The 72,089-nt window shown below is 37.9% G+C and overlaps 1 protein-coding gene across 1 annotated transcript; it reads left to right on the forward strand.

Annotated features, from left to right (window-relative positions):
- Positions 1-34,118: 34,118 nt before the first annotated feature.
- Positions 34,119-36,436, forward strand: TCF21 (transcription factor 21). The gene is made up of 2 exons (XM_063098387.1): positions 34,119-34,568; positions 36,347-36,436. The coding sequence occupies exons 1-2, from the start codon at positions 34,119-34,121 to the stop codon at positions 36,434-36,436; spliced, it is 540 nt and encodes a 179-aa protein (XP_062954457.1).
- Positions 36,437-72,089: the final 35,653 nt, after the last annotated feature.

Raw genomic sequence — 72,089 nt, forward strand, 5'->3', positions numbered from 1 at the left:
TGATGAGCCTAATAATTTCTAAATATAACTTCCCATATTTTCGTTTGCTTCATGTGTACAAGACACTGATAAACTTTCCTGCAAGGCATCCTGTTCTCCATTCCTGAGATTAAATAAATCAAATATATAAAATCATCTTGTTATACAGATGCTTCCTTTCCCCAACCCAAATATTCTTATAAAAATTTAACAAGAAAATTTTAAAACATCTCATCAGGGTTGTTTTTACAAAGCAACTGTTAGTTATAAACAATCTTTTAGGTCTGAAGGAGATTTAAAATACTTCAAAGGCTTGGTCTAAACCCCTAAATCCAGGTTGCTCTCATATATTTTCTAAAACATCGTATGTTAAGTTTAGTGCTTAAAAAGTCTTTTAAATGTTTTGTTATGCATTGGAAAAGTTTAAATGAATCTCATTCTAAGAAATTGACATTCTCTGGAATTTTCATTTTTTACTGATTCTTTCCAAAAGATAAAGAAACAAGAGCCTATGTTCACTGTTTTTCTGTAAATATCTTCAAACTTCTTAAAGAAATAGCACATCTCATCTGCCCAGGACAGTGTATATTAATATATTTTGATGTATGTTGAAAAAGGAAATTCCTCACAATCTAGTTCTTGCAGATGGTCTTCTTGTTACTGTTCTTATCAAGAAAGAGACTCATCTGTCTTCTTTTAGTATATTCTATAGGTCAGTGGCAAGAAAAAACAAATAAAGGCCATTTTGATCATTATTAGAAGTTTGTTCAAATATTAACTACAAAAATCCTGCTATTCTGAGTTGGTTAGTTAATTTCAGTGATACATAGATTTTTTAAAACTCTGATGTGAATAATTTATAAAACATGCACAATGGTGTGATTTATTTTAAACTAAAGGTCATAAATACATTTTTTCACTGTAAACTTTAGGTGATGATGTAGACTGGGTTTACCATGGCAGGTTTGGGTTATTGAAATAAAATAATCAATTTCTGGAGGCAGTGTTTTTTATTTCACAGGAAAGTTTCAGTTGGACAGAATAAATAATTCCTTAGCTTTCCACTGTCCTTTTCAAGAAAAAAAAAGTATAAGCAACAATAATTTATTATTTCCTATTTTAGTACTTATTTTGAAATTTTTACAACCAAGAGGAACACAGATAATTCTTTAAAGGTCCATTTCCTCTAAAATAAAACAACGTGTATCTCTTACCACTAGCTAGACATATTCTCCTCAATTTCAAAATTGGAAAATAAAAGAAGCAAATGTTTATCTATTTGTTATATTTGTTATTACGTTAGTTCTATTTACCCATGCAAAGTAGCAGAAGTTTTAAGAGATATTAATTTACATGCCTATTTTGCTCAATGAATCCTGTAATCTTTCTGTATTATGTGTGATGTGTTTTATGTTTTATATTTTATGTTTTATGTATTTTACAAAGTTCTTAAGTGTTCATCACGACATTGAGGAGTCATCCTTTTAAAAAAAGATAATCTTATTGTGATATTTATTCAGAATCATATCATGGTTATAGTTACTCTTTACTTTATTCCTTCTGAATTTTCACATTTTTCCAAAATGGATTAAATGTGCCTATTTTTTAAAACAGAAGGAAATGTGAATCATATTTTCTAAAGTCCCAAGGAATGTCCATCGATTTCCTATTCTATCTCTTAAGTATACATTGAAATTAAAAACCCAGAAGTAAATAGAAACTAAAGGTATAAGGTTTTTCTCCTCTTGCAGAAAAATATATGTAGTTGATTTTCAACTGATATTTTGTAATGATTGCTGCTGAAAGAATACTGTACTTATAGTGAAAACAGACTTTATTCCATCTTCATTACAAAATTAAGACTTTAATAATTCCCTCTTTTTTATTTCCTACTAACAATCCTAAACAAGAAACTATTTTGGCTGGCCAGTTAACTCGGTTGGTTAAAGCACGGTGTAATAACACCAAGGTCAAGGGTAGTTTGAATCCCCATATCAAACTCAGCCACCAAAAAAGAAAAAGAACTTTATTTAGAACACTTGTATGCTTACTTTTGTAAGTTACTAGAGTAGCAAGTTCAAATTCTTTTATATCCCCTCCTTTCCCCCCACACACAGACACACACACACACACAAGCACACAAGCACAGAGTTGTGTATCTGGGCACACAGAAAATATTCAATCGTTGGACATTTATTGGGCACTCGTAGCATTTGGCAATGACACCCTACCTGTGATATTTCAACTCAAGTTACGTATACTTGTTACAGTTCAGGGCCTAACTCTGAATACTCAGAGCCCAGTTTCCTGAAGTGAGATCAGTGTTTACCACAGTTGTTTTGTCCTTCTCTATATTTTCTCCAAGATCCAGTCCTTACCCATCAATAGAGAATCTCCAAAAGACTTATATATAAAAAAACTTATATCCCAGTAGGATATATGCTTATTTCCCAATTATTCATTCTCTACTCCCCAGAACATGAGTCTTGATAGCCTATATAGTATTAGTAGCTTATATAGTACAGTAGCCCATACTGTTTAACTGTCCAGGTAATAATAATAGTAACCAATGTTCTTATACTGCAAAAAGACAGGAGAGAAGGTGATACATATCCTTAGAATAAAATGCAAATTACATAACCAGATTCCAAAGTCCATGATAAATTTTTCCTTCCCTCCTACAAAGATAACAAATGTCTGGATTTTATGCATATTAATTCGATCATTCATTCTCTTATTTGTTCACTTATCTTCGTGTCTTTTAATAAAGTTTAAATGGAAGCCAGTAGATGGTCTATACAATGATTTTAGAGAGTGATTTGTGTGCTACTGATATCAATATACATATTGTAAGATTAATTACTGTGTCCTAATCTGAGAATAGTTTGTCAGGATGCCGCTTGTCCTGTAACACGTAAATAACATGCAGTTATAAATCTCTGTATAATCAAGAAGGTAAATATGTACAGCTATAAGAAAGGCTAAGTTTATTTATATCTGTGAAAGAAATGCAGGTCTCATTCCTTTCCTTGCAAAGAAAATTATCGAAGAGTCATTCTGCAATGAAAAATCGTATATCTGGGGTGTCCAAGCATATTGCCAAATGGTTTTAACATTCTGCATTACACCAAAGAACCTTCCTATAGTATTTAAAACCCAAATATGCTTGGTCCTGTGTAGGGGCACACCCGGAACCAAGCTTTCCAAACTCAGGAGAATGTTTTCTATGCAGTATATCTTTTGAAGTCCTAGATCAGGAAAAGGGGGTCAAGAGCTTTAGCCAATAAGAGGTCAACTGATTGGGATATTTTCATCTGAACTCCATACCCTAAAAATCATGCTACCATTCTTAAAATTTCATTCTTAGACCACTTACTTCACCCAATTCCACAGCCACTTCTTGCCTATACAATTTTTTATGGGACTTCAAGTTAAGGGATATAGCTTATGTCTAGATTTAGAATGTGAATGTATTTAATCAAAATGACACAAGAAAAGGGGAATTGGAAAGCCCTGATGTCCTGTTGAATCTTGTTGCATTAACTCTAAACCTCACAAAGCTCAGAAAATGTTGTGTTCTCTTCCAACTGAAATATAATCCTGGATCTAGTCTGCTTGGGTTATAAAAAGTCAATGGCCTCTTTTTCAGGGATTATAACTTCAACCTTGCTACCATAGCTGAGCCTGAATAACTAGAATCTATATCTTTAAAACTATCTCTTGCAAATTGAAAGAGATCTACTTTATTTCCTTTGAAGCATAATGTACACTGAGAATTTTGCAAAAGTGTTGCTTATGCTACCAAAGCGTATTTTCTTTTTCTGAATTATCTATAATTATTAACCATGTAGTAACAACCACCAACTCTATAATTCACTCTGCACAATATAAACCTTAATTTGGTTGGAATTAAATTAGGTATTTCAAAGACAGTAAACTGCTGTGTACTACGGATTACGTTCCATGTAATTTTTGAGTCCTCAAAAGGTCTCAGATATTCTAAGAAGTGCTAGGTGAATCAATGTAATAAATAATCACTTTTGTAATATCCAAAAGCAGAGAGATTTTAATACCTATGGTTGGAAGTCAATAAATATCTGTTGGATGAATATCTGACCCCTTTTACAGAGAACATATACAAGTGCTAATAGCCGTACATACAATCTAATCTATCTATCTAATCTAATTTATCAATCAATCAATGTATCTAATCCATCTCACTGGGTTTCTACTTTGTAAACAATAATTTTTTAAGAATACATGTGGAAGCCAGATCCATCACCTTTAAAAGGCAGAATACCAGAGGTATTCAACTCACCCCCTAAAAAAATACAAATGATCCTGTAGCCATGGAAATATTCACTGGTAGCATCAAACCATAAAAGGTTAAAAAGTTCTGCTTACCACATGTAACAGAATACTATCTAAAGTGTTAAATGCATATTCTGTGGGAATACAGTATTTACAGTAGCAAACATCCAAGAATTTGGGGTTAGCAGAAGCAAAAATAACCATCCAAATTGTACCAAATGGAAAGTCTATAAGAAAATATGATTAGTTCCTAATAGTTCAATGTAACATGATTTGGTTAACTTTATTAATTTGCTAATCTGCAAACAAAACAATTTTTTTCTGTTTTCCAGGTCCCTTTCTTCTAACTGGTTCAAATGAATAGAAAAATTAAAGAATTCTTGACTCCTATGGTGCTTCTTAGAGATAAACTGTATGCATGTATCAGAGAAAAAAATTCACAACCTGGTAAACGGGCAGAAAACTTGGGTTAGAATTCTATTTCTTTCATGGTGAAGAGCAAATTTTCATAATATCCTACAGACATTCAGATCAAACAGAGATTGGCACTATCTATACAACCAAAGCACAATGGGGCACAAAAATTTGTACGTGAACATTTACAAGTAGCATTATTCATAATAGTCAAAAATGGAAGCAACCCATTTGGGGTTGAAAATGCCCATCAATTGATGAATAAATACATAAAATGCTGTGTATTCACACAGTGGAATCTTATTCAGCCATAAAAAGGAACAAATTACTGATAAATTCTACAATATGGGGAACCTCAAAAACATATGCTAAGTGAAAGAAGTCCGTCACAAAAGACAACATATTGTATTATTCCATTTGTACGTAATTTCCAGAATAGGCAAATCTGTAAAGACAAAGTAGATTAGTGGTTGCCTAAGGCTGGGGTGGGGAAAGTGCCTTCCAATGAGCAAGAGGTTTCTAGGAGAGGGGGGTATGAAAATGTTTAAAATTAGATAGTAGTGATGATTGCACAATCCTATGAATACAGTAAAAGGCCTTGAATTGTATGCTTTGAATGGGTGAATGGTATAGTAGGTGAATTATATCTCAATACAGTTGTTTTTTAAAAAGCAGAGGGGGACTGGCTGATTAGCTCAGTTGGTTAGAGTGTGGTGCTGATAACACCAACGTGCAGGGTTTGATCCCTGTACCGGCCAGCTGCCAAAAAAACAAATAAACAAAAATAAAAAGCAGAAGGGAAGGTTGAATAATTATCTAGGGTCAGATTTGTTATTTGGAGGCAAGATTATCTACTTGATTTTCTGCACAACTCAAATTCACTAGAAAATTATTGTTAGTTCTACTTTTTTTGATAACGGTCTTCTTGTATTTCAAAACTATTTTTAAGTTTTTAAAAAATCTCTTCCTTTAAAAAAATATCTAACAGACACAGTTACAAAGTATGCCAGACTTTTTAAAAATCACGTTAAAAGAGAATAATCAAAAATGTTACAATCATCACAATTGGTACCAAATTATTATTTTTATCTTAATTTTTCATTCCTGATTCATTTGTAATCGCTGTTGTTCTATTCTAATGCTACAATAACTTGCCTCAACCAAAACGAAGCTTTATTTTCATGCTTGTCAGCATTAACCTGAGCTAATTATTTACCTGGGGTGTTATCAAAAAAATGATTTATTTTCAGAATAAGGTAATAATATCTAAAATAACACTGTTACGCCCTGTCACCCACCAAAACACTCCGGAATGAGAAAAGAAAATTTGATTGGTTTAACTGACCTCTTACAGTTTAACTTCAAATAAATTCTATGATGGACATTTAGGAATCTAATTTGGTAATCCTAAGAAACTCCTTCCTACTCCTAGTCCATCCCTAACGCTCTCCAAAAGGTTCAAGAAACAGCAATTATAACATTGACATCTAGCTGTAATTCTGTAAAGTATTTCCTATATTCTCCCCGGTATTCTCTTTAAAATCATCCTAGGTTTCCTACAACCTAGAAGATTCTGTCTTTAACTACAACTTTCACATGCTGATATTTTCTGTCATTTCTGTTTGGCACAGAAACAAACTGGAAAATCTGATAAACAAAAAAATACCTCAAGTGACAAAAATTATTTCATTCTTGGCTCCACTAAGGGCTCCAAATTTCTGGTGTGTGGCAGATCTTTTCCCAAAGTAAGATCTTACTAGCCCCCAGTGTACATCTGTACCTTATCTTTAACCACTGTTTAAACTCCATCTCTAACAAATCAAGCAACATCTACAAAATTGACTTATAAAATTGGTAAACTCTCTACGCAACAGAGTTCCAGAAGTTCATAATTGTATCAGTGATGCCACAGTAGAAAGTAAATGGTGAATGCATCATGGATCTTGACTGAAAATTGAACCCCATGTCAGCTGAGCTAATCGGGAGCTGCCACTGGTGACAGGGAAGTTGGTGCAAGGGCCTTTGCACAGATAATCCACCCCTTGCTATCAATCCAAATGGGTTCTGTGAGCATCTCCTGAAAACCTGGAACTCTGCTCACAGCACAAAGGCAGGACCAAGCAGAAACATCTCCAGAGCCACACCTTCTCCTTTGAAAGAAAATTTGTCAGGTGGATTTTCAAATAAAATCACCTAGAATTATCTATTATCTCCCCCTAGAAACTCAAATGTTTAGAAATATAAACACAGTATATATTTTCTTTTCAGTGTTTTGTAAAGCTCAAGAACTCTGCATAATAATCACATGCATGTCAAATGATTTGCAAAGAGTAAATTTTGAAAAGGATATTAGATAAGAAAATTGAATGGGAAAACATAACAATCAAAAAAACATTTCATTACTGAAATTTTGCCTTTGTGGAAGAAATATTATAATAATGTTATTTGTTCAAACAAAACCCACTTGACACTCTCACAGATGTTTAGGAAAAGATGTGTGTATCTCTTTATATTGATCACTTCTCTCTGAAGTCAATTTCATTTCTCTCAGCATTCTGACCATCTACATTCGTGGATGAATCCATGGGTATCTTCGTGGGTAATTCGTTTTACACATGAAATGTAAAAAGATATCTGGAATATATTCATTACAAAATCGATGTTACCTGCTAAATCTTTCTAGTAGTTATTTGGTTATCACCAAAATAAAATGAGTGAGATTTGCTGCTTTCTTCCTTTTTTTTTTTTTTTTTTCCTCTCTCTCTCTCTTCCTTAAATGACGGTTGTGGAAGTAAATGGAATAATTCTCTTTTATTTTAGATAATTTGAAATTTACTTGAAGTCTATCTGGACCCCATTACAAAAGCTACCCGTGAGCCAGTCCTGGGCGTCCTGTGAATTTCACCCAGCGGTGTTGCACCAAGATTGCAAGAGTAGCGGAGGGCAGAGCGCGCGACGCCACGTGTAAGATAGCAATCATCGGCTCTATTAAAGCGACTCCAAATCTCCCAGCTCCGCACTCAAGATTCACAATAATTTTCGGTGTTAGCGCTCGCTAGGCGACAGGTTGATGGGGCAGTAGGTGGGAAGGAAAATGACCCTGGAAGGAGAGTGTTGGTTTTACACCCGCTGGGTATCTGTTACATGTGAATTTCCTCTGGCGCCAGCAGGTATTTTGAACAGGCAACCAGAGGGATCCCAGAGGGAAAGGACGGGGTGGGGAAGAGGGAGCTGTAAGTTTGGGGATCAAAGCTTTAGAGAGCCCGCAGGAAATAGGTAAGATCCAGATCGATTTGCCAAAGGGCTTTAAGTGGGATGTGGAAGTTATTTCGAATTCCTAAGGCTTAGAGCAGCAGGGGAAGGAAGTGGAAAGGTGGGGAGTAAACAAGATCTCAGAGGACAGTGTATACCAGACAGGCCCACAGGGCACATGAGAGGCATTCCCTTCCTTTTTCACCCTGGGGACCGCAGAAGGACAACTCCAGCCGGCAAATGGTGCCAGAGTGCAGGGGGTGAGCTGCGACCGCTCCCAGTGACCTCGCGAAGCCCGGAGGGGAGGCCGAGGCTCTGGGGCCAGCCGGGGGCGCTGACTTTCGCTCAGAGGCCGCGGCGAGTCTTCTCCGGAGGTCTCGGAGGCAGATCCATTAAAGGCCGGCTGCCCGCTGAAGCGCACAGTAAAAGTGACTGCGATTTATTTGGATTAGTCTCTATAAAGGTCTGGGAAGACAGGTATTTATCCGATGCGGGACCTTGACAAATTGACTGGGCCGTGCAAGAGAGGACAGTCCCTCTGATCCGGGCGGTGCTGGGGCAAAAGGCAGGTTCCTCCCACCTGCTCCCGGCCCCAAGGGGCGCGCACCGCAGCAGAGAGGCGGTTCTCCACCTGCCCGCCAAGGTGCCCTCTCCTGGCTCGGGGGTCTGGGGCTTGGGGCTGCAGCTTCCAAGCCTCCGGGGGAGATTTCCGCTCACTCTCCGGTGGCACCTTCTCCCCAGGTTCCGGGAGGGTCACTAAATCTGTGATCTGGCCCTGTTGCCCTTCAGGTGACCCAGTACCCTGGAGTGCCCACCTGGGTAAAAGTCGTTTAGTCTGGCAGTATCCGGGTCATATATCTGACAGGTTGTTTAGAAGTCATTTTTTAAAACACTGACAAAGTGCTTTGAACCTGAAATTTAATTCCACATAATATAGAATACGACTATAATATGTTGGTTCTTAGTTGAAGATCATCTTAACCCTTGGCGTCAGTGACTGCAAGGAGAACTTCTCCAAAAGGCGACCCTTGATCTTACAGCTCATACACCTAACGTGAAAAGAACAAACCAAATTCAATCTTCCTATGTTTCTGAACTTTATTTCTCAGAATTTATTTCTGTCGTTAACATAATAAGCGTTACATTAAAATCCTTTAAAAGCAAAGACATTTGTACTAAATATCTACCAACAAAGATAAATAGGTAAATTTCTAACTTTCAGTGCCATCAAAAGAAATTATTTCTCCAGCAGTAAACTTTTAATGTAAGTTATTGCATCAGGTAATGCAAATATGTAAGGTTAGACACCTAAAACACATAATTCTGACCAGCAACTCGGACTGTTGATTACAATTAAACTTAATCACTTTGCTCTCAGGATATGAAACAGCACTTTTGGGAATAATTTCTCAAAAGGTGTGCATGAAGCCATGAGGGTCATTTCTGTAATTATTTGCCTTTACTTTGGTTAAAGACCTAAGACTGGGAGGGTGATCTGAATAAATTTTTTCTTATTCAGTAAAAGAAATCGGATCGCTTTAGCTAAAAAGATAAAAGTTCAATATGGCCAGAAGATGAGGATTTTAGTTCTTTTGATGGAGACTATTTGAACCTGAAAATTTTGTGTGGTTATCTATCTTGCTAAAAGTCAGGGCGAGATAAAGTGTAACCTGGCTCTGATTTCTGCTGGAAAGAAAACATTGAAATGACTGCTCATTTATCACTGTACCCACACTTCCCCTCCTCCACCTTGGTTTAATTGACAATGTAACACCGAGCTGTTTGTGTCTTTCCTTGACTGTTGGAAATGAAACCAACCTTGCTGAAGGGTGAGTTTTAAATTATCGGGTTTATTATGTAAAGAAATCGTAAGGAAAAAAAAAAAAAATGTGTAGGAAGAGGTTGTAAAAACATCACCGCCAGCAAGAACCCTGGAGAACCATCCAAATTCTCTGATGACTCACCAGGTTTTTCTTCTTGTCTGGCTGCTTGGTGAATCTGCCCTTGTGGGTTTCGAGACTAACATAGCTACTTAAGAGTTTAGTCAAGATACTATTTGTGGAACTATTTCTAAACTGATTGCAAGAATACCTACTCTAGTGATTATGGACATTAAAATTATCAGATCATTTGTTTCTAGTCCAAATAATTATTTTAGCCAAACTGACACAGCATTTATTTTCTCTAAATAGATGCCTAAATTCACAAAAGAAAAAAATAGTCAATATGCATATGTAATAAAATTCAATCTCAATAATAATCATTTATACATCAAAATAATAATGCGATTGCTTTTCTAATGGTCTAATTAGTCAAAAATTCTTAAAATGTAATATCCAATTTTGAGAAGAATCCAGTGAAACAGGCATTCCCAAATACTGCTTGAGAAAGTGTAAATTAAAACACCGAGCAATGCCCAAAATTACAATTAAAAGACTTTAAAATGCATATATATAGCAATTCTATTTAAGGAATTTATTTGACAGGAAGAATTAGGGGTATGCACAAAGACTGTAAGGAATATTGACAATAACAAAAACTGGAAATAAATACATAAAACATGAAAAATCATTGTCATCCAATCATGTCATAGAAGAAAATTTAATGACATCCAAAGATGTTTATGATGTGTTAGATAACAAAATTGATTATTATAAAATGTAGTTCAGTTTTTTTGTGAAAAAATTTGTTCATAGAAAAAATCTGGGAAGATATATATGAAGATGGTTTTTCACAGAATAATGATATTCTACTTTTACATGCAAAAGTTATATATGTATATATAAATAACCTTAAAATGCAAAAAGATTATACAATAGAAAGTACATTTTACCTTTTATGTCCTTTATCCTCGTTGTTATTTGAGTTGTTGGCTTTGCTCTTGTTGGTTTGTAAAGTTCTTGATATATTTCCAAATATTTTTCCTATTTGAAATTTGTCTTTTTATTTTGTTTATATTTAAAATGTGTATGTAAGCACATTTATCAACCTTATCTTTCATAGTTTTTAGGTTTTATGTTCGTTTAGAAAGCCACTTCCCCCATACACACACACACAATTATGGGGGTTTGGGGTTTTTTTGTTTTGGGGGGGGGCTGGCTGGTATGGTGATCCGAACCCTTGACCTTGGTGTCAATTACAATTTTTTAATTTCTTACTTTTTCATATTAGTTTTACCATCTTATTTATTTATTTTGGCAGCTGGTCAATACAAGGATCTGAACCCGCGACCTTGGTGTTATCAGCACCATGCTCTAACCAAGTGAGCTAACTGGCCAGCCCTGGTCTTAATTTTTTACTTTTATATCTTTAGTCCATTTAGAAATTACTCAGGTTTAAGCAGTGAAGTAAGGATACAATTTGTCTTAACACAGTTTATTAAGAAATATATTCTTCCATTGATTTAAAATATCATCTAAGCCATAAATTAAAATTTTGTTTATATTTGAATTTCTGAACTCTTTATATTGTTCAAATAATGTATCTGTTTATTCAGATGTCAATACAATTGTTTAAATTAATATAGATTTATGATATGTTAATATATGTCACCATTCCTCCCTATTACTTCATTACTTATTCTTTTTGAAAAATGTTTCTGGCAATATAAGAGCCAGTTTACCTACCTTAAAAAAATCTTGTGTGTATATTTATTGAGATGGCATTAAATTTATTAATTAAATAGGGAGAATTGATATTGAGTCTCAAAATATTGAGTCTTCAGACCGAAGAGCAAAACCCAAGACCCAATATTTTTATAGTGTTTTTTTTTTCCCCTCCACTTTTTAAAATGTTCCTCAGTGAAGTTCATACTGCCCAGGAGGAATTACATTATACTTATTAAGAGTACAGGCTCTTACACTTATCTGACCTTGAGCAAGTTACAAAAAAAATTTTTACCTCCATTTCTCACGTGTAAAACAGAAACAATAGTAGCACCTGCCTTACAGAACTGTAGCAAGAATAAAATGAGAAGCTCCATTCAAAGCATTTAAAACACTGTCTGGAAATAGTAAGTTCTCAATAAATATTTCATATTAATAATTCCTGAACATTGCTTCTTGAGTTTTTTCCTCAGTATTTTATTCTTTGTTATTATAAATGGAAACTTTTCTTCTTTTTAATTTTCTAGCAGGTTGTTACTTGGATTAAGAAAATCACTGAATTTTGTGTATGAAGTTACAAATTACCATCTTCATTTATTCTCTTTTTCTTTCTATAGCTTTTCAATTGATTTTCTTCGATTATCGAGGGATGCATCTGAAAACAATTATAAATTGTCTTTCGTCTATGTGGTTTTGCTAACTTGATTTCTTCCTCTTGTTTAATTCCCTGAGACTTCCAGAACCATAATAAATAATAGTAGAAATAATATATTCTTTGTCCTTGACTTGAATGAGAGTGTGATTCATCGTGTTTTTGTTATATTACAGAAGTTTCTATTTGATTATAACACAAATTTTTAAATACGTGGATGTTAAATTTTGTCAAATAACTTTAGCACATATAAACATGGCCATGTATTCTTTATGACCTATTAAGATAATAAATATACCATTGTACTTTGAAAAGTTCAGAGAAAGATTCGTATTATCTTTTAATTCTATTTTACCATGAACTTTTTGAAATACCCTCACATTATTAGTTTCTAATACTAAAACATCATTGTATTCATACACATAAAATGTATGAATACACTGATGTGTATCATATTAGCCTGTTCATATGCTTCCTAATTCTAATTACTAGTATTTTGGTTAGGATTTTCTCAAAGATTTGCATAAAAATGGGCCAGAGTTAGTGGGTATGGTGAATTGCTATGTAAATGCATACACATGTTCAAGTGCACTAACATTCCAAAATTTGGTATCAGTGTTTACTCACTTCATAAAGATATTTTGGAAACTCTTTTCTCTCTATCCTCTAAGTCTGTTTGAGTGATAATGAAGTTATCTGTTCCTTCAGAGACTATATAATTCCATGATAAAATCATCTACACCTACTGCTTTTTTGGTGAGGGTTGGTAGAAAGTTTTGACAACTTTTTAATTCTTCTAAGGACTATTAGATTTTTCTGTCTCTTCTGGTTTGAATTTTGCTTTAGCATATTTTTCTACATCAATGTTTTTATACAAGAAGTTGAGCAAAGTAATCTGTTTAAATTATTCTTATTCCCTGGTTATCTACGGTCAGTTTCTCTTTTTTTGTTTCTAATTTAAAACTTACTTTAACTTGTAAGGACAATTCCTACATTTATATTGTTCAGCTCTCATTTATTGATCTAATCAATGGCAGTTAAGAAAACTACTTTGTATAGGTCTCCTTAATTTCATATGACGAACTATAAAAGAACCTAATGAAAACAGCTATGAGTTACTGAGTACTTTTTATGTGCCAAGCTCTCCAAAGCAGATTTTATATGTATTATCATTTTTAATCCTCATAACAGGAACTTAGTATCCCCACTTTTCAGATGAAGAAATCAAAGTCCAGAGGGATCAAGTAAATTTTCCAGTGAGGAAGTAGCAAAGCAAACATTGGCGGTCTGACTCCAGGAAAGAACACACTGTTAAATATCACACTATACTTCCTCCCTATCTATCATATTGGTGCTATAAGTGAGCTTAAGTATTAATATCATAGTTCAGAAAATTATCTAGAGAAACAAATTTGTGACTCTATAGCAAGTCACAATAAATTTTCATTATATTAAGCCATGAGAAAAGGCTACAGACACCACTCCTTTCCACATATTTAAGATACCAAATAAGCATAGGTGCCACACTCATGTCTATGTCCCACCAAAAACCAGTATAGGTCTTTGCTATGATCTGCATGTTTGTATTCATCATCATTCTCAAATTAATATGTTGAAACCTCATCTCCAATACAATAATATTAAGAAGTAGGGCATTTGGGAGGTAATTAGGTCATGAGGGCTCCACCCTTATGAATGGGATTAGTGTCCCTGAAAAAGAGACCGAAGGGCGCTTGTTAGCCCCTTGAGCCCTTCCACCACATGAGGGCACATAGAAGGGCACCATGCATGAGCAAGAGACCCTCGCCAGACACTGAATCTGCTAGTGCTTTGATCTTGGACTTCCCAGCCTCCAGAACTGTAAGCAATAAATTTCTATTTATAAATTACCCAACCTAAGGTAATTTGTTATAGCAGCCCAGATGAGCTAAGACAGTCTTCACCTTAAATGCAATGAAAAGTAAAGGGTTTTAAACAGAGGCATGATTTGGCTAGATTCGTGTTTCCAATGATCACTGTGGCTGAATCATGAAGAATGGATAGAGGGGGCAAGAAAAGATGCAGAGAGACCACTTCGGACTAATCCAGTTGCAGTTAGTGAGCGATGGTGGTGTGTGCAACACTAAAGTTGGCTGGGAAGAAGGAAGAAGTGGATGGATTCCAAAGCTTTTTAGGAGGTAGTGGTGACAGAAATTGGTTTTGGATTATTCTATGTGGAAGATGAGACATAATGCAGTGTCAAGAATCAGTCCTGGGTTTCTGGCTTCTGCAGTTGGTATGAATACACTGACGTGTATCATATTAGTCTGCTCATGTGCTCCTTAATTCTAATTTAAATGAGGCTTACTTGATCTGTGTCCATGGTTTGTGCCCCTGGGAACAGGAGTACCTTAGTTTTGAGACTCATGAAAATACAGACATAATTAATAAGTTAATATACATATCTGTGCAATTAATAGGTATCTACACATATTAAAAAGATAGCAAACCATGTCCCTAAAATAGTTTTAGCAGTTATAAAAAGATCCAAGAATGTGTCTATCTAACAAAGGCATTTGGAAGTTTCTCCACAAAGAAATATTCCTATCACAAGGGAGTAATTAACAAGCAGTGTGAGGCAATGGAGGAATATCATCCAGAAAGACCTGGATTCCACAAGCTTCTCTCTGCTTTGGATGAGTGAGCTTGGGCAAGTAATCACTCTTAGTTTTATGTCTGTAAAGGGAGGCAATACTATCTGCCTGGAAACATTATTATGAGGATTGAAGGTGATGACAGTTGTCAAGCACTCAACCCGAGTAATTCTTAAGAGTAAACCAGGTAGTCCTTCACACCTTGGCACAGATTATTTTACTGCCTTTGAAATAAAAAAATAGTACTTTTGGAGGCTAATATTGGGTGAAAGGAGTTTGTAATCTTGTGAATACATAATATTCAGTGCAGAAAGAATTGTTACAAGGGAGTATATACACCTGTATTTCTGTGAAATTACTAAATACATGAAAGAAATGTGAAATATAATTTTATCACAGGGAAATAGGGCTCTGTAAAAGACATGGTACACAGAATTTACAAATATGTTCCTTTGATTTGAACTTTTTAAAATGTCACATTGTAGAAAGGTGTTCTTAAATCTGTCAACATTTTTAACACATCTTGGTAGTGCCATTAAAATCATGACAAAAATACAGATCTAATTCTGTTGTAATAAAAATCTTAAGTATTTAAGAATCTCAAGTATTTTGATTGCCTTGAAATTTTTTAGTTATTGTTTATTAAAATACATAAATTCCATGGGCTTTATAATCATTCTGTTATACAGAGATTTTCATGGAAAATGGGTTCGCTCAAGCACATAGAATTAGATTGATAGCTTACAATTCACTAAACGTTCACATTACCAGTATAATGATAAATTTCTCTAGAACCTTTAGGTTAAGGTATGAGTCTAAATGATGAGCAAAATAATATATTTTACTCAAAGAAAATGGAAGAAAAAGAACTGTAATCTGGAACATACATGAAACACAAAATAGAGCATGTAATAATAAGAGAATACTTATTGAGTACTTAGGATGTGCTAATTTGTATGTGTGTGTCTGTGTGTATACAATCTCACTTCATCCTTGCAACAACTCTGTGAAAGTAGAGGTCAATTATGCACAAGTTCACACAGTCAGAAACCAGCAAAACTAGAATGACCCTTCCATCTGGCTCCAAAACTAACCATGTTGTTCTGCCTCTCACAGGTACCCATATCTCTCCAGCAGCTAGTTCAACAAAAGAAGAGAAAGGTCACAATAGACCAACAATTCATTTTTGCTTTAGACCTGCCTATTTTGCAGCCAACAAACTCAACTCTTTTATTTGGTGCACAAATTAAAATCTATAAAACAGTTTAAGGCAGAGAAATATAAGAGTTCAAAATGTGTGTTAAATGGAAGGAAAAAATAAACACCTATTCAACATTGTATCTGTTGATTTGCAGTTTGCAAGTACAGTCTGCTCCCCTAAACATGCTGCTGTGGCTTAGTGCCTTGTATTATAACGTGAGGAATGAGATGGAGGTGAACATCGACAAGAGGCGTGGGAATGATCAGTGCCCACAGAGCCTTGTATGTTACTTGGCATGTGGAAGCTGCTGATAAACGTTTACTGAATGGAAAAGGAACCTAAGGGGCAGGACAACAGGCTTGAGTTGTTAGAGGTATTTATAGCATTATTTTATATATTTAAAGTGAGCCCTGCTTCGACAGGAATAACTCTTACTGTGTGTACCTTGTATATTTATCAATTTATTGATTTTATAGTTACATAGAATGCAAACTCTACTTATACAACTAATAAATCAAGACTGATAACTTAACAAGAAATTTTCAAACATTTCAGCAATAATTTCAAATTTATTTAATCAAAATTCTCACAACCATTTCATTGAAATCACAAATCTAATACATTAGATATATTTAAGTGCTTCAAACAACTCACAAATGATCACAACAATTATAAAACTTCCTACAATAATTAAATAGATTAAAATATATTTATATCTTGAATTTAAATTTGCTTCTTTATCATCCCTATACTTATTCTCATTTCTAAAATTATTTTTCAGGTTTTGGACAGACAATATTCAAAATGTTTAACAACAGTACAGTTGACCAAGCAGAACTGGATGCCTGTAGCTCTGAAGCAAGCTCCTGGGCTCCTTTCCCCTGTTCCCCTGCCCCTTCAATTGTCCCAGGCATAAACCCTTGAGTTGCTAAATCAGGGAGATCTCAGGAAGTGCAAAGGAGGGTGGATGTGGCACCAGACAAGGTTTGGGTATTTACCAACTTGAATGGAAATATTTTCTTCTTAACCATTGGTACAGCCATCTCCACACTTACCAGCTGAGTATCAGCCCTTCTTATGATAATATTACAAGACTCAAAGAAAGGCTATTTTCTCAGACCAGCCAAGGTTAATCTGGGTTATTAACCAACCCATCCTGTTTGGGACACAGTACCTATTCACACCATCCAAGATGACTTGAGCCTTAACAAAAAACAATATGATTAGGCTCCTTTGGATGGCTGGATTTTGCCCACCATAACTTCCAAAGAATACAAGGTTCTGACAAATTTGATAACCTTTGATATCTTACAACCTTAGTTATTTTGTTATTAGACGCATTGTTTTTAGTTTTGTGTGTTTGTTTTAACTTTTGCTTTATGACCATTAAATAACTATATTTTCATCCCCTTGCATAACTTCAGCTTAAACTGATTTGATCAGACTCTGAAAAATCTGGTTTATTATAATCCCAATTCTTTCTTCTTACCAATACTCAAGGCTTTCTTCTCATCAGTAATCAATGCTGACATGGAGGAGTTAGTTTAAAAGAGAAAGTAAAGAGCTTAGTTTGGTGTATGCTGCCTATAAGACATATTCATAAGGAAATGACCAGAAGGCATATGAAAATTCATTCCTAACCTTAGGAATTAAATCCAGAGTAAAGACCTAATTGGAGAACTATACATACAGAAATACTAATTGAAAATAGAAGTGATCACTAAATTTAAAAGGGAAATATGAGATAACCAGCAAAAGAACCTTGAGGAATGCCCACATTTAGGTAGTTTGTGTAAGAAGACACAGTGAAAGTAAAACAAGTGATCAAAGATAATTTCATGGCAACATAAATTGTGTAGTATCACAGGATCCAAGCAAAGAGAAAAAAAATTTTAAATAGGCAAAGTGATTTTAATTCATTTAACATTGTTTAAAATAACCAAAAAAGTAAATATCCTAAATCCTCATCAATCAGAAAGTGATTCAATTATGATATAGTAATAGCAAAGAATATTACATAACTATAATAATGAGATAGATCAAAGCTTACTACCCTGAAAAGATTTCCAAGCCGTATTATTAAATCACAGAATAATTTATACGTTGTAGGATCCCAAATATGTAAGAGAAAAATAAAAAACATTACATAATACATATAAGATCTATATTAACATACATATCTATATATCTGTATTGACAGATGATAGATAGATAGAGAGAGAGATAGATAGATAGATAGATAGATAGATAGATAGATAGATAGATATTCATAGAATATAACTACTTGGTGGACTATAAGGATGACCACCACATGGAGAAGAGAGAGGGCATTAAGAAAAGTGTGAAGTGGGACTTTCATATTTTGACTAAGACACATCTTTGTTTGAAGCTTTACCATAAAGAATATACTTATGCACTATTTGGATAAAAGAGTAATAAATTATACAGAATTTTTGTAATAGATCAATAATAAGCTACCAATGCTGTATGAAGAAACCAAGGAGGATGAAAATCAAGGAAAAGGCCATTGATATTTTTCTTTGGAAATGTGATGACGACCTTGAAAGGACAAATTCAGAACACTGGTAAAGGAAAGAAGTCTGATTGCAAGGGCAGGAATAGGTGAAAGTGGGGGTCAGAGATATGACTTACTCGAGATTTTCATCTGTGCCTGGGGGAAAGACTAAAGTGAACAGGTAACCCATAGACTTATTAAGGGTTAAGTCTGTGTGCTATCGCATGAGCCTGTCACAGGCCAGAGTCAGCATGAGACCTTTGCTGGAGTTGGGAGAGCAGAGCATGACCTCTTTTTCCCACTGAGGTTATACATAGGAGGAGGTATGGCTGGACTATCAAACAGTGATTCTGAATCTATTTGGAGCCTGACTTAGAAGTCAACCCAGCAGAAGGAAGAAAGAAATATGGACCGAATTCTAATAATTTAACTTAAGCTCTACACCTCACTGTGCTGAGCCAACTATGTCCTTGGACTTTTCAGCTGTAAGAGCCAATAAATTCCCCTTCTTTCCTATACCAGAATGGGTTTTCTGTCACTTGACACAGAATGTATCTAACAAACCTATTTTTATTTGGGACTTAATGTAAATAATAAAAGAAAGTACACCTTGAAGTGAATTTCACAGATAATCCAAAAAATTTAGTATGGCCATAAATTTCAGTGTCTTTCCCATAGCTTTTACCAACACAGGTTTCTAAGGAACACTGAAATAAACATTGAGCATTTTGAATTTCATCTCCTCTCTTTCTTTTCCCTCCTCTCTAATGGAGGTGTTTAGTGAGCAGTGAAAAATCCCAAAAGGTGAGTGGAAAAATAACTGGATAATCACTCCTGAAGGCTAAACATATGAACTCTGAAGATATTCAGTCAAGTCTGTAAAATAATTGTCTGTCTTCACTGAAGTTATCATTTTCAATAGGTTATTCTTCTGGAATACTGCTAGAGAGTGGATAGTAGATTTTTCTTTAGCATGTTAACCTTTGAAATATTCAGTACTAACAAAGAATGGCTACCTTTGTTCTAATACAAATCTGTTTCCACATTATTCTAGAAGACATAAGTAAATGACCATAAAATGTATGGGGTTGCATTAGGTTTGTTTTATGGTTTTATATCAAACCTATATATAAAATTATATAATATTTTATTTGCACAAAAGAAATTTATACAATACATTTGCAAGTGATGAAACTAGAACCACCATTCAACAAAAAACTACGACAATGCCACCACCAGTGAATCAATTTTTGTGCTTCTCCAATTACAACCCCCTACAATCCTGAGATAAAATCAGTATTGTGAATTTTGTGTTCGGCAATCCCTTATGTTTTTATGTAGTTTCTCTAAACTATCATACTGTATGTAGTCTTTTATGTCTTGATTTTTAACTCAACATTCCTATGATTCGACACTTTCTTATGATTCATCCACAGTGTTGAGTACAGCTATAGTTCATGTCATTTTTCCTGCTGCATAATATCAAGACTTTGCTTTTTATCCTGTATTGTTATTCAATTTTTTTTCTCTTTTTTCATACCTCATATAACCTGGGGACGAGGGACAAGAATATGTCCCAGTCAGTGTCTATATGAAAAGATTGTAGTAATAATATAGCTTCTTTCTCAGGATTTAACAAAAAAAAGAAAAAGCTGGCAACTCCGTCTGTTACAGCCTTACCAGAACAAATCACAGTGTTGTCTTCATAAGAAATGTAAATAGAAACTAGTCATCACACACCAGTATGGTTTTCAGAAATGAAAGGAAAGTACTTATGTTGCTACTCTTTAACACACTTAACATGTTGTTGTTAATACTAAAGTAAAAAATGCTATCCTTTAGTTGGGTCTGTGTTTTCGTACTATACCAAATACCTGGTAAAAAATTGAAATGCAAGAATACCATTCAGAAACTAAAGGAACAAAATACTAATATATGCTGTAATGTGGATGAACCTCAAAAACATTATCCTATATGAAAGAAGGAACAAGCAAACTATTTCATATTCTATGATTTATATATCTTATAATTATGTCATATGTCTATAAAAGGTAAATTTATGGACACATAGATAGAAGATCAATGATTGCCTGAGGATATGGGCAGAAGGGAACTTTTGGGAGTGATGGAAACAGTCTAAGATTGGATCGTAGTGATAGTTGCGCAACTCTATAAATTTACTAAAATCAATGAATTGTAAGGGTGAATTTTATGGTATGTAAATTATACTTCAATAAAGCTGCTAAAATTGAAATGCCATTATAAGGTCTCTGAAATACTAACCCTGGTTCATTATTTCATTTTACTTACTGCAATCTATTGTTTATACACCCATTTTGAACAAAAACTAGAATGGGGAAAATTCAGCAACTTGAAAAGACCTGCTCATGAAGATGGCATCTGAATAAATAAGAACAAGTTAGATTATCTGCTAATGGGCCTAGAATATGGCATTGGAAAGATAACTACCAATCCACATATAAGCAGAGAAATCCTAAAACAACAGCAGATTTCCCAAGGGATCTTATGTCACGATGAGGAAGGATTACAGGAAACTTCTGCTAACTCTTTATTTTCTTTCCTGGAGCTTCGGGAGAGGTTTCAGTAACTCAGTGGACAGGTCAATGACTACTTACGCTATAGAGTTACCCACAGCCCTCACTATTACTTATGCCTTGCCTACTCTTTTTTAAAACCCTCTTCCCTTTTGTCAGAGGCATTTAAGTTTTTTTTTGTTTCCACAAGTTTGCAACTCTCAGTCCAGTTCGGTGTGTGAAGTGGTAATTGTTGATCGAAGTAGGACATTGCATACCAAACGTGTCTACAAAGGAAACCAACTACAGAAAGCCAGGTATAAAAGGACGATTTGGCCACATCAATCCCAGTGTTTTGGATGAAATTTTAAATGAAACAAAGCATTTTTACATCAATATGTCTTGGACCTAAAGCTAAAATATGAGAAAAGAAAGCTAAAATATAATTTTTTAATTTTTTTTAAATTTACAATGTCGTTTGTGGAGCACAAAAGAAAGGCAATTGTTAAGATAATTTAAGCTCTTTCCCAAAATACCAGTTTGTCTGTTATCTTCATATTTTTGGAGAAAAAAAAAATGGCATGCATTATCCTAATGATGAAAATTCCTTGATGGTTTTCCATGAACATGAAACAATGTAATGAAGTGTGTTAATGTAGAGTTTAACATTCCAGAAACAAGCAGTCAGAAAAAGACATTATCACTCTCAACATTTTCCCTGTAGAGAAAATTGGAAGATGACAGAGTGTGGGCCATTTTACAAAGAGCCATCAACCCAGTGTGCATTCCTTTTCTTTCATGTTAAGAAAAAAGTTAATTTTGTTCCAGAGATTTGGTTTCTCAGCAGATCTGAGTTTCTATGGCACTCTGAATACTTTTTTTTAAATAGACATCAGTCATTTGATTTAAAAATTCACAAGTATTCTAGGATGTGAGAAAGAATGTTTTATTTTTATATATTTTTTATAGGTGAAGGACAAAAAAGTATCTGCAGAGGCTTTAAGATAATGTTACTCTTTTAACTAGTTTCACATGCTATGTATCAGTAACACTTCCAGTATCAAAGATGGAAGTCTAATACAATGTGTCATTTTTATCTGTCAATGTTTTATTTAAAAAAAAATACATCTGAACCAAGCAAATCATATTCACATTGTCTTTTAAAGATTTTTTTTTTGGAATCTCAAAAACGAGAGTATATCACCACCTTTAAGTGTATGTGTAGAATTAATAACACTAATTGAAATAGCTCAGGGTGGGGGGTGGGGGGAGAAAAAGACATCTGTGATCAGGAGTCTCTTTCTGCCACAGTGAGAAAAATTATCATAAATAAGAAAATACATATGGGGGGGAGGAGAGGAGAGGAGAGAGATTTATTATAAGGAATTGGCTCATTAGATTATGGAAACTGAGAAGTCCCACAATCTGCCATCTTCAAGCTAGAAGCGCAGGGATGTTACTTGTGTAGTTCTAGTCCAAACCCGAAGGCCTGAGAACCAGGAGCACCAATGTTTGAGGGAAGGAGAAGATAAATATCCAAGTCAAGTAGAAAGTAAATTTGTCCTTCCTCATCCTTATTGATCAATTAGGGTCTCAACAGATTGGATGATGTCCATCTCATTGCTGATGGTATATCTTTATTCAGTCTATTGATTCAAATGCTAATCAGTTCTGGAAACAGCCTCACTGACACACCCAGAAATAACGTTTTACAAGGTAGATGAGCATCCCTTAGCCCAGTCAATTTGACACATAAAAGGAACCCTCACAAAGTCCATGTGAAGATGGAGTCAGAGATTGGAGTTATGCTGCCACAAGTCAAAGAACACTTGGGGCCATAGAAATTGAAAGAGGCAAGGAAGGATGTTTCTCTAGAGCCTTCAGAGGGAGCATGGCCCTGAAAATACCTTGATTTTGTACTGCTGGTGTCCAGAACTGTGAGAGCATAAATTTCTGTTGTTTTAAGCCATCCAGGCTAAGGTAATTTGTTACGGCAGCCATAGGAAATGAATACAAGTGCTGTGCTTCAAAATCTCCAAATACACTCATCATTAATGAATACAAAGACAGGGGTTATTCCAGGTATTGGTCTTTCTGTAAGAATGAAATTGGAGGACAGAATTCTAGAATGTGACCATTTGGGCTCCAGGTTGGACCAACTCTTTTACTGAGATCTAAACTTAAAAGTTGGCAATACAGCATGTTTTCACTCATATGTGGAAGCTAACAAATAAATAAGTTGAACTTTTAGAAGTAGAGAGTAGAATTGTGGTTACTAGAGGCTGGGAAGGGGAGGTGGAGGAAGGATGGTGAGAGGTTGGTTAATGGACACAAAATTACAGCTACATAGGAAAAATAAGTTCCAGTGGTGTATAGTAGTTCTAGGAATATATAATCAATAATTTATCGTATGGCCTCAAATGGCTAGAAGAGAGGAGCTCAAATGTTCTCATTACAAAGAAGCTATAAATTCTTGTGATGGTGAATTTTCTAACTAGTGATTTCTAAATCATTGTGTGATCTGATCATCACACAGTGTATGCTTGTATTGAAATACGAAACTGTACAATCAACACACTGCAATTAGAAAACAAAAAATTTCTTTTTTAAAAGTTGGTTATACAATACCAAAGAACACCTTCATGGTGAATATTTAATTTTCTTTCCTATGAAACTTAATTATTTAGAATTGGACCCACACCTAGGCAAAAGGGAAAATCATTTATTAATGGAATTCCATCATTTGTTAAACCACAAAGAATTCAAAAGAGATGCTAACCTAGCACCAATTTTAAAATAAACTTTTCAAACAAAAACAGTTGTATTTGCATTTTAACATTTGGTGATAACTTTTTTAAAAAGTGTAGTTACTTGCATGGTAAAGAAAGTTGTTTTTTACTTCTAGGGTCAAACTCTTGGTGATATCAATGACTTACTGTAAGACTTCTAAATAACAAGCTATGTCTTTATTCCACCATGGTCTGGACTTGATAAATTTAATTTGGGAGGGAAAGGAATAATTTGTAATAAAACAATCATTTAAATCACCAAATATTGAAGAGAATGACTAAAATAGCTATAGCTTAACACTGAATAGATTTTTAATTTTGTGACTGAGACCATGAGATTCTTTTCATTCAAAATAATAGAATTCTAGATTTTATTTAATATGCTTCTATCTTCAACACAAACACATTTTTAGCAGTTAGTTGTTAGTGATGAGGTTTTTTCATTGTTGTTGTTGAAAGTCTTCAAAAAGTTCATGGAAAGATTCATATTACCTTTTAATTCTATTTTCCCATGAACTTTTTGAAGTGCCCTCCTAACCCAAAGGGGAAATAATGGGGAAAAAAAATGGAATGAAGCTGTTAAAAAGGTCCTGAGAGATAATAATCTTATCAACAACTACCATCACAACCACCACCAGTATTTATAAGTGTTTACTATATGTTAAGCACTAAATAAAATTACTTTACATACATCATCTTAATTAACACTAGGGGACCCATCACTACTGTCACCACATTAAAGACAATGAAACCCAGCAAAGTTAAGGGACTTGTACAAGTTCACACAACTAGTTAGTTGTATAAGCAGAACTTGGACCTGATCCCTGGCTTTACAGTCCAGGAGTGTTCTACTCTGCTACAATAATTTAAAAGAAAAACATAAAAAAACAAAAATCATAATGCTATTAAGAACTTCCATGTTTTATAATTTGATAGGATGTGAGCTTTACATTTTCTTCCCAACATTTAGTTCACTCTTTCACTTAAATTCATTTGAGAAGTGTTATCTTCTCAAATTGTTTCGTCATGGTCAGCTTTGCAATTAGGTTAAAAAAAAAAAAAAGAACTTACTTATTCATGTGAGAGGAAGAAGTTTAATATCTGCTTAACATTCTAGCTTAAAATAATAATGGCTTTATCTAAAATATGTCTGAGTGTCCAGTTGAAAAGACCCCAGAGCAGTCAATCAACTGTTTTTGTCTATGGAGTAACCCCCCAAAACCGTTGGGAAAATTTTATTGCTGAATTGATCTAACCCATGTCTATTTCTGTGTGGGAGCTGTGTGGTGTACTCAAATGCACTGAATGAAGAATTCCTAAAATCTCTTACTAATGATTCTTTAAAATTGATTTAGAGCTTCTAACTGAAGAATGGTCTTCCACTCTCTTTGCAAACTTTAGGAATGAGATTCAGATGACATTCCTCACCATAGACCATGAATCTGGATGTACAGCTCATCATCTTAATGATTTCTCCAAGAAGAAAACCAAGACAACCCAAGCCTGAGATTTATTGCTATTATTCGTATAAAATCTACACTCAAATGACAGAAGCATCTTAAGCATATTTTCTCTTAAACTTGAATAGGTTGAAAGTTGGAAATAATAATAAATAAGAGAAAACATTTTTCCAGTATGATTGTGTACCCTCAAAATTCACATGTTGCAGCACTAACACCCAATATGCCTGTATTTGGACACAGGGTTTTTCTGATGTAATTAAGTTTAAACGAGTCATAAGGTGGGGGGGTGCTAATCCTATGGGGCTGGTGGTCTTGTAAGAAAAAGAAGAAATGTGCCTCTCCCTGTATCTTTCTGTCTTTCTCTTGATAGACTAGAGGAAAGGCCATGTGTGGACACAGCGAGAAGGTGGCTATCTGCAAGCCAGGAAGAGAGCCCTCACCAAAACCCGACCATGCTGGCACCCTGATCTTGGATTTCCAACCTCCAGAACTGAAAGAGAATAAATTTCTGCTGTTTAAGCCACCCACTCTATGATATTTTGTTATGGTAGCCTTAGCTGACTAAGTCAATAAACTATCAAAACTTGAAAGTACGTCAGAAAAAAAAAAATTTTAGATGCTTTCCACCCACTTTCATCCCTTATATAATAAATATACCTGCTGTATGATCAGATAGACATAAATTAAACAAGCAACTTGGAGGGCTTTAGTGAGTGCCAATGGTTGTTAGTAAGTAGCTTTAACAACCCACACATTTTTACTGGTCTATCCGCATAAACGGTAATTTTATAAAGCTGTTTTACTGATGGTGAGTTAGTGATAACATTAGTTAAAATAGCTGACATTGGTGCATGTTTTCAGGAAGGTAGCCAGAGGTAAATTAAATGTTTTTCAACTGATTCTGTGCTCCAAATAAGAGCTGAAACCTACTAGAACTCAATTAGGACTAATTATAAACTTCAGAGCCAACTTGTGGTCAACATATAATCGATGAAGCTAGCTTATACACAAAGTTAATTTTCTATCAGGGTGAAACAAAATATTCGTATCTTTATATATAGTTAACTTTCTCCTTTATGCTATAAATATGCTGGCAGAGACTGTGAATTGGCTCCTTTTTGTTTTACTAACAGATCTCCCCAACCCAAAGTTTTAGCAGAGCATATTTACAAACCATATTTCCAAACTTTCCTTGCAGCTAAAGAGGCCAATGGATGTGAACAGAAGTCATATAAACTTCCAGATCCCATCATTGTAAGGAATATGCTTGCCTTTCACCCTCTTTTTCCCACTTCCTGAGGGCTCATGAAGTTAAGCTGACTTCACTCATGCATGTTACCCTCCAAAGGATGACAGAATAACAGGATAGAAAGAACTTGGGTCCCTGTGTGTCCTCATGGAGCAGAGTCACCCACCTTCTCTGCACTGATAGGAGAGAAAGAAGTAAACTTGTGGCTTGTCTGAGCCACTGTATTTTGAAGGTTTGCTAGTATTCTAAATAATAAGCATGTCTTACAGTTTACAATGTACCTTTCATATACTACAATCTAAAACATCCATTCTTTCATTCTTTCATTCATTTAACAAGTATTTAGTAAGTGCATATTATATATCAACCCTGCTCTAGATTCTGAGTACACAACAGAGCCAATCACATCAAGTCCCTGTACTCATGAAGCTTTTATTAAAGGTGGGGGGCAGGAAGGGCAGATAGAGATAATAACAAAGTAAACAATAATAATAATAATTTTGGAAAATATCAGTTGTTTAAAGTGAGGAGGGCTCAAGAGTGAGATTACCTGTGTTTAAATCCAGGCTCTGACATGTGCTCTCTGTAGTACCCAGCCTCCAAGAATGACGCCCACTGAACCATACCTCCTGGTATTCATGCCCTGTGTAGGCCCCTCCCCTTGACTTTTTTGTTTTTTGCAGTTTGGGGTTTTTTTCCTGTGGTAAGATATTCATAACATAAGGTTTGCCATTTTAACTAGTTTTAGACATACAATTGTGTGGAATTAATTACATTCACAATGCTGGGTGTGACCACCCCCTTTTTCTATTTCCAAAACTTTTTCATCACCCTAAACATGAACTCTGTACCCTTTAAGCAATAACTTCTCATTATTCCTTCCCCCCAGTTTCTGGCAACCTCTGATCTGCTTCTGTCTCTGAATTTTTTTTTCTTTTTAAATTATTTTTTTCCTGATTGATTCACGATAACTGTATATATTCGTGGAGTACAATGCGATGTTTGCATGCATTTATATGCTGTGCAATGATCACATCAGGGTAATTAGCATATCCACAACCTCAAACATTTGTCATGTCTTTGTGTTGGGAATGTCCTGTCTACTAGTTATTTGAAGTTATACGGTCATTTGTTGTTGACTGCAGTCTCTCTACAGTGCTATAGAACACTAGATCTTATTCTTCCCATATAGCTAGCTAAAATTTTGTATCCATTGACCACTGACTCTTCATCCTCCCCCCTTACCAGTCTCTAGTAACCACTATTCTACTCTCTACTTCTTTTTTTCTTTTTTCTTATCTCTCTTTACTTCTATGAGGTCAACTATTTTAGCTTCCACATAGGAGTGAGAACATGTGGTATGTCTCTTTCTGTGCCTGGCTTATTTCACCTAACATAATTTTCTCCAAGCTCATCCATGCTGCTGCAAATGTAGGCCCCTCCCCTTGAATCTGGGCCGGCCCTTTGACTCTCTTTTGACTGACAGAGTGAAGCAAAAATGATGCTGTGTGACTTCCAAGGCTTGGTCATAAGAAGACTTCCAGATTCCACCTGAGTCTTGAGAAATGCTCACTCTGAAGGAAGCTGGCTACCACCCAGCTGAGCCCACTGAACTTATAGAACAGAGAGAAATAAAAACTTGAGTCATTTATTTGGAATATTACACAACTAGAACACCAACTCTGTGAATTAAACATGTTTCTTAACTTCTCTATGCCTCAGTTTTCTCATCTGTAAGGTGCCCTTCTTGTTATTAGCACTAAATGAGTAAACCTGGGAAGTGTGTACAACAGTGCCTGGTATGTTGTAAGTAAACACTTAGTAAATGTTAGCTACTATTCTTTATTATTAATGCATAAAATAGGATGATGGAACAAAAATATTCTTAACTGGATGCACAGAGAAGTTCTCACACTTGAGCTTAGACCTGAAAAATAAGGACTCAGCCTCACAGATGGCCAGACAGGAGCATCCAAACAGGAGAACAACAAGGACAAGGGTCCTGAAGTGTGCCCTGGTGCAGGGTCTTTGAGGGACACAGACATAGCCAATGTGCTTGGTGGACACTAAATGAAGAGTCATGGCCATGATAAGGAATTTGGATTTTACATTAAACATAATGGGAAGCTTTGAGAGATTTTTAAGCAGGAGAATGTCTTGAACCACTCTAAGGGAAATAGATTTTAGGAGAACAAGAATGGAAACAAAACGACCCTTTAGGAGACTGTTGTAATCATCTGAGTAAAAGACTTTGGTTATGTGAATGAGAGCTTAGCAGAGAAGATGGAGAGAAGAAGTCAGATCTGGAGATATGTTCATTGAGTGAGTGGCTCTTGGACTGCCCATCAAGCTTCCGTGGAAAAAGTGAGATTCTTGTTTTAACAACATCCTTCTGGTACTTACATTACTTAAACCATCTTAGACTTACATTACTTAAACCATCTTAGACAGGGTTCTAAGCAGTAGACCCAAGAACAGCTTAAGACTATCTCATTTTATATAATTCAGAGTTCAATTGCTACAGATTCATACTAATAAGTAGGGAATGGCAGAATATAAGCTTTTGCACACTTATTTCTTACAGTTATTCAAACATAAAAACTATTCAAAGCAATGTGGCTTAGTGGAAGGTGTATTACAAGGCCAATCAGGACACAGGTTCGAGGGGCAATACTGCCCGACAATTCATGTGAGCAGAACTCTTGACCATCAGGGCCTCTTTGGTTCTTAGCCCCATCCAATTCTGACAGTCTATTACTTTGTGTCTTTATTAAAAAAATGCTACATCACCTGGAAATATTTCATGTTCCTAAGGTCAGGATTCACACTCTCAGTACTTTCCTGCTGGTCCCAGATCTAAATTCCATGACTCTTGGCTCCTTGAGGCTAAGTGCACTTGCCCCAAGGAAATAGTCCCCAGTGGATAATCACTGGAAGGAGATTATAATTCTACTGCTCATCCTGTCCTAACTTGATAAGGAGACTGACAGCAAGTTGGCCTGTATCTTTTTTAAGCCCACCACTACACTATATTTAACATATAAGTGCTTTACAGGTATCTTTCATATTACCCACAAAATTTATTCTTTTTAGGAAAACTTGGGAGGGTTTGTTTTCAATCTTTATTTTAAGATACAGAATAGTCATGACTCAAGTGAGCTTTTCTAAAACCTCATTGTCACAGGGGAATGCCTCTGGCACACATTTCTATGAAGATTTTCATTTCATGCAGAGTGTCTTTCTTTAGTAGTGACAAAAGAAAGAAGAGATTTTACATGAAATGAGAGACTGGAGGAAAAGAATCTCACATGGCACCTGACTCAAGAATTGGTCAGTCTTTCCCCCACTCTTTCCTAACAATTCTAGCAGTAGAAAATTTACGAGGATACTAAACTGGCATTGTAAAGTTTTTACCTCTCACTGTCTGCCCGAGTTTCCTTCAGCCCACTTCCTCCTTAAGGTAAACTCTGTCCTTCAAGTACATAGGCTTGACTGCTTTCAGAATTGCATTACGGAGTGTGTGGAAGGCAAGATCCACTCTTGGATTCAAAGAACCATAAATAGTCTTTTTTTAGACTTTGTTATTGTTATTTACCAGCTTTAAACTAAGTGTCATGGCATCTGATCTACAATTCATTGAATTAAATGTGAAGAGAAGGGGTTATGGTATAGTAAATACCAAGAGGACTTCTGGTTACTGAATGGACTGGGCTGGTGCCAGGTAAAAGTAATACCAACAGCCAGCACCACCATCATTGACCTCCTTAGATTGCCACCAATCTCCCTAGTGCTCTATTCACTTTGGCTGCCAAAATACAACAGGCCAGCACCACTATAATTTTGAAAAAGTAAAGGAGGTGATGCTCACTTTATGTATTACAGTTAAAATTTAATAAAAGAAAGTCAGATTTCAATCAGCTTATAAGCAGAAGATGGACAGCAGCCAGCCAGCAGCAAACAAAGGGTAGAGTGCTAATTCTGTAGAATCAAGGAAAAGGCACCAACCTGCGTAGAAGGTCAGCAAAGTTTTGATGTGCTGGTGGTCACCATCAAATAAAAAGAATAAAACATCTGGAAGGTGTTAATTAGAAGCGGGGGGAGAGAATTGCCAATTTTATCGATTTGCCAGTCCACATACCTCCTGGACAAATGATGGAAAGTTACAAGAAAATGATTAAAATTTGAATTTAAAGGCATATTTTTCCCCCCTGGGAAAGATAATGTGATGACACACAAAGTCAGTTCAAAAGAAACTTGTGATATCTTCCCTCTCATGAAAAAGGAAGCAAATTATTCCATCCAAGTGCAACTAAATCAAATTTGAACTTCCTGAAAATTAATCAGTTGATAAACCAGGACTGAAGTTCAAGGATACATTCCATGCCTAATCTTCATTTTACAACTTTTGGAGATAAATTCTCCTTAGCACTGAAATCTTTCAAAGATAGCCTTTCTTGCAAAAACAAATTGTTAGAAGTGTGCAGTGAATTGGCCAGTTGCCTCTGGGGCATAAACTTTTTCTTAAAAGTAAGGTAAGAACTTTTAGAATCTATCTCGTGCTTTCAAACGTTAGTTTTCTACTTAGTGCTTTGAAAGAGTAATATTCAAAGTATTTCTCTTGTTATTGAAAGGGTTAATACAGCTTCTCAGAAGTGCTCTTCTCACAGAATACAGTTTATATTTTGGGAGAATTTGGCACAGCTTAAGTTACAGCTTTACTGATATGCTCAGTAGAATCTGACAATAAGTCATTCCTCCACCCATTTGTCCTTAAGTGTTTATTAACAGAGATAGACACAAAATGTCAAAAGAAAAAAAAAGTACTATTCACATTAATCTGCTTTCGTCAAGACTTTACATCAAGATATCTAAATGACAGTCTTCTTCACATCTTACTCCCAAACTAGTAGCCATCTAATAGAGAATTTTAGAAATACCTGAAAGTTCATTATCAACACACTAGCCCTCCCCGGCCTAAATGTATTACTACATGATAAGTAGACATGGGACTTAATTATTGCTTCTACTACTACTACAAAGAAAATTAATTGCAAGGCATAAAAACCAGCTTGTGGCATGAGGCTACTATAGCTCCCTTTCAGAAATTGCTGTTTTTAAGTCTCAGACATGGAAAAAATATACAGACAGCAGAAATCTATTCAGTGGTACATATTACTGTGATTTTTACTATTCCCCAAACAGCCTGAGCAGCCTATCAACTAAGGTGCAGCAGAGAACCAGACTTCCCCCCCCCAAAAAAAAACAAAACAAAAAACAGTGGTTCCAAGAAGAGAACACTTTGCAACTTAATAGCCTGTTATGTGGTAAGGCCATAGTTTGGATTCTTAATTATTCTTAATTATTATCCCATTTCAGAGCCTAAATAAATAAATGATTTGTGGTTATTTTGCAGATATCTCAGTAGCTACACACACATACACATACACACATTTCACAAAGTACTGACCAATGCCCATTTTCACATAGCTCTTTAGTCTAAAAATAACTTTAACTTTTGTGTCTTACCAAGACTGAGAAAAGGAAGGGTGAATCAAAGAAAACTAGTTTGGGAATCAGTGGGGAAATTTTTAACAAGCCTGCTGGGTGTTCTCTTAATGCTGTCTTGGATCTCAGATTAAATTATTATACTTTCTCTGTTGTAGTACTGGGTCATTTGTGCATGAAGACAAAGGCAACTTCAACTTGATATTTCTGTCATCCCTTCTGTGGGAAGAGTCCTTTTCCTAGTTTATAACATCAATCACTCTCGCAATAAATCTTGGTAGTGGATATGGTCATTTAAATCTCCACCTGCACAAACAATAGAAAATAAGAGCTCATAAATCTCTACACTGGTGATTAACAAATTTTGGATCCCCGGCAAAGATATTATGGGAGGGACGGCTCACTCATTCATTAATAAAGACTGATTTGCTGACAATCTGTTTAGTTTACAGCATGGGGGAAAGCAAACAAGACCGTGCTAACAAAACAAAACGTTAGAGGTTAGTGAATTCCCAGCTGAGCCCGGGATTAGAGATATGATATCTTAATGTAGGCGAGGGGTTCAGACTCATGAGCCAAAGGCTCAGAAGCCACGCATAAGTTTTGCTGCAGCCCCTCTTCTTCCATGCCTAACCACAAGAACAGAAAAGCTGGCGAAGAGCTAGTAAGAGAGATTGGTGCATCCAGTCTCCCTGGTTTCATTGCATGAATTTCATTCATTTCCTGGGTTCCGGTTCCCTTCTCTTTTCTGTTTACTCCCCAGATTTTCCTATTCTCCAGGAAAGTTGCTCCAGGATGGGGTTAGGAATGAAAAGAACCTTTCCCAAAAGGATAATCAATCGTGCTTTGTGTTTAATATCAGCTTCACATGAGGAACCCTGGCAGCAGAGAGGATGAAAGGAGAAGAGAGAAGGCAGCAGCTTTGGGGGGGAGGATGCATCACAAGCAGTCCCAGGCAAGTGATGTCTGAGAGCTACTAAGACTCTTATGACAATATTAAATGCATTTCTAGAAAGAAAATGAGGGGGAAGCTTTCATTTCATTAAGAAAAGATTATTAACTAACAAAATGTTTTCCACACACTCAAGTCACCCTACCTCTTTCCCTCCCCCCACCCCCAGCGTGTGGGGGAGCATGTGTACAGGGGATGTTGGTGAGTGTGGATCGTGTTTGTGTACACGCCGGCACTTCCTTGATATCCTTAAAGTGACCAGGTGCAAATGGATTTTTTGGTACCTTTTCCACCATCACCATAATGATTCTATGAAACACTTGTTTTCTTCCTCGACCCCAGGTAAAGCGGGAGGATAACCTGCTAAAGCCTTGGAGCTTCACGGAATGTTGGCAAGAGGCAGTCGATCCCCGCCTGGATTTTAATTGGTGTTATCTTGGGGTGGTGGTGGGGGTGGGGGACATAGAGTGCTTGTGAGATTTGTGGGTGGAAGGCCCAGAAAGAGCAAAAGGATCTGGTGGTTTTCACAAAGTTCTCAGTAACAACCCGCCGCGACGTCTTAAGAGGGGAAGAAGGCCTTAAGGGGTGGACAGGGGCAGAGGGACTGTGAGTGGGGCTGGCTCCCCTCGGCCTGCGCGGCCGTGGAAGAAGGTGACCGGTGTGTGCTGCGGTTGAGCTGATTCGCATTACAAGCTGGAGACCGGGGTCCATGCGTGAGAGCGTCCCTCGTCGGGAAAGGGGTCTAAGAGCTTTGCTGGGGCCTAGCAGGCCCCTCCCCTGGGCTGCAAGGATCCGCCTCTCTATTCCCCAGATAAATTCCTAGTGTCCACCAAATTCCTCAGCGTTCTCTCACACTCCCCTACGGCCAGGACTCCGGGGGTGGGGAAACGGGGCCCCTGTTTCCTTCCAGCAGAAGCCCTCGCAACTCTGCGAAGCGGTGTGAGACCCCAACCACCCAGACCCCAACTCCAACGCCCAACACGAGGTGGCCGCTCCATACTCCGGAGGCCCATCCGTTTCAGGGTCTCTCTCGCTCGCTCGCTCGCTCGTCCTCTCCCCCAAACATGTCCACGGGCTCCCTCAGCGACGTGGAGGACCTTCAGGAGGTGGAGATGCTGGAATGTGACGGGCTGAAAATGGACTCGAACAAGGAGTTTGTGACTTCCAACGAGAGCACCGAGGAGAGCTCCAACTGCGAGAACGGGTCTCCCCAGAAGGGCCGCGGCGGCCTGGGCAAGCGGAGGAAGGCGACCACGAAGAAGAGCCCCTTGAGCGGGGTCAGCCAGGAGGGGAAGCAGGTCCAGCGCAACGCGGCCAACGCGCGCGAGCGGGCCCGCATGCGGGTGCTGAGCAAGGCCTTCTCCAGGCTCAAGACCACCCTGCCCTGGGTGCCCCCGGACACCAAGCTCTCCAAGCTGGACACGCTCAGGCTGGCGTCCAGCTACATCGCCCACTTGAGACAGATCCTGGCGAACGACAAATACGAGAACGGTTACATCCACCCGGTCAACCTGGTGAGTTCTCCCGCCTGCCGCGCCCGCAGCCCGGCCCGCGGGGTGCACGTGTGCGCGTGGGGCCGGAGTGGGGGTGCGGGCGCGGGGGCGACCGACGCGCCGCGGCCACCCCCGGCCAGCGCCTCTAGGGACTGGCTGCCCGCGGTCCCCACACGGCCCCCGCTCTCTGTCCTACAGGCCGCTGGAGCGGGAGTGATTTATGCAAGGGCTTGACGTGGCAGCCCAGTTAGGGGGTTGCAAGTGGAGTATTAAGCTGGCAACAAGGAGGGATGCCCGCGCCCGCGCCTGCGCCAGCCCTGCCGGCGTGGAGGGGCTGGTGCGGGGCAGGAACGCTGACAAGATGCTGCGCACCCAGGGGCATTTATTAATCCCTTTATGTTTCTTTAAGCTGAGATTAGAACTTGATTTTCTCCTCTAATTCTTGTAAATGAAAACACCAAACTCTGTTTCTTTCCCAAGCATATTTAGGACTGTTAGATACGACCATATTCATAACCTCCTTCCATAATTGTGCATGTAAGTCCCCCAAATATTTAAATATTCTGTGCTTTTCCTATAAGTGGATTAACATCTTTAAATCCCAGAAATTCTAGCAAATATCAGCATAATTAGTAAATTCTCACGAGTACTGGTATATAAACATTACTAAAACAGATCAGTCTCATCCAAGATTTTAAAACGTTACTTTTTTATCTTAAAAAGTAAAGCCCATGGAGCCCAATTTTTTAAATATAAAAAAATGCTCCTCGAGCCTACTATTTGTCTTAAATGCATTTTATTGTTTAAGAAACATTCCTTTCACATTTGATTTCATTTAAAAACTTCTAGGCTCTAAAGAACAACAACTTTGTAGCATCTCTGTTTATGTATGATAAGGATGAGAGGTTTTCTTCTTAAAAGTCAAGTCTTATCGGCCAGCACTAGTGAGAAAGGTTTAAATTGTCTTCTCACCTTATTGGTCTCAGGAATTGGGGGGAAGGGTTGCAGACCCACATTTTGCCTTGAAAAATATTTTTCCCTCCAATTAAAAGCTTATTTTTTTGAATGAGATGAGTTAATAGCTTTTTTAAAATCTAGAACTAAAATGGCAGTATTGCTTAGAACATTTATAATTGCTGCTGCCTTCATTTTGGATAAGAAACTTAAATGAACTTTATTATAAAACTGCTTGGAGAAAGGAAGAGAAAGCAATATTTTCCCGGCCCAGTAGGAAGACAATCTTAAATAAAATGTCGGTGCATCTTTTATTAGCATTTCCCCCCTTAAGAGCTCGTGGTAATTTAGAAACTGTGGTCAAAGCCAGGGTTTGTGATGGAGGAAACGAAAGTCGGCATCAGGAAAATAGATGGGAGTGAAGGACAGAGAGTCCAGAAACTTGACCACAGCCTCAGAAAAGGGCCCAGGAGGGAGCTTTGCTCGAACCCGGTGCCCAGAGACGCAAGGTCCTTCTGAGCGTCCCTGCTGAGGCCCACCAGGGCATCTGCCTCCGGCTTTCCGAGGGCTTCCTCTCAGGTTTCGCTTCGGCCCCAGGATGAGCCCCTTTTGCTCTTCTTCTCAAAGCCCACCACCACCACCTCGGGCTGTGACTTGGCGCCAAAGCAGCTTTTTGCTTTATCCAGCCACGGAGCGCCCTAGGACCCCGAGTAAACTGCAGCGACAAGCGGCCTGTCCAGCTCACTGTCTGCCCCCAGCGCCCCTTCCTTCGGCCTCAAGCTCCCAACCCACCCAGCTCCCTCCTCCACAGCCACTTACCTCCTCCACTCTCTTCTCTCCTGCAGACGTGGCCCTTTATGGTGGCCGGGAAACCCGAGAGTGACCTGAAAGAAGTGGTGACCGCGAGCCGCTTATGTGGAACCACGGCGTCCTGACCTTGGAGGTGCGAGTCTGGGAAAGGCGCGCTCCCGGGGGGAGCGGGCCCCGGGAAGGCGACCCCTGCCCTCCCTGCTGTTTCTGCTTCCCCCTCGCAACGCTCCTCTCCCTATCCCGCCCTGCGAGAACACTTTACAGCGACGAGGAGATTCTCGTTTCCAAACCAGAGGAGATCCATTGTACTTAAAAAGATTCCCATCTATTTAACTTTATTAACTTCTACCGTGAATGACTCTGCGAGCCTTGCTGGTCCAAGTGCAATATGTAATTATAAATATATAAATAGATAATAAGAGCCTATCAATGTGTATCTTTTGTACAATATGATATAAAGTGTAGATCATAGAATAGCTGACTTTGACAGTCACATTTATAAAGTAATTCACTTAAAGATATATTTTTTTCAAACAAGTTTTGCTACTTTCGAAAATAAATCTTTCTTTATATTGCTATACGCCCTGATATTGGTGTGATTTTTTTTTTTTTTTTTTGAGTTTTGGAATAGAAAAGTGGGAAACAATGGGGAAGCTTGAAAACAAAAATGATTCATTTAAACCTCAATCCAAATTTCTAAAGATAGAAAAGGATTAAATATGATTTCCACTGTGAAGGTGCAGACCATATTTTGTGATGAAACCTTAAAGGGAAACTGTTGCAAGTTACTTTCAAGACTATTCGAAATAATGTGATTGTAAATAAGGAATAGGCAGGATTAAAATTATTCACAGTTACACAGTTCAAGAGGAAAAACACCAGAAAAAGAAAACCCGATTTTCATATATTCCGCAGTATCACTGCCCACACGAGCAGGAAACTCTACGTCTTACAACATTCCAGGCGTGGACATCAGCCCAAACAACTCACGGTTGCAAACTGGTAAAGAAATAATGGGGGGGCTATGAAAGATGTAAATTTCGTAATCCTTAGGATGTGTTTTACGATTTTCAGAGGGCTGCAACATACGTTATGTGTTTCTTTTTAATTATCCATTTATCATTTATAACAATAAAACGCGCATGACTGAACTTCGGTTGCAGTTAGCTGGTGCGTTCAGCTCCCGCCACGACTTCCGGCGGACTGGGTTTTAATTTAAACATCTTCCAGGCTACGGAACAGCTCATAGGGGAAGATTAAGTTGAGATAAACAGAGAGGCGAGGCCGAGGAGCCTGGGACCGGGTTCCCTCGCTGCCCCAGCGCAGCCCGCGGCGGCTGATGAGCCAGATGCCACCGGGCTGTTTAATGTTCGGGGTTATGACCGCAGTGTTTACAAGACGTCCTCGGTTATTTATACTGTTATTCCTCGCAGAGGGCCTTGAAACTTCCGCTTCATTTGCTCTTTCTTTTCGATTTTTCCCCCTTTGTCTCGGCTCAGTTTGGTACCTGGAATAAGAGCTTTCCCCGTCCCTCTCCCGCACTTACCTCCGATCAACCCCAAAGGCCGCTTACCGGGTGGAACCCTCAGCCTGGCCAGCAAAGAAGAACCCCACCACGCCTGTCCAGACTGCGGAGCCCTCTGTCCTGGCTTGTTCTCTGCAAGTGGTGGTTACCAATTGCAATTCACCATTCTGGGAACTTCGGTGACTCTTCATCCACGTGCCTGTCATTTGCACGTCGGAGGACATTGCAAGGTGTCACGCTACTCTCCCACCCTCCCCCACCCCAACCTGACTTTCAAGAGCGCATTTCAAGCTCTCTCCCACCTTCCCCAAATTGGCGTGCTCGGTCACTCCTACATACCAGAGGGACAGAGCCCTCCCCTCTATCAAACCAGGGTTCAAGTCGGAGATGAGTCCCAGCGCGATTCAGTTGTTTGCCTCCCATGGTCCGCAAATTTTTCAGGCCCCCACTCAGGTTTTTACAAAACAAACGCTCAAAATTCTGAGCAGTACAAGCAGGTGGCCCTGTAGAGAAGTAACTTCTCTGCTTGCTTGTTCTCTGAAAACTGCAAAATGCAGATGGATCTATTTTTTTTTTTTTTAAAGTCCTCATGCCTCCAACCTATTAATTGAAGGTTTTGCTTTAGGCAGGAGGCATGAGGCTATAAATACAGAACGGGTAGATTGGAGCCCTGGTTCTGCATCCAAGTAGTTGTTTCCTGAAAAGTCTCAAATCCTCAGTTTTCTCATCTCTGCGAATAATAAAGGTGATGATAATGATAAATAATCATACTCATACTTTCCTCTTTCACCTCACACAGCCTTAGTTGGCCTCAAGTGAGATTATATCCATGCAATCCCTTTGTCAAGGAAAGGCTCCATGCAAATGTTGGTTACTTTTACTAAGTGGAGGGTGGTGAACTATCTATGCCTAGACCCAAAATGAAAGTGTCTCAGGCAGGAAGCTCAAAAGTGTGTATGTTTATAATGCACAGGCAATAGTCTTTTAATTGCATGAACCAAAACAACTCTTTTCAGTGGAATGATGACTCTCTCTCTCTCTCTCTCTCTCCCCCCGCCCCCAAACATAAACATACACATACCCCTTCCATCCTTCCCCAATGCTCTCCAAATTTGTCTGGTGCTTTCTACTAATGTCACTCTTTCCTAGAAATCCAAAATCCAGAAAAATTCACAAAGCAGAAACAGGGCCTGGGCACAGCCACAGGCCTGCGCACACTTGGGTCCCCTTAGTTGTTGACTGAATGGAGTAGGCAGAGAGGTGGGAATGACCGGGTTGCGGCTACCACTAGTCCCAGAAAACTGACAACATTACCACCCCACACACACCTCCAACACACACCCACAGACTAAGCATCTCTTCTCCATGGCACTTCCACTATGCGAGATCATCAGCACCTCCCAACCCACCACACCCTGTTTCCCTGCACCTCTAGTTTTCCTTTCTGCTCTTCCCAGCAGTGTGCAACTCCCAGCCTACCCCAAACCCAGCCCAAGTACTTGGTGCATCTCAATTTAAATAAAGGGTGCTCAGCTGAGGAGAAAGAATGGTGCCTGTCTGCGATCTCTTGGTCTTAAAAACTATCTTAAAAGGTGCTTTCAGAAAGAACTAGGGGAACGACTAAAGCAACTTGTAGACACCTGGAAAGAGAATGTAGATGCCTGGAAGGAGAATGAATTGTTTCAAACAGGCAAGTCTGTGAGTCCTCAGGAGGAGCCCATAGATATTCAAACTGGACTGTAGCAGGGAGCTCGCTCTCCCCCCCCCATATTGCTTGTATGACTTTTTACAAGCAATTCAGTGTGCTTTTAGCAGGCTTTTCCACTATCAAACCGGAGAATTCTTTCCAAAAAAAGAAGAGGTAACAGAGCTGTGGTACCCGGTGGTTATATGTATTTTATGAGTAGTGGGAAACACTGCCCCAGGACACTTTCAAACCAGTGGTTCTTCAGACACAGACAGCTCCACCCTCCGGATATCCTGATTCAAGGGTGGGGGTAAGGTGGGAGAATGGACTTTTAACAAGTTTCCAAGTGGTGCTGATGTTGCTGGTCCAGGGACCACACTTTGAGAATCATTGTTCTCAGATCTCTCTCAGCAGGGAAATAAATGAGTTAATGCACAGGGAAAGAAAATATTGCAGAGGAATTTTTTTCTTTTTTTCTTTCCTTAGGAGGCTGCATGTGCTGGGCTCCAGTTTGATTTGTTCACTCCAGGATGGCATGCAGTGGATTCTTAATACTTAAATATCAGTCTGGAAATCAAACCACTTGTCCTCAGAAAATAAAAGATGTGTTCCACCCAGGTATGGACGTGTGTGTGCTCATCTTGTGCTCTCAAAGAGAGATTTCAGTCATCAGATGAAGAATTAAAGACCTGGGTGCTTTAATTGGGGTCAGGCTGCTCTTGGCTCCTTTGCAACCCCGAAGGGGGAGAGAGATCTGGGCGCCCCAGGCTCCGCCCCCTGAGACTCCTCTGTCTGTGTCCAGACCAGAAAAGATCTCCCTATCACTCCAGTGGCAGGAGGTGGGTTTGCTCTGGTCGAACGCACTGTGCTTTGGTCTCGTGGAATGTCGGCTTGGGGTTGGGGTACTGGGGCGCCAAGGGTGGTGATGAGAGCGGGGTGTGATGAGGGGTGCAGGCCAGGGGACACCCGCGCGGAGAGGCAGAGTAGCGAAGGGCGCTCGGCGGCTTTTCTGCTTCGGAGCAGGGTTTATGGAAGAAGGCGGGAGGAGGAGAAAGGAGGCTCCGCGTTCTGAGCCTGATCCCACACGGCCTCCTTTCTGTCCCTTTCCTCCCTTTCCTTTCCAGGCGCATGCCCCTGCGCACCGCCCCGCGCAGAGACGCAGCCCAGGGCAGTTCTGGGTTACAGCCGCACACGACGGAGAGGAGGCGCCGGCAGGCACAGGTGGCCCGCCGGTATCCTTCCCTCGCTCCGCGTCCTTCCCTCCAGATGCTGGCTCTGCCCGTGGAAACTCACTGGGTGCCAGCGGCGTTCTTCTGAGCACGTCTGGCCTCCTCCGGGCGTCTTGGCTGGACGCGCCTTTCGTGTTTAGATCTGGGCAGGCTCCGCTGATCCACCCTCCTTCACGCAAGGATTAACCACCCAAGAACTAGCTTAAGAACCACCCCCAGGGCAGAAGGAGGAAGAAGAAAGGGTGGGAAAAGGCGGAGACTGCAACCGTTTAGAATGACGCGGAGTGATGCGACCAGACTTTTCAAGAGCGACGTCGCATGGTCTTTTGTAGCAGTACCCAGTGTGGTGCCTGACACCTCAATAAATGTTGGGTCATGAATGAATCGAATCGTTAACTCTTTGAGGCTATGGAGAAGGAAGTAGATAAGATTGACAACAGTTAGGGCAAAAAAAAAAAGTGGGACTGGGGACTGTTGTTATGGTTAAATTGAAGTTGAACCTCTAATGCTGAAGTCTAGGTACATATGTGAGGAAAAAAGCAAGCAAACTTGATGGGACCGGATGGAATCACCTGGGGATCGGATGTTTGAACTTCCCTCCCGCAACACTCAGATGAAGTGAGTGTGTTCTTTCCTTTTCCAGTAGAAGATACTATTAGTTTATCAATCTTGTGGCCCTTAGGCCAGAATCATTCGCTTAAAAGGTGCCAATAATAGAAATAATCTGAGACACTTTATAAGAATAAAATGTTCACATGACCTTATTTTAAAATTAGTACAGTTGGTGATGAGGAAATAATTTGTTGCCATCTACAGATGCAAATTAGATCCTGAGTTTTTGGACAAGATACTAGACCTTTCAGGACCTTGGTTCTTACATCTGTAAAATGGATATAATCATGACTGCTTTAGTAAGATAATGTATATGTGGACGATGACTGGTACATGGTAGGTGCTGATTAATATTGGTTTCCACCCTTTTCCTGGTCATTAGGTTACAAAAGTACATTTCCCCTAAAACTTTCTAGACTATAGTAAGCAATTATTAAATTCTTGTGATAAACCAATTGCATCAAATTACCTTGAATGTGATTAAAACAGGTTTTCAGGTTTCCTCCTTCAGTGAAACCTCACCAACTGCAGTAAATCTTGCCCTTAATTCTGTATTTCAGTTCTTATCACCTTATCAGTAATAGGGAATTATTATGTTCTTTCATTTCTCTGTTTACTTAGTATGTGTCCATCTCCAGTATCTCCACAAGAGCAGGAACTGTCTGGCTGATTCCCTTGGTCTTCCCAGCACCTAGCATAGAGCCAGGCACATGGAATAAGTGCTTGAAAAGGAAAGCATGATGCTTAATGAGAAGCTTCTTAGAGATACCCATGTCTGCTGAGTAAGGTCATGCTGCACCTCTAAGACAATAGTCTGGCTCAAATATATGGTCTAATTTTAATTTTAGAATTTGGTCATATACCACAGTACCTGGGCATTTAACAAACACTTATTCTGCAATAAAAATAAACCTATAATGGAAAAAAGCACCATCAATTCTGGGGAAGAGGCACTAACCTGAAACTTTGGTCCACATCACATTACACACGGATTCGCTTTTTAGCACTAAATCCCAGGCAAGGGCCCACAATAAGCATCATGTCTTTCAAAACAGCAAGTGTCTCCTTCCAGCATTCTGACCATGGCTGAGAAGCAGCCACCTCTAAACTTTTCTGCTTGGTTCTTGGAGTCATTTACTAATGAATCTCATCTAGAAGTATTTTTTTTTTTCTTTTGTAGTTTATGTAAATAAGAACATCTTTTGCTGCCCTCAAATCACTTACTTTCAGGCATCTATCTCTCATTCAATAGCTCCTTCCCCTAGCATTTTTTCTTACTTTACTCTATAAAAGAAAACTCTTCTTTTACTCTCTAGAAGAAAACTCTTCCTTTCTATACTCTCACAACACTTCTGACACCAAATATGTGAGTTTTTTTTCCCCCATACTAACCAATTCTCCGCCTCTGTATGGACATGAACTGGGTGTCCTACAATTAAATTCAATTCTGACACTATCCATTGGAGTTAGCATCAGATCCCGCAGGTTAAGGACTCAGTCCCATAAGACTGCCCCCAGTTCAGATGCCAAACTTCTGATCAACTGGCTACAAATTGGGGGTTCCCATAACGACCTCCTCACATCTGATGATTTGCTATAACAGCTCACAAAACTTACAGAAACATTTACTTACATTTCCCAGTTTATTATAAAGTAAATCACAAAGGATAAAGATGCATGGGCAAATGAAGAGGTCCATAGGGAGAGGTCAGAATTGTGGGGAGCTGCCCACGTTACACCGTAATCGCCATTACAAGATGGCGCCGGCCGACACTGACAATCGGCAAAAACAAGTCTAGAGCGCATGTGCTGGGAATTTCCCCACCTCTAGTCTCTGCCTCTCCCGTGGTGTAATCTGGGCTGATGCACGACCGCCAGTCAGAGAGGGACACGTCCTAGGCGAGGGACAGTTTTCTATAAAAGGGAACGGGTTTCTGTACTTGGGGTCTCCGCCCCGATAAGCTTGTGCTCTGCCTCTCAAGACGCATTAAAGCTTTACTGCAGAAGGATCCTGTGTGTGCCGCCTCGTTCTTGCTGGCGAGACGGTTGCGCGGGACACAGAATAGGTCCTGAGCACAGGAGCTTCTGTCCCCATGGAGTTGGGTGCACCATCCGCCTAGTACTTGGATGTGGTCACCAAACCAGAAGCTCTTCAAACCTTGTCAGTTAGCATTTTTATGGAGGTTCCATTACGTAGTCATGATTAATTTAATCATTAGTCACTGGTGATTGAACTCAATCTACAGGGCGTCTCTCCTCCATGAGGTGGGGTGGGCTGAAAGTTTCAACCCTCTAATCATGTGGTTGGTTCCTTTGGCAACCAGCCCCCATCCTGAAGCTGTCTGGAGACTCCAGCCACCAGTCATCTCATGAGCATACAAAAGACACTCAGCACTCAGCAGATTCCAAGAATCTTAGACAGAAACTAGGATGAAGACCAAATATATATTTCTTATTATATCACAAAATTACATTCCCCAATGAGGAATAAAAGAAATTCAAGGCATCTCTAAAACCAGCAGAATTTTTCAAACCAACAGGGGTCATTTGGTTACAAAGAACAAAAATCCATTCAAACTGACTCAAAATAAGAAGAGAAATGAGGTATTGTAAAGATAGTTCGAGGAAGCTGGCTGACATCTTCTGGCAGAAAATAAACAGTAAGCAGGACTTAGAGAAAGTATACCGAAAAACTGAAAAGTCAAGGAAGGAAACTGTCTTGTCTCTAGCCCCTATCTCTGTTTTCTCTGCCAGTCTTCTACATTTTCTCCTCTGCAACCTGATTTTCTGTGCTGTTTTTCTCGCTCTACTGCTCTACTGCTCCTGAACTTCTATGTAATATGGGTTTGGTTTGTTAAGTTGCTGATTAGGGCCCCAATTCTACAAGGATATTCAACTGCAGACTCTACTATCCAACAACAAGAAAACATATTTAAATAAGCTAAATGATCTGCTTTATGGAATAGAACAATTGCATTGAGAAAATCACAACCACTTTTTAGCCAGTACAATGGTATTATTGGCATATTTTTAAAATACCAGCATAGATAAGCTTTCTTAATTTTCTTCATTCACTTGCATTTCACAAAGCACAATCATATGTACTAACATATTTCATTTTCAAAACAACCCTGATCAGGACATGTTGTCATCCTCACTTATTTTTATAGAGCAAATGAAACTTAGAGAGGGAAAATAAATCACCAAAATCCATATAAATACAGTGAATTAGTGGCAGCAAGCTGAGTATAGAATTATTGTATTTTATTGAAACTGAAATGCGTCCCTGCCTTACACATAGGAGGGTCTCCAGGAAGAAAGACATTAAGAAAGCTGTAACCCTAAAAAGGAAAGAAATACTTCCAATAAAAGCAGAGAGGATGCATTTTATTAAATTTATAATGTTTATATTATACTTATTTATCTTTTTAAACTAACTTATAAGTATATTTTTTCCTATATCACCATTAAGGACATATAAAAGAGAATAATAAGCAAAATAAATTAGTTAAAATATTCCAAAAACCACTTACAATTAGAGTCTAACTCATTCTGAATCATTTATTTACTTCCAGTCATTAAAATCTGTTGATTTTTCATTAATTATGTATCAGTTAGTTTTGGTTATATAATAAACCAGTCCAAAATCCAGTGGCTTAAAGCAATAAGCTATTGTTATTGCTCCTGAGTCTGTGAGTCTGTTGGGAAGTTCTGCAGATCTGGGTGGGCTCTACTGTTCTTGCTGGGCTTGCTCATATACCTGTGGCTGGTTAGCAATTTGGCTGGGAACTAGCTAGTAAGGAATGGCCTCACTAACATGTCAGGGGGGCTGGCTGTTTATCGGCTGGGTTATGAGGGTGACTGAACCATGTCTGTCTCATCATCCTGTAGTTCACTTGTATCTGTTCTCATGGCAACTGGGGAGGGGAGAGAAGCTCACAAGACCTCTTGGGCCTTGGTTCAGAACAGGCATAGTGTCACTTCTGCTATATTCTATTGGCTAAAGGCAGTCACAAGGGCATCCCAAATTCAAAGGATGGGGAAATAGATTCTACCTCTTGATGGCAGAAGCTGTAAAGTCACATTGCATAGAGCATGGAGACAGAGAAGGGTGGACATTTGAGGCTATTTTTATAATTAATCTACCATATTAAGGTTTCCCTAAAGTTTCTTCATGTTTAGAGTCCAGTCCTTCTCAATTATTTTCCACGTTGATTTGTCAATACCTAGAGATTTACCACCCAATTTTGTCTTCTGGGTTACTAAGAACATTTCCTAGAAGAGTTCTTCTGTACTATCACTATGATTTCCTTCTAAGCCATTTATACCCATTTTGCAACTTTCCTTTTTTCTTTGTCCTTTTTTTTTTTTTTTTTAACAACTGGCCAGTAGAGGAATTGACACCTGGACTAGTACAGGAATTGAAACCTCTTATCAGAACTGCTGATGGTTTCTTGATTTTCTCAGAAGTGAGCATAAGGAAAATACACAGATTAATTAGTTACACCAACCTTTCTCTTACCTATTCTTACAAATTTGGAGGTTTCTCTGACTCTAGTTGCATTGTTTAGCATGTATAGTCAGCTGAATGGTGGCCCCAAAGATATCAGATTCTAATCCCTGGGACTGTAAATGTTATCTTATTTGGAAAATGGGTCTCTGCAAATGTAATTAAGTTAAGGGTGTTGAGATGGAGAGAGTATCCTTGATTATTTGGGTGGGCTTTAAATGCCATCACAGTATTCCTATAAGAGAAAGGGGGAGAAAGATTGGAGGCACAGAAGAGAGAAATGTGACGTAAAGACAGAGGTAGAGGTTGAAATGTTGCAGCCACAAGCAAAAAAATACCAGCAGTCACCAGAAGCTGAAAGAGGCAAGAATGGATTGTCTTCTAGAACCTCCACAGGGAGCATGGCCCTGCTGACACCTTGATTTTGATCCAGTGAAACTAATGTTGAACTTCTAGCCTACATAACTAAGAGAGAATAAATTTCTATTGTTTTAATGCACCAAATTTATCGTAGTTTGTTACTGCAGCCACAGGAAACTGATACAGCATGTGACAGGCAATCCTTTGTATATATCTCAGTAGCAAAATGTGACAGGGTCATCTACTTATGATTTACTTCCTTTCTTACATCCTGTAAAGGACACGGATGTTAACTTGTAAGAAAATACAGAATTATGGATAATCCTTCAATGACAGATGCTTTTGTTATTATGCATTACTTCTCTAGTATTTCCATGCCTTTCTGTGCATAAAATAACATTTTTCCAATATGGAATTAGAGTATAATCTTTCTAAAGACATTTTTAATTACAGTTAAACCCAACATAAGTAGTACCAACAATAGATATAATTCTAACAAAGAGACAAATGTTAAGATTCATTCCAATTTTAGAAATGTAAAAATGTGGAAAAAGTGCATCTTAGAATGGTGAAATATAGTAACTCATTTCATTCCATCTGTTGTCACTGACTGTCCACTGTATGCTCAGCCCTGTGTTATACACTAGAAATAAATGAATAAGATGACATGTTCCTGACCTTCAGCTTGGGTCTTCCTCTCTAGTAGTTGCAGAATTTCTTCTCTGCAAGAACCTGAAAGGGCAGGGCAGCCTTGTGTTATGAAAAGCACCAACTGTGCCAGTTTCTAGAAGGGCCAGCTACCAGGACATGCTGGCTGCCCCTGCCATGGCTATAGACCCTCAGCCTGCCATCCATGAAGCTAGCCCAACATAGAGCCCTCCCATCTGCCTCTGCTCCAGGCTAACCCACCTCCCAGTGATGGGCAAGTGTCCAGAAAAGTGATTTCAAAAGGTCCTTCCTTACATCTAAGATGGTCGTCCTGGAGGCTTTTCTTTTTTTAAGGATGAAGTTGGATCTCAGGCCATTTGGAGATGAGCTGTATATGGTGTGCCATCATTCTGCTACACTGACACAGAAACACATTTTACAAATATGTACTCTTGGTCTTATGCAAAAAAAAAAAAAAAAAAAAAAAAAAGCAGGATATGACAGATGCATTAGCATGAACTTATCTCCACTACTGGAAAATTGACACAAAAACTGTGAACTGTGAATGAGAGATCACCAGAGTCAGCTACGCCCTGTGACAGCCAAGATTATCTTCCCATCTCCACCTATCAAGCTTTCTGTATCATCTTAGGGGCTTTCCCCTCAAATAATTTATAAACTTTCCAAACCTTTTTGTCTCTAGAACCTGTCTTCTGTTTCTTCTTCTCTTTTGAATCTTATAAATTAACTTGCAAATTATGAGATACTGAATTCCACTATCTTTCTCAATATTTCATATCAGGTACATTCAAATTTATTAGAGGGCTGGCCAGTTAGCTCAGTTGTTTAAAATGTGCTGTTATAATACCAAGATCAAGTGTTCAGTTCCCTTTACTGGCCAGCAGCTCAAAAACATCAAACAGACAAAAATAATTTTTTTGGATTAAGGTTTTAAAAAAGTGATATTTTCAAAAGCTCATAGACAGACCTGAGCTCTGGAAGCTTTGCTACCAACATGTTCTGACCCCAAGTTAATTGTTTGATTTCTCTGTGCCTTGGTTTCTTCACCAGTAAAATTTCTGAAGTTCCTTCTAGCATTAAAAATAAAAAATGTCATGACTCTAGAGAAAAATCCTGTGATTTTTGAGCCAGACTGCTGGTATCTGGCCTGATAATGCCCACTCAGTCTCAACTGGATTACAGAAAGCCTCAGAAACTGTTGGTACCTTGACTAGTTTTGGAACCCCTGCTGGCCCTGTCAGAACCAAAAAGGGCATGAGATTTATTCTAAGACTCTCATTAGAATGATTTCCTTTTCCAAATGTTACATTATATTTAGTGAAAATTCAGAAATAAGTGATATGTTCACATTTATTTAGTTCCCATTCTGAGCCAGGGTCTGGGGCTTGTCTAGGTACACAAAGTGGGGCCGAGAAGAGAAGTGTCATGGCCCACGGCATGACACTCTCTAAGCACTTATTAAACTTTCAAAAGGCTTAATGTTTCATTATATTTTATTTGTCTAGTCCACAGTAGCCAATCGTTCCATGGTTTTTAGATATTTAGGTTGTTCCCGACCTTGCACTGTTTCACTTTAGGCTGTGATGCCCATCTTAGATCTTTATCTACACTGTCTAGAAGTAGCATTCTGGGCCAAAGACCATGACCAGTTTTAGGCTTCTGACATATATTGACAAATTGCTTCTCATTTCACACCCTATCAGCAATTGCCTAGTTCACTACTTGGAGTGAGTGAATTTTAAATTTAGCTGTTTTTTCTCTTGCCAGATAGGGAACTCTAACATTGCACATATAAAGACAATGATGGATTGAGAAGAACGAGCTTCTCTCTTCTCCACTAATTCACATTATTTATTATTTACTATTCATTAATTCACATTATTTATTTACTACTTTAGATCAACTTACAACTTAAAAAAAATTGTGTTTGGGTAAAGGCTGAATGAGAACATGAAAAAATGAAAACCATTAAAACTGTGCATCTGTTGGGAGAGTGAGGAAACCGGTTTCCAATTTTCTGCCTTTTTATTCCATCTCTAAGAACCTTTAAAAAAAATATCCATCTTGTATGTCTCACAAGAAAAGCTTTTACTTCTAAACCAGAAACTCCCAAAACAAATTGTTGCAAAATTAGAAACCGTTCTGTTAATTAGCTTTTTTTCTGATCACAAAAATAATCTACAATTATTTTAAAGCACTTGAAAAGAAAGTTTCCTTCCAGAGACATAGGGGATAAACATGGCAAAATTAGGGTAATATTGTACATGCAGTTTATACTCTACTTTTTGTTCCTTAATATATAGAACTTTTTGCCACATCATGTAATTTTTTTTGAAAATATTATTTTTAAAGATTGAGTAATATTCCATTTAATGCATACATCATAATTTATTGGGGGGCATTTGTCTACAAGTTTTTCCAAGCATCGTTAAAAGAAAAACTTTAGACAAGTTAAATTTAACAGAGCTCAATTTAAGCAAAGAACAATTCGTGAATCAATCAGCCCCCAGAATCAGAACAAATTCAGAGCAAATCCACCATTGGCACTGGTCAGTTAAGATTTTTAGGCAGAAAAAGAGAAGTGAGGTACAGAGCAATTGGCTGCCTGTAATTGGCTGAGAGTCGGTTACTTGTTGCAAGAGTAGGTTAGTCTGCTTGCACATCCAATTAGGTCACAGATCATGATGTCTGAAGAAACCTTTAGGCCAAACTTAATTTAACAATATGTAATACAGCACTGAACATTTTATACATCCTGACATCTTTGATTACCTCTCAGGTTATTTTCCTTAGGATGGATTCCTAGAAGTGATTCTTTATGATTATTGCAAAATTGCTTCACAGAAAAGCTGTACCCATTCAAACTCTCACCAGCAGTATATAAAAATGCCCATTACAATGAACCCTTATGAAGACTAAATATTCTTCTAAATCTTTGTCAAAGATACTTCATTGTTATTTTTCCAGGTTGCTTTCAAACCAGGTTTTGGTAATTTTACACATACAGCTTTTACAGAGAAAGACAGAGAGAGAAATACACACACAGAGAGAGAGAGAGAGAGAGAGAGAGAGAGAGAGAGGAGGTTTCCACTCCCACAGTTGTTCAAAGATTGCTCTGAAAGGCAAGTTACATTTCTTTGTAGCATTTGGGTTGGGTAGGTGCTGACTTACATGGTCAATCAGAGTTAGGCACCCCTCCCCCCACATGGTCTGGTCACATTTGCCTCTTGATTAACTTTACTGTTGCAAAATGCTGAGAGACGTGTAGAACAGATGCCCACCCTACCCCTCAGTTTGTATGAACTCAGAAGTCCTGTGGGAAATAATGAATTCTGTTTACAGTTGTGAGTAAGAAATGTGCAGACCCGTTAATTGGCAGGTCCCCAAAGGAATCTGGAGTGGAGGGAGGACAGCGACGGCCTCGAGAAAAACATCACCACGAATGGAAAGGAGTGGAATGGGCCAAATGCATAGCAGGGCATGGATACTGAAGGAAGCATTTGCTCCAGGGAGAATGAGAAACTGCCCCCCCCCCGAATTAGCCACTGGGGGCTGACAGAACAGTGTACCAGGAGAACAAACTGCCATGCTGTGAGCACCCAAAGAGTCAGTCACCAGAACTAGGAGATGTCCTATAGCTACTGCAAAAAGAGCACCAGGAAACTGTCCCAAGAAGACTGGCAGAGGAAGAAGCAGGAACCTGTGGGAGGAGAGGGTGTCAGCTGCCTCAAAGCAGCTGACATTTTTCAAGCAGAAAAGTGACAGCTGTCAGTCACGCAGGAAGGTGAGAGGAGCCAACATTGACCCAATGGAGCCAGACACCACCACTCTGATTACCCTGAGGGAGCAGTCCCCAAACTTTGAACCAGCTCTTGCTTCTTGTGACCAGTCTTCCAGAGATTCCTACATTTAAAATGACTCTAGACAGTGTCATACTCCTAGCAATTCACTAAGCAAAAGACTATAGCTTGCTAGTCAAGCCAATAGAGGCTCAGAGCATTAAGAAATGTGGGCTGCAAATACAAAAGATCTATTCTCATCAATTGCTGAAGACTTTTTCACCTTTATGAAACTTACAGACATGCTCTTATCTGGCTGGAACTTCCCATGAGTACATCCCATTGTTTATAAAGGAAACTTTTTATTTCTCAAATTTAAAAACCTATTGGTTATTATAAATTTCATCTTTATACATGCCACTTTGTGGCCACAATTAATAATGGAATGCAGATCCTGCCAAATATTTTTATTGGCTTAGAGAAAATATAAACATGTAGACTAACAAGACTATATATAACTCACACATGCATACATGCACGTGCATGTTGATAAACAGTTTCAACTTCATAGGGATACAAACAAAACAAGTTTCTTTTTTCTATATTATGGTGCCATATCAAATCACTTTTTCCTAGTGGAGAGCAGATTCCTTATATCTTGGGATGATACTACAGCATTTCCAACACATTGTTATTAAAAGGCAAATTCAGTATTATCCAGTTTAACACTCACATCTTCATACATGACGTAAATCTCCTCCGTGTTAGCTGTGGCCCGTGGTTCCAGGGACCTGTGGTGGGTTTGCTCTTGGGCTCCTCCATCAAGTCATTCACTGGGTTGGAGTGAAGAAGAAGGGCTGGCTTATCTCTTCCTCTACTTTATTCAAGGTCTTATTTCTCTAGTGTTGGGGGTTGAAAGGGAGTATGAGAGGGGATCTTTCTTTGTTAACTGCCCGTTGTTGTTGTTCTCTATTGGTGGTTCCTGCTTCTCACTTGTTGTGGCTGCCTCTGTGTAGCAAGATCCAAATATTTCTTCTCACTTGAGCTCAAGAATAAGTTCTTTTGAAGGCTCTTCTCCAAAGAGAAGTGCATTGGGAGATGAGAGGATGCTTTGAAGCCACCTTTCTGCACAGTGTGAAGTTTGTCTCTACGTCTTCATGTCTAGCTTTCCCAACCCCTTCAACCTCTGTGCTCCTGCCATTGGGGCCCCTTCAAGCCATGGTCAGCTGTCATCTGTCTGCCATCTTTCTCCAATTCTGTCTTTACAAATTCATGTCAGGATGTGGGCAGATTGATAAATCAACTACTTAGGATGAAATCCCAAAAACTCTTCTGGGGAACAGGATGCCAGTCTCAGTTTTCTAGGCATTCTCAGTGTCCGTAAGCAATGATCATGACCCCACCTCTCTTATTTGATTTGTGGAGGTGGGAAGTATCCCCACCTTTTTTTCCATGGGAAGTTGATGGAGAGTTAGCAGGGCTACCACATAATTAGCATTGGATTCAAAAGGCTTTTTGTCTACCCCACCACTACTTGACGTCTGTTTATAGGACTATAGGGGAGCACTGGGGTGATGGTTGAGGTTGGAGGAAGTGGGATGCACTTGAATAATAAATGGAGGTAGCAGAGCTAATTTTCCCATTTGTTTGTAAAGCCTAGTAGAAATGTCAGCCCACTAATGGTTGAGCTTCCTTGGAGGGTGTCTGTATAGAATAGAATACTTGATGCCCCTTTATCCATATTTATAGTCTTAGTTGTTGATTGTAAGCAATGGGACAGGCCCCACTCAACAATTTTTTATATAAAAAATGGAACGTGCTATAAATCTTATTTTGCAGCTTGCTTTTTAAAAAAGCATATCCACATTTAATTCATCGTATGGAAACCAGAATATAATTAACCATTTATCTATAAATAAATCATTTCTAATGATTTTCCCTATTACAAACCATGATAAAATAAGCATCTTTATTCTTTATGCACCAATGTTAGTATTTGTATAGAATAGATTCTTACAAGTAGGATTGCTGATCTTTTAAATTTTTTCAATTGCTACTATCAAATTGTTCTCCCCCAAATTTGAAAAAGTTAATATTCCCAGTACCATTTTCTTCACAGACTTGACAATATTCAGTGTTATCAATTTTAAAAACTTTTGCAAAGGACTTCTGCTTTGACGAAGATGAGGTAGATGTATTTTTCTCTATTCTGACTGTTAAGTACAACTAAAAACTCTGGACATTGTATATAAAGCAGATATAAGACTCTGAAACCAGTTAGAGACATTGAGACCTGAGGAATAACATGAATCAACTCCCTTGCAGTGTCAGTGGAAACCATGTAAGGAGACTGGACTTCCATCCTCACCTGGCAATAATAGGGTGGCCCTTCCCATCCCCACTGGGGTGGTATTAGCGGAGGTCTGCTGGAGAGTTAAGACTTTTACCATCACCCAGTGGTAACAAGTCTACCCCCACTGTATTGTCAGTGGAGACCATAGAGAAACCAGAGCTCCAATCCCTGCCCAGCACTAACAAGTGTCATTGGATACCAAGTAGGAACAGGGACTTTTACCTCTACCTGGAAATAATAAGGTAGCTACCCCTTTACCCTGCCAGTGTAGTGTTAGAGAAAGCAAGGTAAATCAGAGAGTTTAAATAGGATCCAGCATTTCATAATACAAAAATGTCCATGTTAAAATTAAAAATCACTATACAAAGAACCAAGAAGATCTCAAAATGAATGACAAAAGACAATCAATAGACACTGACACCAATAATAGAATGAAAGAGTTATTCAAATTATCTGACATATTTTAAATCAGCCATAATAAAACTGCTTCAATGAGCAATTCCAAGAATGCTTGAAACACATGAAAAAATACAAACCCTCAACATAGAAATAGGAAGCCCCATCCAAGTAGAAGCAAAAGAAGAGAGGAAGAGGAAAAGGAGAAAGAGGTGTAGGAGAAAGAGAGAGGCAGAAGGAAACCAATATAAAAAAGAAATAAATGGAAAATTTTAGAGTTGAAAAATTCAATAGCCAAAATAAAAAGCTCAGTGGATTAGCTCAATGGCAGTATGAAGGGAACAGAGGAAAGAATCAGTAAACTTAAAGATATGACAATAGAAATTACCTAATCTAAACAAAAGAGAGAAAATACAATTTAAAAAATCATTAGAACCTCAGGGATCTGTAGGATTATAACAAAGATCTGAGGTTTGTATCATCAGAGTTCTGTAAGGAGAGCTCATTTGGTTACAGCAAGATGTTATAACACGAAGTCCATGGATTTGGATTCCTGTATGGGTCAGCTGCCAAATAAAAGAGAGAAAGAAAAACATTGTCCAGTGTCCTGTAAGGCAAGGAAAAAGACAACAGGACAGGAAAAATACTCAAAGATATAATGGCTGAAAACTCCCTATATTTAGCAACAGATGTAAACCTACAGATTCAAGAAAGTAAATGAACACCAAACAGAATAAACCCAAAGAAATTTAAGCTGACATACATTATAATAAAAATTCTGAAGACTAAAAACAAAATATCTCGAAAGAAGCAAGAAAAAAATGATACCTTATCTATGTAGGTAAAAATATTCGAATAACAATGGATTTTTCATGAGAAACAACGGAGGCCAGAAAGAAGAGACACAATATTTCTTACGTAATGAAAGAAAGAATTGAAAAGGCAGAATCCTCTACTCAGAAAGAAATTTTCTTCTGGAATAAAAAGAAAATGAAGACAACCTCACATGAAGAAAAACTAAGAGAATTAAGTTGATTAGTAGTTTACAGCAGACATACCCTTAAAAATGGCTAATGGATAAAGGAAGTTTTTTAAATAGAAAGGAAATGACAAAAGAAGAAACCTCAGGGCATCAGGGAGGAAAAAAGAATGAGGTAAGAAAAAATATGGGTAAACAATAAACTTTTACTCTCCTCTTGAGTTTTCTAAATTATGTTTGATGGTTGAAGCAAAAATTACTATAACCCTGTCAGATGTGGTTCTAAATATATTTAGAGGGAATATCTAAGACAGACAATTATATTGCAAATATGGGAGGGTAAATTAATATAAAGAGCTGTAAGATTTATATACCTCACTTCAACTGGTAAAATGATACCAGTAGATTGTAATATGTTATGTATGTATAAGGTAACACCTAGAGAAATCACTAACAAAGCTATACAAAAATATTTACCAAAAACACTATAAATAACAAAATGGAATTCTAAAAATATTTAAGTGACTTATAGGAAGTCAGGAAAAAGAAAAAAAAACCCAAAACAGAGAAAACAAACAAAAAACAAACAAAATAAATGGTGGATTAAGCCTGTAACATGTCAGTTATTACATTAAATGTAAATTGTCTAAATATACCAATTAAAAAATAGATCATCAGAGTGAATTTGAAAATATGATCTAACTATATGCTGTCTACATCAAATTCATTTTAAATATAACAATATAGGTAAATTAAAAGGATGGAAAAAGATATATCATGCAAACATTATTCCAAAAATACAGTAGTGACTACAATTAATATATAATAAAAACAGGTTTCAGAACACATAAAATTACCAGAGACAGAGAGGGACATTACGTTAAAAAAAAAGGGGTCAATTCATCAAGAAAACATAACAATCTTATATGTGTATGGACCAAACAATAGAGCTGGAAAAATATGTGAAGCGAAAACTTGTAGAACTGAAAGGAGAAATCCACAATTATAGTTATAGAACAAAAGATCCCTCAATCAACAATTGGCAGAACAACAAGGCAGAAAATAAGCAAGAATACAGAAGAACCTCAACAACAATATGTAATCAACATTTATGAAACACTCTTCCCAACACTGGCAGAGTATACATGCTTTATAAGTGCCTATGGAACATATACCAAGAAAGACTATATCCTGAGCCATATAGCAAACCTCAACAAATTTTTAAAAATTGAAATCATATAGGGTATGTTCTTTGACCACAAAGAAGTCTACTAGAAATTAAAACAGAAAGGTAACAGAAAAGTCATCGATTACTTGGAAATGAAACACTCACTTATAAATAATCTATTGGTCAAAGAGGAAGGAAATAAAATATACTGAACTGAATAAAAATCAAAATACAACATATTTAAAATTTGTGGGACATAGATAAAGCAGTGGAAGGAAAATTTGCAGCACTAAGTGTATATATTAGTAAAGAGAAAAGTCTCAAATCAATAATCTTAGTTTTACCTCAAGAACCTAGAAAAAGAGGCGCAAAATAATCCCACAGCAAGCAGAAGGAAGAAAATAATAAAGAGCAGAAATCTATGAAATTTAAAAGAGAAAATCAATGAAACAAAGGGTTGATTCTTGAAAAGATCAATACAATTAACAACCTTCTAGCAAGACTAACAAAAAAGAGAGAGAGAAGAAGACACAAATTACCAATATTATGAATTAAAATATGGGATATAGCTACAGATACTGCAGAGATTAAAAGAATAAAAAACAATACTATGGACAACTCTACAGACACATAAATTTGACAACTTAAATGAAATAATAAAAGACTGAATGCTTTCTGCCTTAATATCAGGAACAAGGCAAGGACATCAGCTATCACCACTTTTACTCAATCGAGTCCTAGAAGTGCTAGCCAGTGTAATGAGGTAAGAAAAATAAAAGTCATACAGATTGGAAAGGAAGAAGTAAAACTGTCCCTATTTACAGATAACTTGATTGTCTAGAAAATCTCAAACAATCTACAAACAAACAGAAGCTCCTAGAACTAATTAAAGAGTTTGCAAGGTCACGAGATATAATATAAACATACAAAACCCAGTTATATTTACATTTACTAGAAAGAAAAATGTGAACACTAACATGACAAATACAATATAATTGTTCAAAAAAATAATCAGGTATAAATCTAATGAAACATGGATAGGATTTGCATGCCAATGATTACAAAATGTTGAAAAATATCAAAGAGGATCGAAATAAATGGAGAGACATACCGTGTTCACATGCTGGAAGATGCAACAGAATAAAGATAGTAAAGATATAAATTCTCTTCAAATTGATAAATAGGTTTAATACTATTCCTATCAAAATACCAGAAAGATTTTTTGTAGATTCAGTGACAATTCCAAAATTTATATGGAAAGGCAAAGGAAGTAGAGTAGCTAAACAGTTTTGAAATAAAAGAATAAAGTGAGAGGAATCAATCTACCTGATTTCATGACTTAACTACACAGCTGTAGTAATCAAGGCAGTGTGGTACTGGCAGAGGGATAGAGACACACCAATGAATGGAACAGGACAGAGAGTCCACAAATATACTCACACAAATATAACCAACTGGTTTTTGTTCGTTTGTTTTGAAAAAGGAGCAAAAACAATCCAATGGAGAGAAGGTAGTCTTTTTAACAAATGGTCCTGGAGCAACTGGACATCCATAAGCAGGGGAAAAAAAAAAAATAGAATCTCAACCTAAATCTCACACCTTATATAAAAAGCACCTAAAATGGATCATGGACTTAATCATAAAATGTAAAATGACAAAACTTTTTGAAAAAAAATAAGATAAAATCTTTGAGATTTAAGGTGAGGAAAAAAGTTCTTAGACTTGACACCTGCTATAAACTGAAAGTTTATATCCTCCCCATATTCTTGTGTTGAAACCTAATCACCAATGTTAGGAGGTAGGGACTTTGGGAAGTGATTAGGACATGAGGGCAGCGTCCTCATGAATGGGATTAGTACCCTCATAAAAGAGACCTCAGAGATCAACCTCTCCCTTCCACCATGTGAGAACTCAGGAAAAAAGACCACTGTTTATAAACCAAGGAAACGAGCCCTCAACAGACACCAAATCTACCAGTGCCCTGAAATTTGACTTTCCAGCTTCCAGAACTGTGAGAAATAAATTTGTCTTTAAGCCACCCAGTCTATGGCATTTTAGTTATAGCAGCCTGAATGGACTAAGATAATACCACAAGCATGATCCATAAAAGGAAAAATTAATAAATTGGGCTTTATCAAAAATAAAAACATTTGCTCTTCAAATAGCCCTATGAAGAGTATGGAAAAACAAGCTATAGAGTGGAATAAAATATTTACAAACCACGTATCTAACAAAATACTAGTATCTAGAATTTATAAAGAACTCTTAAAACTGAACAGTAAATAAGCAAACAATCCAATTAAAACACAGACAAGACATAAAGAAATGTTTAACCGAAGAAGATATATACATGGCAAGAAAGCACAAGCAGAGATGTTCAACACTATTAGTTATTTGGGTAACGCAAATTAAAACTACAATGACTACACACTTTTCAGAATGGCTAAAGTAAAAAATAGTGACATCAAATGCTGGTGAGTATGCAGAGAAACTGGATCACTGATACACTGCTGGTGGGAATGTAAAATGGCATAACCACTCTAGAAAACAGTTTGGTAATTTCTTAAAAAATTAAGCAGGCAACTACCATGTACGGCCAGGCATTTATCTCAGACAAAAAAACACAAAGGTTTGTGTTTTGTGTTCATACAAAAACGTATGCATGAATACTTATAGCAGCTTTATTCATAAGAGAGCCTCAAACTGGAAATAACCCAGATATCTTTCAACAGAGGAATGGTTAATCAAACTCTGGTGCATTCATACCATGGAATGCAACTCAGCAGTAAAAAGGAATAAACTATTAATACATGTAATAACGTGGATGAATCTACAGGGAATCATACTAAGTGAAAAAGCCAATCTCAGAGAGTGAAGTCATCAAGATGGTGAAATAGATGATTCTCAGTGCCATTCCCCCACACAAGCAATCAGTCTACAACTATTAAAAAGCAAAGATTGCCATCCTGGTATCCCTGAAGCTCAGAGAAAGAGGAAGAGAGACCTGTGAAGTCCATGAAGTCGAGAGGCCACAATGAGAGGGAGTAGGGACCACTCCAATTGTTCTGAGCCACAGTCACTTCTGAGCCAGCCTAGTAGGAGGCAAGGAGTAGCAGCAACACACAAATCAGCATCCAGGAACTGGGAAAAGCTGCAGTGGCACTCTTCATGTGAATTTCCTTGGGGTCTGCAGAAGAGACGAGGGCCTGGAGTGCACCATATCAGCCCAGAGGTCAGAAAACCACTGGAAGTGTTCCCCTGGCCCTGCAAAGGAGTGAGGGGTCACAACCAACCAGAAAAAAAGGAGCTACCCAGAGGTCAGTGAGTCATTGCTGGGGATGCATACACAACCTGCCCCACAAGAAGCATTTGGAGAATGGGTAAAAGGCTAGCCCTCTGGGGGAAAATTTGAGCAAAAAGGAAAAAGAATAAGAAAAAATGAAACACAAATACAGCAGATACGGGACTCCCTCAAGTGAGATAACCTCCACATAATTGGCATGCCCAAAAGAGAAGAAAAAAGAGGAGACCTAGAAAGCATATTTAAAGAAATAATGACTGAAAATTTCCCAAGTATGGAGAAAGATGACAGCATCTATATACAGGAAGCTCAGAGGTCACCAATCAAATTCAGTCCAAAGAGGAACACCCCAAAATACATCATAATCACTAAAAACCAAAGACAAAAAAAGAATACTGAGAGCAGCAAGAGAAAATACACACATAACATTCAACAGAGCCCCAATACATCCCTCAGTGGATTTCTCAGTAAAAACCCTACAGGCCAGAAAAGAATGGGATAATATATTCAAAGTGATGAAAGAAAAAGACTGTGAGTCAAGAATTCTATATCCAGCAAAACTAACCTTCAAATATGAAAGAAAAATAAAATCTTCCCCAGACAAACAAAAGCTAAGGGAATTCATCAACACTAGACCGCCTTTACAAGAAATGCTAAAGGGAGTTCTTCAGTCTGAAAGAAGATGATGCTAAAGAGTAGCAAGAAAACATTTGAAGTTACATAACTTATTAGTAAAGTAAGTACACAGACAACCTCAGAATACTCCAATGTTATAAGGGTGGTGAATAAACCTCTTATATCTTTAGTATGAAGACTAAATGACAAACCTAAGAAGGTAACATATTCAACATCCATATAAAAAAGATGTAACTTGGAACAACAAAATATCAAAAAGGGGGCAGGAGGAATGATGCCACAGGAGAGTCAGCTTTTTTCTTTTTATTTTGGATATCAAAGTTAAGTTTTTATTAGTCTAAAATAATGTTTTATAACTATAACATGTTTTTTGTAAGCCTCATGGTAACCACAACACAAAAATTTATGAGACATACTAAAAATAAATAGTGAGAAATCAAAATACACTGCCAGAGAAAACCACTTAACCACAAAGAAATACAGTAAACTGGATCTACAAAACAGCCAGAAAAAAAAAAAAAAGATAACAAAATGGCAGTAACAAGTTCCTATATATCAGTAATAACCCTAAATGTAAACAGAAAAAAAAATGCCCCAATTAAAAGACACAGAGTGACTGAATGAATTATAAAACAAGAACCAACAATATGTTGCCTGCAAGAAACTCACTTCACCAACTTGAAAGTGAAGGAATAGGAAAAGATATTTCACTCAAATAGAAACCAAAAAAGAGCAGGAGTAGCTATACTTATGTCAGATAAAATAGACTTCAAGCCAAGAAAAGCAAAAAAAGATAAGGAAGGTCATTACAGAATGATAAAGGAATCAATTCAATAAAAGGATATAGCAATTCTAAATATATAAGCACCCAACTCCAGAGAACGCAGTTATTATAACAATTACTATTAGACCTAATCGGAGAGATAGACTAAACACAATAATAGTTGGGGACTTTGATACTCCATTTTCAGCAAAGGATAGACCATCCAGACAGAAAATTAACCAGGAAACATCAGAATTAATCTCTACTATCAGCTGATTGAAGCTAATAGACATTTATAGAACATTTCATCCAACAGCTTCAGAATACACATTATTCTCAGCAGCACATGGAACATTCTCTAGAACAGACCATATGTTAGGTCACAAAACAAATTCCAACAAATTTTAAAAAACTGAAATTGTATCAACCATCTTGTTTGGCCACAATGGAATAAACTAGAAATCAACAACAAAAGGGTTACTAGAAACCATACAAATACATAGAAGTTAAGCAATATGCTCCTAAACACCAAATGGGTCAAAGAAGAAGTCAGAAAGGAAATTAAAAAATTCCTGGAGTCAAATAAAAATGAAAACACAACATACCAGAACCTATGGGATGTGGCAAAAGCAATTCTAAGAGGGAAGTTATAGTAATAAATGCCTACATCAAAAAAGAAGAAAGACTTCAAATAAACAACCTAATGTTACAACTCAAGGGACTAGAAAAATGCGAACAAACCAAACTCAATATCAGTAAGAGAGAAATAACAAAGAACAGAGCAGAAATAAATGAATTAGAAATTTTAAAAACAATACAAAAGATAAAAGAAACAAAAAGATAAACGAAACAAAAAGATAAATGAAACAAAAAGATAAACAAAATTAGTGAACCTTTAGCTAGACTAACAAAGATAAAAAGAGAGAAGACTGAAATAAATAAAATCAGAAATGAAAAAGGAAACATTACAACTGATACCACAGAAACACAAAGGATCATAAGAGACTACTATGAACAACTATGCAAACAAACTGGAAAAGCTAGAAGAAATGGATAAATTCCTGGACACATGCAACCTGCTGAGGTTGCTTCAGGAAGAACTGGAAAACCTAAACATATGAATAACAATGACATTGAAGTAATAAAAACTCTGACAACAAAGAAAACCCCAGGACTAGATGGCTTCACTGCCAAATTTGACCAAACATTTAAAGAACTAAAAACCAGTTCTTCTCAAACTCTTTCAAAAAATTAAAGAGGAGGGAATACTTCCAAACTCATTCTATGAGGCCAGCATTCCCTCATACCAAAACTGTAAAAAGACACAGGAAAGAAAGAAAACTATAATAGACCAATATTCCTAATGAACACAAACATGAATATCCTCAACAAAATACTAGCAAACAGAATCCAATGACATAGTAAAGAGATCATTCACCATGATCAAATGGGATTCATTCTAGGAATGCAAGGATGTTTATATGCAAATCAATAAACATTATACATCATGTCAGCAGAATGAAGGAAAAAAATTATATGATCATTTCAATAGATGCAGAAAAAGCATTTGATAAAATCCAACACTCCTACATGACAAAAACACACAACAAATTAGGTATAGAAGGAATGTACTCCAACACAATAAAAGCCATATACAACAAACCCACAGCTCATACCATACTGAATGCACAAAAGCTGGAGGCTTATCCTCTAAGATCTGAAACAAGACAGGGATGTCCACTTTCCCTACTATTACTGGAAGTTCTAGCCAGTACAATAAGGCAAGAGAAAGCAATAAAGGGCATCCGAATCAGAAAGGAGGAAGTTGAACTATCCCTATTTGCAGATGACATGATCCTATACATAGAAAACCCTAAAGACTCCACCAAAAAATTACTAGAACTAACAAATGAATTCAGGATACAAGATCAACACACAAAAATCAATAGCCTTCCTATGCACCAATAACGAAATAGGTAAAATAAATCAAGGAAGTGATCCCATTCACAATAGCTACCAAAAAATAAAATATCTAGGAGTAAATTTAACCAAGGAGATGAAAGACCTCTACAATGAACACAAATTAATGGAAAGATATCTCATGCTCATGGGTTGGAAGAATTAACATCATCAAAATGTCCATACTACCCAAAGCAATGTACACACTCAACACAATCCCTATCAAAATACCAATTACATTCTTCACAGAAATAGAAAACACAATCTTAAAATTTGTTTGGAGCCACCAAAAGTCCTGTATAGCCAAGGCAATATCGAACAAAAAGAACAAAGTTGGAGGCATCACATTTCCTGGCTTTAAAATACACTGTAACACTATAGTAACCAAACCAGCGTGATACTGGCATTAAAACAGACAAATTGCCCAATGAAACAGAATAGAGAGTCCAGAAATAAACCCATGCACTCACAGCCAACTAATTTTCAAAAAAGGTGCCAAGAATGTACAGTGGGGAAAGGACAGCCTCTTCAACAAATGGTGCTCGAAAAACTGCATATACACACATGGAGAAAACTGAAACTAGACCCCGATCTCTCACCGTATACAAAAATGAACTCCAAATGGATCAAAAATCTAAATTTAAGACTCAAATTCAAAAACTACTGGAAAAAAACATAGGGGAAATGCTACATGAAATGAGAGTGGGCAGTGCTTTTTTGAGCAAGACTACAAAAGCACAGGCAACTAAAGCAAAAGTACATAAATGGGACTACCTCAAACTAAAAAGCCTCTGAACAGCAAAGGACACTGTCATCAAAATGAAGTAAACAGGCTACAGAATGGGAGAAAGCATTCGCAAACTATGTGTTGGACAAGGGGCTAATATTCTAACGATATAAGGAACTCAACTGAACAGCAAGAAAACAAACAAACCAATTAAAAAATGAGCAAAGGACCTGAACAGACATTTCTCAAAAGAAAACAGGCACATGAAAAAATGTTCAACATCACTAATCATCAAGGAAATGCAAGTTAAAATCACAATGAGATACCATCTTACTCTGGTTAGAATGGCTATTATCAACAAGGCAAAAAAAATAGCAAATGCTGATGCGGAGAAAACGGAGCTCTCCTACATTGCTGGTAGGAATGCAAATTGGTACAGCCATTGGGGGAAACAGTATGGAGGTTCCTCAAAGAAGCAAAACTAGATCTATCTTATAATCCAGCTATCCCACTATGGGGTATATATGCAAAGGAAATTAAATCAATATATCAAAAAGGCACCTGCACTCCCATGTATACTGTAGTACTACTCACAGTAGCCAAGAAAGGGGATCAACCCAAATGTCCATCAACAGATGAATGGATAAAAAATTTGTGGTATATATACACAATGGAATACTATTCAGCTATAAAAAGAAATGATTTCTTATCATTTGCAGCAGGATGGAACTAGAAACTATCAGGTTAAATGAAGTAAGTCAGGCACAGAAAGGCAAATACTGCATGTTATCAGTCATATGTGAAATCTAAAAATATAAAATAAAAAAGAAAGGACAAAAAAGGGGGAGAGGGGTTCGTAGAAGTAGAGAGTAGAATAATGGTTACCAGAGGCTGGGGGAGGGGGGCACAGGGTCAGGGAGGAGAAGAAGTGGTGGACTAATGGGTACAAAACTATGCTATCTATCCAAAGTGAATCATTGTGCAGTATATGCACGTATTGAAAAAACACACTGTACCCCCTTAGTACAAATATGTACAAGTAAATGTTAATTTTTTTTAAGATCCCAAATACAAAATATTTTTTAAAAGCCAGTCTCAAAAAGTTACATAAAGTACGATTCCATTTACATAACATTCACAGGCAAAAAAGGAGTTGTGTATTGTGTATAACCTGGAGTGATTTGTCCTGATCATCAAGGGGAAGTTGGGTTATTAACACACAATGAAAAAAATGAATATACAGGAGATACCATAGGGTATCTCTTAGTACAGCCAATTCCTGCTATTTGTGGTAGTTATGTCCTATAAAGTAGCTGCAAACACTGAATTAGCAAATACTGGACGATTGCTCTTAGGGGGTATATGTATACATTTCATGTATATGCAAACATGTTTCATGTAGATTAAAATCTTAAATTCTAAAAACAATTCATCCCAGTAGATCCTATTTTCTTTATTTTACAGAAGTAAAAACACTACAACTACCTCAAAATAAAAAATTAATTTCTTTTAAAAAGTGAAAAAAGGGTTACAAGTGTTAAATGACTTGCCCGAGGCTGCCCCACTAACATGTGCCAGGATTGGGATTCAAACTTCTGACTGACCCCAGAGCTGGAGCTTCTCGCCCTACACTGCACTGCCCCCTACTGGCGCCATCCTCCGGTCATCTCTGCATGACAGGCGAAACAAGAAGGTAGAGAGAGCATTTTGGATAACTTCAGCTGGGAACATGCCCGGCAGGCGACTCAAATTTTTCTCTGCTCTGTACATGTCCTCGAATGACCACAAAAGCCTACGTTTCAGACTTGCTTAGCCAGCCCAACAATCGCATAAGCCAATTCCTTGCTTATAAATCTCTGAATATATAGCTCCTACTGGTTCTGCTAAAATAGAGCAATTATCCTGGAATATCCAGGTGGGCTCAATGCAATTACAAGGGTCTTTCACTGTGGGAGAGGGAGAAGAATCTGTTAGAGTGAAGCAGTGTGAGAAAGACTCAACCAACCAGCATTGTTGGCTTTGAAAATGGAAAGAGGCCAAAGACTAAAATGCTGGCATCCTTTAGGAGCTGGAAAAGACAAGGAATTTTTTCTTGGAACTTCCAGAAAGGATGAAGCCCTACTGACACTTTGATGTTATCCCATTTTAAACTTCTGACCTCCGTAACTGTAATATAAGAAGTTTGTGTTCTTTTAAGCCACTAAGTTTGTGGTCATTTGTTACATCAGCAATAGGAAACTAATATGCCAAATCTATGAAAGCTGTCTCAAAGTTTTCTTAATAAAACATAAAATTTCACTATAACAAAAGGGTAAACAAAAAGTAAATCTAATTTTAAATATGTATACAGTTTATATGTATTTAAATAAATACATATTTAGTTTACAAAATACATAAATTTATACATTTTAATACAAAAATTATAGTATTGACTTAACTTATGCTTTATAAAAGAAATTCAGAAAAAAATTACTATTGTGATTTAGCTTTCATGTAAGAGAATGTTCCCATTGAAGTTTCCACTGAGACAGCACACTATAATACATGTAAGATTCAAGACAGAGCCCCTTACAAAGAACTTATAAAGAATATGGCTTCAAAAATTGGTTTTATGACCTTTGAATCAAGAAAAAGTGTGGAGAGAAAGATTTCTGTAAGAAGAATATCTTTAGAAGAAGACACTGTGTGTGATTTGGGTTTAAGCCGTGAACTCTGTGCCATGCCCATCCCAAGGGGGAAGGAGGGACCTGCCATTACATGGGGTAAGAGAGGCTCCTAGGGCTACTCAGAGAGCTTCAAATGTTATTCCTGCAGCAGGACAAAGGTTTGACTCTTTCCAGAGGCCAACTTCTCAGTGGCAGAGCCAGGAGAGGGATGCTGTGCTATAGTCTATACACCCAGAGCTTGTCACCCACAGGAAAGAGAGCAGGCACAAGGTCACCTTGGGCCCAATCCAAGTGGGCCACCTGAAGAAGCAGAGGGACACAAGCAGTAAGTTAAAGTCCACAGACAGAGTCTCAAGTGGCCACCTGAAGTGGAGGTGTATCTGTCTGGAACAAGGGATAGTGCTCATAACAGAAAAACTGGCTCTAAACATCTGCAGGTGCAGAGTACATTGAGCCCAATTATAATAATACCCTGTTCTTACAAGATTTTTCCTTTCCCCTTAGAGTCTTTAGACCTACTCCTCCTGTTTGAACTTTCTGGGGGTCAGAAACTGACAGGGTTAGGAGAGAGGAAGAGTAAAAATGGAGGGAGACACTGAGTTGAAGCCAACTACAGGCTCCTTTTCCACTTCTAGCCTCAGGCAGATCTGTGCTGGGGAGCTGTATTAGTCCATTTTGTGTTGCTATAACAGAATTACCTGTGAGTGGGTAATTTATAAGGAACAGAGGTTTATTTGGCTTACGATTCTGGGACAGCTGCATCTGGCCCAGGCCTCAGGCTGCTTCTACTCATGGCGGAAAGTGGCAGAAGCCGGTGGGTACAAGCAGATCACATGGCAAGAGGAAGCAAGAGAGAGGAAGCGAGAGAGAGAGGAGGTGCCAGGGTCTTTTTAAACAATGAGCTCTCTTGGAAACTAATAAAGCAAGAACTCACTCATTAATCCCCCTCCCCCAGGGAGAGCATTAACTCATTTGTGAGGGATCCACCCCCATGATTCAATCAGTTTCCAACACTGCCACATTGGGGATCAAATTTCCACATGAGTTTTGGAGGGGACAACACATCCAAACTCCATCAGGAGCTGAAGTTAAACACATAATATAGTTCAGAATTCTATTAATATCTTGGGTTGGACTTTCTATTGTTATTGAACCAAATGAAATTTTTTTTGCCCATGTGCAATGAAAAGCCAAACACCAAAGCACTGGTCTTTGCAGCAGAGGAAAAGTTTATTCACAAAGTGGCCAAGTAAAAAGATCAAGAAATATATCTCAAATCCAACTTGTTCACATCAGGAAGAAAAAGATCTTTATGGGAAAGCGGTTAGAGATGAGGTGAGGTGTGGGGGATCATGACTGGTTAGAAGGTCTGAAGAAGTTCTTCAGCGATCTGCACAGGTACAAGCCATCTGCATGTCTCTGCATGTTCAGAAATTGCCAGCATTAGCAGGATCTGGAGGTGGAGTTTCTGGCCCTCTAACATCAAAAAGGTCACCCATCACACATTTGTTCAGGCTCAGTAGAGAGGTCTGCAGGCTCAACCAGTTTAGCCTGATTTGTATTGGGCCAGCTAACCCCAACAGTACTGCCAATACCTTAGGCATACAACTCATGATTTCCGTGCTAGAGGCATTATCTTAAAAGGCAAATAGGAAAATACAGAATGAGAGATTAGTGTCTTAGTGTGTTTTTGTGTTGCCATGACTGAATACCTGGACTGGGTAATTTATAAAGAACACAGATTTATTTGTCTTACAATTCAGAGACAGCTTCATCTGGCACGGGCCTCAGGCTGCTTCTATTCATGGTGGAAAGCGGCAGGCAGCCAATGGGTACAAGAAAATTACATGGTGAGAGGAAGCAAAAGAAAGAGAGGGGAGCTGCCAGGTCTTTTAAACAACCAACTCTCAGGGGAACTAATAGAGGGGGAACTCACTCACCACCCCCACCTAGGGAGAGCATTAATCTATTCACGAGGGATCTTCCCTGTGACTCAAACAGCTTCCAACATTGCCACATTAGGGATCAGATTTCCACATGAGTTCTGGGAGGACAATACATCCAAACTCCATCAGTTAGTTATGGGAATTTTACTGAAAGAACAAGCAATTTAAACAGGGAATAAATTTTAACTGAAAAGTCACTGTTATACTATTTACCTAATTGAGACTCTGTGACATTCAGAACTGTCTCCTACCTAAAAATTAACACAAAAATTATAGGACCTATCAAATTTTCATTCAGGGAAATAATAACTTCCTCCACTGATCCCTTTTTAAAGAGGGAATAGGAGAATGGATAAATAAATAAGTAGATAACATATTTGAACTATTACATCAACATACCAGTTATATTTAGTGTAGGAACTTTCCATTCCTCTTAGCACATTCTAGCTGGATTAGCACTAATACTTTCTTCCTATGATCCTGTTTCTGTTGCCATACACAAACTGGACACCTAGAATCATCAAGATTTCCTCTCTTATATCCATCCACTCAGAATCTAAAGTATTTTTCCCTTACGTTGTTCTTATATATCTATTCCTTCCTTTGCATTTCCCCTACCTTTATTGCTCTAGTAGAGATCCACATCAATTCATATCTTGGTTACTAGAATAGTCTTCTCACTAGTGTCTTTGCTTAGGTCCTAGAATCATGCCCGTATTCAATCTATTCTACACTAAAGTCAAACCTTCATGAAAAGATGATGCTTTTCCATGTTTTTTGCCTGGCATTCAAGGCCTTCCGTGATCTGACTCTACCTTCTTCCCAACTATATTCCTACTTTTTTTCTATCCAATGTGTTTGTTCCAGATAAATGGGTATACCTCTATATCTTTTCCTTCTGCCTGGAATATCCTCATGATTGTGGCTATAATTCAGTTTTGTAAAATCCCATCCTTCCATCAAGGTCCAACTCAAATGCCACCTCCTCCATGAAGCCTTTCCCAGTCACCTCAGCTGGAAGGGGCAAGCTGCAGTGTGAGTGAGGCGGATTCTAGGACTGCAGAAATCAACCTAATTAAATCAACTGAAAACTGAGACAGGCATAACATTTGTAGGCTCCCATCAATACTGATTTGACAGTTCAGTGAAATTTATAGATCTTAACCAAGGATGGACTGACAAAAGGGAATGATTCACATAAAAAAACAAAATCTCCATTGTGTATTCAGAACTTCCCAGGAAGATATGGGGGACAGAGGAAATGTGGTCACAAGAAATGTACTTTAATGGCAGCATGAAGTTCATTAGGTTTTCACAGAGGTTGGTAAAGGACCTACCTTTATAGTCATTGTTTAATTAGAGAGCAGAAACCATACCATAATTTGGAAAGGAAAGTTTAATTTAAAAAGTTAACTTCAGCAGAGGATTAACTGTAAAGTGAGAACCTGAGGGCTGAGAGAGTATACCCACTGAGAGAACAAAATTGGAAAAGAGGACCCCTCCCCAAGGCTGGGAATCAGATCTCATTTTACAAGTCCTTTGGACAGAGAAGTTCTTGGGTTGATTTGAGCCAAAGCAGCCCACACCTGGTCTGAGCAAAGACTAGCAAACTAAGAATTTCAGCTGGAACTAGCTAGCAGGAAATACCCTTCTTGGGTCCAAGCAGGCAGAGGCTGGCCAACTGGGAACCATGGCTGGGAATCACTGGGAATTTGCCCTCTGAGGTTCAAGGGAAAGCCATACACAAGAGGTGCCACTCCCAGGAAGGCGTCGTAAAGCCACCGAGGAGATGCTGAGTAGAGATCACCACAGAAGTGTTGCTGTGTTCTGGCCACCAGATGCTGCTGGCTGCCACACCTGCGGCAGGAACCTGGTCTGCAGAAACCTGCTAGAAGGAGCACAGTGGGTGAATCAGAATAATCTCCTGCGATGTCCCTCCAGCGCCCTCTAGTGATAAATATTAACATCGTGCCAGCTGCAAAGGAGAGATACAAAATCTATCTCCAGACTAGTAGATTTGCAGCTACACAGAGAATAAAGGGTGGATTTGGAGCTGAGGCAACAAATTGATAACTAGAATTCTTCCAAATCATTTTTTCCTGTGTCCTCATTTTTCTGTTCAACAGACAAAACAGATTTGTAAATCAACTTCCTGGGTTTCTAAATCCCAGGGTTTCTCTAGCCACCACCATCGTCCTCATTGAAAGATTCCAAGGAAAAAAATAAACAAAAACACATTTATTGAGGCTCTAGGACAGGGATTATATACATTATCTCCCTGATGTAGAATACCGTAATGAGAACTACACTTTTTGTAGGCAGTAGATGAGGACTTGCTACTCTTCTTATTCTTATCTTAACATATGAGGAAACTGAAGCTCAAAGACAAACAGCTAATAAGTGATGGATTTAAAGTTTGAATCTAGGATCATCTGACTAGAAAATCAGTGCTCTATTGACTAACTCTGGCTGAATTTCTTACCAAAAAACTAACTTTTTTGTGTTGTGCTAAGAAATTCCAGGTTCCAGGCTGAAAATGTGTGCCTCAGATAAGGTCCTGCCTTTGAGAAATCCTGCTGGTACTCAACTATTACTTTTTGGATGCCATGTCTTTTCTGTGAATGCCTAAAAAATGCAATAGAAGTTAAATTTTTCTCTATGAAATTTGTTAGCTTCATTGTGAGCAAGCTTAGAGTCTAGTTGTGTATACATCTCTGTCGGGAGGTGATTCTATTAGCCTATTATTTATGGATCACTGAGTAAGTGCTAGCTGGCACTGTGCTAAGTGCTCTGTATGCCTTTTCCTGTATAATCCTTGACACAACCTAATAGATAGGTATTATTATCCCATTTTTCAGATGAGGAGACTGCAGACTGGAGAAGTTAAATAACTTGACCAAAATCATCACCAAAGCGTTGGCACTGGGATTTTAACACAGAGAGGTCTGACTTAGCAGAGGATTTAACTTTTTGACCATGCCATAAGGCCAGAGCCCATGTAGTTGTCCTTGGCTTCCCCTCTGTTGTATAATTTTCCTTGTTTCAAATATTCTAGATTTTTAAGCGGATTTTTGTAAAAATCAGCTGCTTTCAATTAATAAAGGAAATCGCTCCTTTGAGATGATTAGGCTCCTTTAAGTGTGTTAAGCCTTTTATAGAGAGCAGCTGATTTCTAACCCTTTTAGATTATCAGGGGAAGAGTCACTGATATGGTGCCCCTGCCCATTCTCATTGATTCCAGGTGAGGTTGGGTAGATATGTGGATACATGACATGAACAGTTTGCATTTGCCTAGGAAGAAGATAACGGCTGACATAGTAATTTGGGTGGACTTATTTTTCATCATTTGCTTCTTACCCTGGGTCTGCTTACTAGAAGCATCACATCCACAGAGTGGGCCTCTGTGAAACTCAAGCAGTCACTCTTTTTGTGCCTCCACTTCATGTTTAACAAAAATAGGTCTTAGTGTATATTTCTGTGTCACTCAAACTAGAACAGAACTTACATAACTGAAAGTAAAATCTATTTAAATACTTAATACTTAAATATTTGCTTCACTCAGCATTCTATTTTATTAAATTATCTCGACTATCATGCCAAAACTATTTGATTGTGAAAAAGATAGGAAAATAAAAATGAATTTTAAGAACTTAATAGCTTATATTACTTAATTTAATTTTATAAAATAAAATTGTGCATATCTAGGGCTATATTTAGATTTAAAAACATTTGTAAGGGCCTTATATTAGTCTGTTTCTGTTGCTTATAACAGAATATCTGAAACTGGATAATTTATAAAGAATAAAATTTATTTCTTACAGTTTTGGAGGCTGGGAAGTTCAAGGTCCAGGGGATATGTCTGGAGAAGGCCTTCAATGCAGGGTATCACGGGGTGGGAGAATAGGCTGAGCAACAGAGAGCTAAACTTCTCACTCACTCTCCTTAAAAAGCTATCAGAACCACACTCATTACTCCATGAATGGATCGATCCATTAACGAGGGCACAGTCCTCACAATCTAATCACCTTTTAAGGCCCCACCTTTCAAATACCATAATTGGATTTCCCACCCTCTTAACATAATAATGTTAATGTAATAACAATGAGGATCAAGTTTCCAATACATGAACCTTTGGGGGACACATTTTACACACAGAAGGCCTTCTATAGACCTCTCAATCTATGGACATCTGTCAATTATAAAATCTTCCTTCCAATGTTGGGATTTTGACAGCAACTAAGTATGTCTATTCCAATTATGCATTCTGGAACTGGAGAAATAACCACAGGAAGGGTTTGGGCACCCACTGGATTCACCGTGAGGAAGATCTGAGCTAAGATTCCATTAATCACCTGACCCCCATAAACCCCTCTTCTAATTGGAGGGCCACTGTGACTTTTTTTTTTTAAAGATGACCAGTAAGGGGATCTCAACTCTTGACTTGGTGTTGTCAGCACCACGCTCTCCCAAGTGAGCTAACTGGCCATCCCTATATAGGGATCCGAACCCTTGG

Source organism: Cynocephalus volans, chromosome 5 (genome assembly GCF_027409185.1).
Source record: "Cynocephalus volans isolate mCynVol1 chromosome 5, mCynVol1.pri, whole genome shotgun sequence".
Lineage (NCBI taxonomy): Eukaryota > Metazoa > Chordata > Mammalia > Dermoptera > Cynocephalidae > Cynocephalus > Cynocephalus volans.

Excerpts from the sequence above, each read along its gene's own strand:
- TCF21 (XM_063098387.1), top strand. The coding sequence starts at position 34,119 with ATGTCCACGGGCTCCCTCAGCGACGTGGAGGACCTTCAGGAGGTGGAG. Across the intron at positions 34,569-36,346 it reads ACATCCACCCGGTCAACCTG|ACGTGGCCCTTTATGGTGGC; the intron begins GTGAGTTCTCCC and ends TCTCTCCTGCAG.